The 72,089-nt window shown below is 41.4% G+C and overlaps 1 protein-coding gene and 1 long non-coding RNA gene across 3 annotated transcripts in view; one reads left to right on the forward strand and one right to left on the reverse strand.

Moving 5' to 3' along the window:
* Positions 1-30,539: 30,539 nt before the first annotated feature.
* On the reverse strand, positions 30,540-59,058 carry LOC136177231 (uncharacterized). The gene is made up of 2 exons (XR_010664873.1): positions 57,877-59,058; positions 30,540-33,312 (listed from the first exon to the last, which is right to left on the reverse strand). It is a non-coding gene; the product is annotated as an uncharacterized lncRNA (long non-coding RNA).
* Positions 59,059-63,108: 4,050 nt separating this feature from the next.
* zfhx4 (zinc finger homeobox 4) overlaps positions 63,109-72,089 on the forward strand; it is an 80,927-nt gene continuing 71,946 nt past the window's right edge. For both annotated transcript variants that reach the window (XM_065949128.1, XM_065949129.1), the window contains exon 1: positions 63,109-68,091. The gene's annotated coding sequence lies outside the window, so the exon portion shown is untranslated. The remainder of the gene's footprint in view (positions 68,092-72,089) is intronic.

The following is a 72,089-nucleotide window of genomic DNA, read 5'->3' on the forward strand; positions in this document are numbered from 1 at the left end:
GGGGGGGGGGGGGGGGACTGCAAATCCCAAGGTAATCTGAAGCACAAAGGCAATGTCATTATAGACATGGGGGGACATTATTCTAAAATGGCAAGTGATGCAGTGCTGAGACAGTAGATAAGGTGAAGAGAAAACGTGGAGGAAAGAGGAGAGGAGAGAGTGAACGCTTGAATTTGTCATGGACTGATAAAAACAGGCTAGGGCCAGGCTTGAGGACGCCGTGATAGGACCGTTGTTGTTGTTTTTTTTCCTCCTTTCCCCGATCCTCTCTTTCCTGTCTCCCTCTCTCTCCCTATACCCTCCTCACTCCTTTTTTTAAGGTTTATCTGACATACGATGAATGCAGCAATTTTATCTGAATAGACAAAGGAGCGGTGACATGCAGCCTCACTCTGACGACTGACCTTGAAGGAGACGAAAGGAAGGAAGGAAGAAAGGGAGGAGGGAAGGAAGAAAGAGGGAAATGGCCATGGCTGTATGTAACAACTCTCTGAGCTGTCTTAATACTATCCTCCTTAGGCTACCAAAATATACAATCTGTTTTTGTAGCCATTTAATTAGTGGCTGAATAGCATTTGTACGTCAATGTCCAGCACCAAATGTACAAAAACACATTACAGTTCAATATGTCGCTCAAGATCCTGGTATATTTAAGACAAATAAAACAAAGGTCAAAATTGAATATAAAAATGCACCTCATCAGAAACTTAATTCAGAGGTAATCCTGTACATGCCTTTGTTCTTTTTGCACATTTATTACACAACAAATTACCGTATTTTCCGCACTATAAGGCGCACCGGATTATAAGGCGCACCTTCAATGAATGGCCTATTTTAGAACTGTTTTCATATATAGGGCGCACCGGATTATAAGGCGCATAGAATAGAACGTGTTTACAACTGAACAAGGCTGGGAGATATTGTGAATATATAAATATAAATACGTATAAAACATAGTTTTATACGTAGTGCATTCACAATAACTCAACGTTGTTCAAACGTTAATGTGCATATTCACAATATCTCCCAGCCTTGTTCAGTTGTAAACACGTAAAAGAAACACAGTCTGATACCGCTAATTCAAACGTTAGTGCGTAACTCAACATTGTTCAGTTACGTATAACACGTAAAGCTCACTTTTTCAGTTCATTCCCCGTCCACGAATCCCTCGAATTCTTCTTCTTCAGTGTCCGAATTGAACAGCTGGGCGAGTACGGCATCCAACATGCCCGGCTCCCTCTCGTCATTATCCGAGTCAGTGTCGCTGAGCGCCGTGTACAACCAGTATGGATCAACCAATTAACCAATTGATCCATATATAAGGCGCTCCGGATTATAAGGCGCACTGTCGTTTTTTGAGAAAATTAAAGGCTTTTAAGTGCGCCTTATAGTGCGGAAAATACGGTACTAGAGCTTTCAAAAGATGTTTTTTAAGTTCAAGTTCAAGTTCAGTTCAAGTTCTTTTTATTAGTCAAATGCAATACATAACAGGCAAAGCAATCATAGCTGGCAATGACATTTTTGTGTTCCAAGCTCCCCTTAACAATGCAAAAATAAATAATAGTATGGAAGATAAGAGTAAAAAGAGTAACAACATACAGTGCAATTAAGAACCAAAACCAAAACTTTAAATAAAACTAGAATATATGTACAGTATATATATATATATATATATATATATATATATAACAATAAAGTAAAGTGAAAAGTGAAAAGTAAAGCCCTTAATTTCAGTAGTTAATCACAGTGTATTGCATTTTAATTTTAAATTGCCAGTATTTTTTATTTCCAAAGAGTTGTTCAATCCTAATTAACACAATTTAAAAAAAATTCTCACTGGTGGGAGAATCAAATGAATGCAAAGAAATATATTATCTGAACTTGACTTTTAGACTGATCATTTAAATAACTTCTACACCAGTATGGTCTGAAACTATAGACGTAGAGGTAGGAGACAGCTTCAAAGTGCTTATTCAGTGGAATACAGTGTTTATTATTTTGATTTTAACACTGTTGCACATTGGGAATATGCAGGAGTGCATGTTTGGAAAATAACATCCAATGATCCCTGGTTTATGCGACGACATTTGCACTTTTCAGGAGTTCCAGTTTAGCTGCTTTTGCTGTTTTATACTGTGAGGCATATAACTGGTCACCACATGCTGGATGTCCCTTACACCCCTGTCTTCTACCACGTTGACTGGATTGCAGTCAGCTGTCACCCATTTAACAAGCGCTGTAGTTAACCTCTTGGATTTAGTTTCATCCACAGGTCTGTGGTGATTTGCACGCTCTAAAATAGTACTCTTCCAGCTTTTGTGATCCGATTGCTCACTGACTTCAGTCTGATAAGCTGTATATACCTTCAGCTCAAACTCTTTTTTATATATTCTAATTCCTTTTAACACATGGTCATTTTACTTTTGACTTGTCAATTGAGCCATCTGGGAAGAGAAATGAGCCAATCAAACGTGCAGTGGTTTCACAGGAAGACCCTGCAGTGGATTAACTACTGTATGGTGGACCTAAACGGACAAAAAAGCACCCGATTAATGCGGTTTAAAAACCTGTTAATTATAAACCTTTATTGTTTAGCGGCTAACACGTTAAAGCTGACTGCCAAATTACAAAAAACTGTTTTTTATACTCAATATTTAACATCATACCAAAAAAAACACACCAGAGTAAATTCACCACCAACAGTGCAACATATACATGAGACAAGCTTGTGGAAAATAAAGGAGAAATTGCTCCCTTATTCCTATTATCCTTATCACTTGCATTAATGCCTTCTCCACCCACATATTCAACCAGAAAATCCATGCTACAAGTGCAGGCATATTCTCTGGGGGGCTGCTGAAAGTCAACCCACGGGATGTAGGAAGTCACTATCTGGTGTCGAGATAGGCGAGGTTATTGGATGACAGTCATCAAGAAGTCAATTATAACGTTTAATTTCAAAGTAACACCTGGGATACAGTCAAGAACACAAGCTGAGAAGTGTTGATTTTTATATGGATTTTTAACCTTTTACCTCCGTCATCAAAGTGGAATAATACTCTATCTGAATTCCAGTTTTTTTGTATTTCCACAGATCATTGTGGAGATTGAGAAAGTATATATAGTGCATAACTCTTAATGGAACAACAATGGAATGAATTGATCTTCCTGATGCTGATCATCCTTTTTGAAAGTGTGTAACTGATGATGCTTCTTTTCGTTCACATATTGTAGTTACAGGAGGATATACTGCCAACAAACATTGTCACATCAAGCACATCAAACATATTTTTCAATGTCACTGAAAATTTAAAAAAAAACATCTTTTTGTGGCCTGCTGTCTGCTTTGGAGTAAAAAAAAAGATGTAATGACGACGTCCTAAAAAAATCAATGGAACACAAAAGATTGCAGACAGATGACCATACGTTGAGAGCCAAAGACTTTGTCCATAACAGAACACATGCCGCATCAACCTTTACAACTTTTGAGGACTTTAACCCAAGGTAGCAGCTGTCTGATTTCACCTGGAGTGCCTATGTTGAGCTTAACTCACTTTGGCACACCTAAACTTTTGGAGTCTATGGCTGCACAGTGAAGTGGAACAGGGTTATATGTGGCCCCACAGCTGGCGTCTTCACTTGTGATGGGATATAACCTGCAGGACCGACCTGAGTACTGACCACAACAATTAACATATGTGTTCTGACATAAACATCAGCTTGTGTCTCAGGTACGATGTACAAGGCGTTCTGAGAACATTTACAAGGCTGAACTTTCCTGAAATGCATGTTAGTAATTTCAAATGTCAGTAATTCTCTTCGTCACTGAGCTCAATCTGAAACAGGAAGGGAGTAATTTCACTAATTTGACCAAAGATCAAATATTATTTCAATGCCAATATGGAAAATAAAGCTCGACAACCCCCAAGACTGAAGGAAATGTTCAAGATGAAACGTAATTTACAGAGGACTTCCACATGTACACTACATTCAAAGTATGTATGTATTGACTTCTTCAAGTTTAGGTAAATATAAAACTGTCAAAGTAAACCTTAAAAAGTCAAACTTAGACTTAAAAAGGCATAATGAGTAGACTCTGATGTCCGATATTGGTCATCAAGCATACCTAATGTATTTGAATTAGGTTTGTAATAGTTCTCCAGAAGATAGTTCAACAGATAGTTTAAAATGTGTCTGCTAATTTTTCATCAGTAATACAATTCAAGTAAAAATGCCACCTCAGCTTTCATGGATATAGATTTAATGGTGGCAGTGACCAACAAAACTGATGGATGATATTCCTGTTTGTCAGATTCATATCAAGGAATGTATAATCTGCATACCGACTGATACCTCTACATTTGTTATCAGTCTGATTTAGCGCCTTTTAAGGGTCCCGAGGACACTTTCTCAGATACGATACACAAACAAAAGAACACAATTAACTGAGTTTATTAAATGAGTTGAACAGGTGGGTTTTCAAAAGTTTTTTTTAATATGTCCAAGGATGTAGCATTGTGGATAACTGCCAAGACAGAGTTACAGAGGGTGGGGGATGCCACACTGAAGGCTCTGACCCTGAAAGTCCGCAGGTTGGTGTGGGGAATGAAGCGTAAACCAGTGTCCGAGTGTAGGGGTGGAGGAGGTCAGAAAGGTACTGGGGGCCAAAGGCCGTGCTGAGATTTGTTGGTGAATAAATACATCTTGGCCTAGTATTGAACCCTGGGGTGTCCCATGTTAAAGAGGCTTTAAATTAGACAAACCCACTGAAGTTTTTCTTAAAGTTTAAGCACTCATGTGAGGTAGAAATAAAACATTTACTAAATTTCTGACCTTGAAAATTGCAGTTTATTACTGTTCTTTAGGCACATGCCCGACCAAAAATATTGAATACATTCAGCCACTTAGACAAGCCGTGCAGCAACAACTTTTCAAGTATGCTGCAAGAAGGATCACTTTTTAAAAGGTTAAGAACAAGTCTTTTAAAAGAAGATTTTTTTTTATTGCTGGCACATTCAGTGCGTTAAAAAACATCCCAATGATTAATTAAGAATAAAATAAAATCAAGACAGTTGTTTCTCATTAATCAGCGGCTGGATGGATAATTTCTCTGAGAATTCTTAAGAAATAATTGAAAACCTAACAACAGTCAGCACGTGCCTGTTGCTTTATCTAATCATTGCCAAATGAGAATGAAAGGAAAAGGTCATAGGTCACAGTTTAACTGGAATGCAGGAGGTACCAGATCAACAGCTCAAAAAAAGAAGGACTTTATAAAAGTACACAGGAAATGTCCTCCTCCCCCCAAAAAAAAAAAATACTTAGGGTTGTTTGTATCTCCTTTTTGTGATAAGAATGACATTAGAGCTCTCTTTAGCTAACATGATAATAACTGTATTTGACATCTAGATACAAAACTAAATGTTTTAATCAATGGAGTTTAACCAGGGAGTTTAGAAAACCCAATTTTAAGCAGCATTGTTGACCTGAAGTTTCATCCATAACAATAATGTTTCCAAGCTCTCCAGTAGGTGACGACACAATGAAAAGAGGCCTATAATGGAGTCACGTGTGTATTTACTTTGTAAATGTCACCTTTTGGATGGTATGCACTTCAAGAGCTCTTAGTTCAGATCACTGAAAAATGTCAACTTTTTCCCCTCTCTCTCTTCTTGTAGCTTTAACTTGTGCAAAGAATGCAGAGTGGCATCTTTCTTTGTCAAAAAAAGTCAACTTGTTTCATGTAACCTTTACCAATATCTAAGGCTGGATCAAATATGCTGTGGCCTAAACATCTGAAGACTCCATTTTAAGAACCTCTTCATGCTTAAACCCCGCTGATATTCTGTGGACTTTTTCTGTGAACATTCTCAATTCACAGATTTGAGTTTTACTTTACTATGTTTTTTTCAGTTAAATGCAGATATGCTGTATTTGGCAATGCTTCTTACCATGAATTGACATACTTTTCAGTGTTGGAAATGACAAAAAATCATGTAATTTACAGAAGAATTTATCAATATATTTATTCAAAAGCACTTGAGCCAGCATACATATCTTGGCATGAATATTTTTCTTCTCATTCAGGAAGTAAAAATGGCAATTGTACCCTTGTAGATGAAGAACATCTCCTGCTAAAAGTTGACAGTTTGAATGTAATTTGAAGAATGCTACAAAGGTCGCCTTCGTAACAGGTGTGTGATCCTGTCCAGACAGTGATCTTTTAATCTGCTAACGTGAAGGGAAGAATAATCCCACATCTGGAAGTTTTACTGCTCTGTAATTGCAGAGCTGCTTGCGAGCAGCCCCCCGAGCGTCAGAGAAAAAGAATGACCCGCATTCAGCTCCCAACACAGACTGCCACGATAACATTTAGAGGGGATGAAATTTGTGTTAATTTCACATGACTTGCCTTTTCCAAACCAATTTGGTTTTCGCTCTGTTTGTTGACATTGCCTTTAATGTGACGACTGTGACATGCATTTCCACAACAGATGGATTAATGTTTTTCTTTGCTTCGTCTATTTCCACCCCCTCCCTCTTTCTCATTCCCCTTTACTCTCTCTGTCTTTCCCTCTCTTGCAGGATTTCATCTAGACAGGTGCTTCCTGTCCGGACTTTGACGTAAAATTAAACACTAGTCCAGATGTGAAGTGTGTGTGTCCTTGTGTGTGTGTGCATGTGTGTGCATGTCTAAGACGGACAGAGGGAGAAGCATGTTTCATGTGTACGGCCTTGTCATTTTAACACTGAAGACAGGAATGAAAAGAAATAAACTAAGACAGCCAGAAGAGAGAGGGTAATAAAGAGTGTGGCCATGAAGGAACATTTGTGACAAATGCAATCCCATGATTCGAACAAGTTAACTTTCCCTGAACCTATTATCCTTAAAAGCCAAGCACAGCACTGGGACATGAGCTATGTGTACTTTGTGTGTGCACCCCTTTATTATTTTCATAAATTTCAGTTCTTAAAAAAAACACTAGCCTACGCACACATCCACATGAACTAAACCCATTTCAAAGAAGCTGTGTAAACCATTTGAGCATTTGAAGGCATTTATTTTAATGTCTGTGTACATATCAGAGACACAACATGTTCATTCCTTTTATTTCATGTTGGCTTCAAGCTGATTCCGGGTTAATGGCACCACAATGCGGTTTTCAAAGAGTGATTAAATGCGGTCTTCTAAAAGGACGCTCTTTCTCCTTCCTTTGCTGTTCTCGTCCTTGTCCTGAATGGTGAGACAGGAGAAGGGAAAGAGAGAAAGAGAGGGAGAAACTGAAAGGTCAGGAGTGATGGATGCTTTGTGTGTGTCTGTCATTCCCAATTACTGAACTTTGCCTTTTAAAGCGTCGCTCAGATGCATTTCTCATTTCTGCCTTTCTGACTGATGAAGAGCAGGCTCTGACTGGGGGCACTACGTGTTTTAAACACCGCCTCACTAGTCATTCACTATTTACTTCAGATACAACACACTGCAGCAGCCGGCTCCTGCTCTGCAGCGTTCTGTCTCTGCAAATTTTGTATTCATTTGTATTCATTCTCATGTTCTCTTATCAAATGTATAGTTTCCCTGCGCTCGGCTCGGTTATGCTGTGATGCAATGGAAAAAAATGAGATTACAAATCATGTTTTTCTTTTTTTTTTTAAAAGAAGTGTTCAAAACTACAAAAACACAGGAGGAGGTTGCACTTTGATACTGAATAGTGCAGATGCATAAAATACCTCCAGTCAGTACTTCTAGTTTACACCTATACATGAATGCTTTCTCTTTTAACACTTTTCAGCATCCCAGCTTTTAATTCCAAACATTTTTAGAGGCTGTTCAGATTACACACTGCATATAAAAACAAATACACAAGGAATGTGTGTTAGTACCTGATTAAAATAACACAATTTAATAACTTTTGCAATACATGTTCAGTTAAATATAAGTAGGACGTAAAGAGATTAGATTGTATCTTTGTTGTATTATTTACAGCACATTGTAACAGTGGCAAGGAAAACTTCTTTTTAATAGGCAGAAACCTCAAGAAGAACCAGACACATTGGTGGAAAGCCATCTGCTGGGACTGGATAGGGGAGAATTTGTGATAAGCGACAGAACCAGAAGCTGAATCCATTTTAAACTTTATTATTTTTCATATTTAATCCTAGGTTTTCTGCTCTCTCCTGTTCTCCATGCATTTTCTCAAACATATCATATAATATTCCACAATATCTGTCTGACAAAACCTTTCACTGACCTATATTTAACACTTTGTGGCCTACACAGCTGCCTCATGTGGTCCTATGTGTTATTTTTACAGGGGGGGTAAAGGGGGAGAGTAGAGGGACAGGTGCTATGGCAGGCGGCTAGGTTAATCTCCTCTGTGCTCTGTCAGCCTCCTCGCAAAACTTTAAAAAGTGTCATGTTGACTCGCTGTAACACTGTGACACTCTACAGACATTGGAGGAAGAGGTGGGAGGGAAGAAGAGACAGAGGGAAGGGAGGAAGCAGAGATTGAGACAGAGCAGGAGAGATGGAGAAAGAGGGATGGAAAAAAAAACATCAAAATATGTACAGCACACACTGGAGAAAGAAAAAAAAAAACCCAGCAGAATCCTCCAAACACTGTCCTCGTTCTCGCTCGCTTCACCCACTGACTATATTAAAATCATTCCCTGTTAATACATCTATTTTCTGCTCGTGAAAACCTCCCTAAGTGTCACGATAAAGGTGGAGGTGGTTTGCGAGGTCGGCCCGAGGAGAGCTTTACGAGACAAGCCGTGCTGATATATGGCTCGCGGAGACTCCATTAAAACCCTGGACCTGCGCCATTTGGGAAAATGGAGGTCACTCATGCTAGGGTCATGTGACATCTATAAAATCAAACTTTTTCTTAATATCTGCTCGTATATCATGTGTTTTTCCCCCTTTTTTGCCCCCTTTTTTTTTTTTTACTAATGCTTGAATCTTAAACAATAGGGCCAGGGTTGAGGATGATCGTTTTTCAAGAGGAAGAGAGGCGGGGGGCTGTGTGTGTGTCTGTGTGTGTGTGTGTGTGTGTGTCTGTGTCTGTGTATGTGTGTGTGTGTGTGTGTGTGTGTGTGTGTGTGTGTGTGTGTGTGTGTGTGTGTGTGTGTGTGTGTGTGTGTGTGTGTGTGTGTGTGTGTGTGTGTGTAGTTGGGGTTGTTGAGGAGGACAGGGTGATGCTCAGTTCTTGATAAATGTACCATATCAGATCTGCAGAGGAGCACAAGGGGAACAATGTGCAGTTGCTAATCTTGAAAAAGACTAGAACAGGTGCGTTAAGGCATGGTCGGGGGGTCCTTTTTTTTCTTTATTTATCCGTCTCTCCTTTCCTCTCCTCCATCACTTTCTTTTCCTCTGTTTGTCATGCTCAGCTTCTCATTTCGCCCCTCTCTGCAGGTAACCTAATTAAAGTGACTTCACGCCTTCTCCCTCACCTTACCCACATAATTGTCTCTGCCTCTGTGTTTTTCCTCGCTCGCACTCTTTGTTAGAATCTTAAACTTCCCTTAAACTTATCCGCCGTTCTTTTTTACTCCAGCTGCTGTCTCTCCTCGTACTGTATCTCCTTAAAACTCCAAGAAACATGTCATTTCCCATCTCTCCCTGCCTCTTCCTCTCTGGTTCTTTCCCTTCCCCTTATCTTCATGTCTTTTTAAGCCAAGAGTGTGTGTCCTGTCTGTCTTACCCGTGGCTCCCGGCTCCCTAGGGCAGCATTTCCAGGCTTCATTTGTTTGAGGGCTTTCTAATCTGGGGACTGGGACAACCTCAGTCCAGCGTGCCCTCGTCAATCATCCCTGCAGAGGAGCAGAGAGGAGGTGAAGAAGGACTAGTGAGGAGGAAGAAGACTGGAGGTGATGGCGTGATTAGTTATCTGTCCTCGCTCTCGCCCACCGGCCCCATCGCCAGCGACTACCACTCCCTCCATCTTTCCCATCTCTCTCTCTCTCTCTTCCCCCTCGCTGTCTCTCCATCTATCTTACCTTCTTATCTCTCTTTTCCTCTTCTATCCTGAGCGCCAGCCTGTAGTGCCAGCCATCCCTGTGTCCGTCTGTCTATTTATCCGTCTGTCTGATTGTCTGACCTCAGCCCCGACGGTGGTCCCTTTTGTGTCTGCGGACAAATGAGGATGACCTTTTATTGTAAAACAGACACCTACAGGGAGGGATGAAACGGCCAGTGTTTAAATTAACAACAGAGAGAAGAGAGAAAGAGGGAGGCCGTTTCAAACTGAGACAGGAAGATGGAGAGAGTGTAAAGTTTTTGAAGTTCTAATAATTATAGAACAGTGTTTGCGTCAAACTAGCATGGCCACTGTTCAATAATAAAGTCCCCTACCTGGCCGGCGGCTATTGATGAACAGTGGTGGAACAGTGAGGAGCGGACCTCTTGAACGCACCCTGGACCCATCAGTATGGGTGCATGAATTATAAATGGCATTGACTGTGGAGGCCGTAAGAGTAGACAGAGTATTATTGCACATGAAGGTCCATTCTGATTTTGATTATTTTTATTCCAGGGGGCTCACAAAAGGCCGTTGGTGAATATTCTAAAAGGGCACAGGGCTGAGATGGGCTTGATGGCAGGCTTTGATTTCGAGCTAATAGCCACTTCAAACAGGCTCGGACGGCCTGGAGACAGGGGAGGAAGGTGACACCGGGGCGAAAGGACAGAGGGACACAGGACACACACAAAGCACTGTCACACAAACACACTAAAAACATGTTTTATTTTACAGTTTAATCAATTGGCTGGCACTCAAAACTCAAAGAGCTGCAGAGACTCAAAGTGCAACTGGACCATTCAATAACTACTCATATGACCCATGCATATGTAAATGTCAAAGAGTCAGACAAAATATTAACACACTCTTGTTCCCGACAGATTTTATTTGACATGGAACAGTTCCTAGTCACTTAGTGTGTCAAAGCACAGCAGTTCATGGCACTGCGAGGATAGCAGAAAGAACTACACATTTAAGAGGGTGATTGTCAAACACCAATCAACAAAGCAGAACACAATGTACAGCAAGATGGTCATTTTTCTGATTGGTTAAAGACCAAAGTACTTACATGAGGCCAATCAAAGAACTGGATAAACAACAGTTGAGATATATCAGACAATATTCAGTCCTAGAAGAGGGATTGAAGTATTACTCTCAGATGTATATGTAAAGAATGCCTGTTTAAAAAAAAATAACCCAGATTTATTCAACAAGGACTCACTAAGAATATCATTTATAGATATGATCCAACCATTTAAATATGTTACCACACTGTGTTTAGGAAAGTCAGGGAAGATTACCCTTTGATTGTCATCGCTTTGACACATGACCTCCCTTCAAGACTTCAAGACTAATGTCACTAATCGGGGCAATAAATCCCACAATACAGTTTCAATTTCATCACTTATAACACAAAACATCATCTACATAATCAAAAGTCTTTGGCTTTCATTGGAGAAAACATGCTTTCTTACCCATATATCAAGAGCAGAAGAAGAAAAGTAGCTACACACTAATGACCAAAAGAACCCCATGGCTTTACATTTTAATTAATTCAAACACAATCCATCCTCACTGAAATACTTGTGAAACCCCCCAGAAGGGGATTAACAGATCCTACTTCTCTTTGAGAGATTTTAATGAGAACATGTTAGTTTCTTTCAGGAGTAACTATCCATCGAGGTATTCCTTTTTTTTTCTTCATGTTATTTTTAATTTTTTGCTTGTGAGTGTGATTCTTAAACTGTAGATGTTATTCATTAATTTTGGGCCTATGACACTTACTGTCTCCTCTCATTTCTTCTACGTCCATTCATTTGTTCAATCAGTGACTTTTGGGCTTGTAAATAAGGAAATGACTTTATAGATTCTCAAACATGAGTCTCTCTTTGTGTAGATAGCTTATAAATATCTCTCTGACTCAAATCCACCACTCCAAATCTTTGTCTGGAAGGTAAACATGTAGAGGTTCAGTAGATTGTCTTTTGTGATTGGTTAGCTTGCTTGTGCAATAGAGTCATGATGTACCTATTTGTTTGTAGTTTTTCTTAACTTTGCTTTTTTATCTCTCATGCTGTGGTTTTACAGATCGTGTGTAATACATGTTGTGTTGTTTTGCATTGGTTTGTGCCTTTCCGTTTTCATGTGGATGTGTTTTTCTCTAGTTTTATAAAGCTCATTTATTGATTCTAGTGGAAGCAGCTGAATGTTTGGCAGCCCTTTGAGTCCAAGGCAAATTTCCAGAAGGGGACAATAAAGTGTATGGTGTGGTATGGCATCATATGGCATCATATTGTATCCTATAACATTTTTTAAAACCTATGTTGGCAACCTCTAGTCACATGCACCCAGGGAAACAAGCAGTATACAAAAAGTTTAGGCCAATAGTTGATGAATACCAGAGAAAAATTTGCTTCGGGATCTTGTAAACATGTATATGTGTTCCTGCTTTTGAATGCAAACATAAGCATATCTTTTTGGATTAGGATGCTAAGATTATACATTTGATCTGATTTTTCTTTCCACTCACTCACACTCATAAACGTCAAACCATGCAGACTGTCCTGTTGCCTCCTTTGTCTGCTTTGGTCTGTGTGATATAAAAGCTTCTAGGTATAGGGAGACCAAGTCTGGTATATTGACTGAATTTAATATAGCAAAATTAATCTAACCCCCTACAACACACTCTCACTTACACACACACACACACACACACACACACACACACACACACACACACACACACCCAACACAGTATAAATCTTCCTTAAGGTCTGGCTCCACCCCCTCTTCATCATAACTGCCTCTCATTTATTAGCCCCAAAAGAAACACACCAATATACACACTTGCAGACACAAAATGTGTCCACACACACGTATACACCAGTTGGGATTGCCACACGACTGAGATAGCCCTCACGCCACAGTCCCACTCTCTCTCTTTTAATTACAAAGAATGGGCCCGGGTAGGTCACACTAAACAAATCAATACCTCTAAAAGAAATATTCAAATGTGACCTAGAAAACAGAGCATGCGCCCCCATTTTATCATTGATTTTTGACGCAAGGCGATTTAGTGTTTTTTTTTTTTGTTTTGCTGCGCGCCAAACATCACATAAATATTAGCTCCGAAGATAAAGCGCAAGTGCAAGGGAGAATGAATATTGAATTTGGAGGTAAGCATGTGTGTATGATCCAATATCCATCCAAAGAGAGGCTGCACATTGTCTCAGTCAGAAAGGCAATATGAATATAAGCATATTTGTTAAAGGCAGGGTCAATATCATAAGGTGGATATGCTCTGCGCCTCTGAGGCTGCTTAGAGAGATAGTTTGAAATCAATGGCGTGTCTGGCACCCAGCTCATTGTCTGATTACTGTTTTGTTTCTTACAGCTAGCAGATTATTTTTTCAGATTCAATCAGGGTCGAACACTTTGCCTCTCTTTTTCTTGCACTGTTTCATTTAGAACACTCACAAACAGTAGATGAAATATTTGTATTAACGGGTTCATCCTCCTTAAAACAGCAAAACGTCTGTTAAAGGAAGGACTGCCGAGCCTGTGTGCCTTTTTCATCCCGAAAGCATGCTGGTGCTTTCTCATTCCGGCTCTTCAAACACTGATGGCATATCGCAGGTCTTTGGCAGATCATTCAGACAGCATGGTGGCTGATGTTTCTGGATGTTCATTTTACATAATAAACATCAAGGGGTCAGCGTACCAAGGTTTAAGCAACAACAAAGAAAACCTACAAGATTAAAGTAAGGAGACACGTCCATGCTGTGGATGTATGAAAAGGAAAAATCTACTTTTGGCTTCACACAGTCTCAAAACTTTCATTTTCATTCAGTCCATCTACTTCATCCCTTAGAGTAATTTATAATACTTTGTAATATTTTGATTGCATTGTAGTTAGTTGAATACCAGTTAAAAAAAACAGCCTGGACGATTGTTCCTCAGAAGTAGGGTCGGTCGTCTCTCAACAAGAAGGTCAGGGGTTCGATCTCCACCTCCTGAATTTCACATTTTTGATCTTTGAAGTGTCTTTTGTAGACACTGACTGAACCACAAATTGCTCCCCAAATTGGTGTGTGAATATGTATGAATGGGTGAACGTGACATGTGGTGTAAGAAGCGCTTTGAGAAGTCAGAAGACTTATAAACAAACCCGCTCAAGTCCTTTTACCATTTAACCATTTACCCTGGGAGCTGCCCAAAGCAGCATTCTAGTGACTGAGCAGTTTCATCAGGGCAGTTGAAAGTTCATCTGTGGATTGAAAGCGTGCAAATCAATTTGTTCAGTACCCTCAACATAAACCTATCAACAAAATATGCCGTGTGGTCATTTCTATCTTGGACCAGGAATAACCACAACTCTGAAATAAGCTTTCCCCTACTAATCTCCAGCTACTGCTTCTTCAATCTCATGTCTGCAGGTGTGTCACAGAGAGTCTTATGCTCCCTGATGGTCAGCGTCGGTGGAGTATTAGAATAGATCTTTGTTGTCGTTGCTATAAAAACGATAAAAAAACACATATATACAGTATTCAAAATATCCTCCACCCATTTCTCCATAACAGCTTTTTCAGGTAAACCAAGTATACACGTATCTTTTTTAGCTGCCTTCTAATGCTTTCAATACAAATGCATATTCTTGTTGAAATGTTTGTACAGCCTATATACCTTATTATGTCCATGTTGGATGTGTATTCCGTGTATTAGGCCTTATCAGTGTTATCTGTTTCTTCTTGGCCTGACTAACCTCAGTGTGATCTTCTTTAATGAGTTCTTCAGTTATATCAGGTTTGTCTTTGACTTTGACTTGGACTTTTGACTTTGCTTTCCTTGGCCTTCAAGTTGTGACACTTCTTGCGTTGTATGGGATAGTTTGAGTTGCATTCATTTTAGGATTAGCCACAGCGCAGAGCCATGACCAGAAGTCTGTTTTTGAAAGAAAGAAAAATACAAGTCATAATAAACACTTTTAGGTTTAATCATGATCCACCATAAGCTCCGCTTTGGGAATAGCTGCAACATTTGTTAACCGGAAACCAACCTCTTTCCACCAAACCAGCCAATTATGAATGTTCCTGTGATAAAGTTGTACACTCACAGTGCTGAAGGTTTATATCACTGTTTTAGGGTGAGAACACACGGATTACTTTCTATATATGTTTCAAGCTGCAAGCTCAGCTGTTTTTGATGGTTTTACTCTTAACTGGTTTCTGTTGGTCCCTCTGCTCAGGTGTCCTGGGCTTATTTGTGTGTGTGTGCGGGTGTGTGTGTGTGTGTGTGTGTGTGGTTTGTGAGTTAGAAGGAAGAAGAGGATATAAGCCTGGATTAAGTTCAGAGGATGATTTTTATCCTTGTAGGGGGTCTCTAAACGCTAAGAGATGGATGCAAGGTGACCCTATCTTGACACACACACATGCACACACACTCACACACATGCACACACATACACACTCACATGCACCCGTATGGACTCAAGCAATCATCATGAACTCACAATGAAAACACTATTCCATAAACACAGACCCACAAGTACAATGACACACTGGGAGAAAGACCTGCAATCATCACACACACACACTTTCAGGTGTGTGGTGATCCACAAACGGGGATTATATAGTGCTGATGTTAGAAGTAAAAGAAAGAAACGACTGCTCTGCCAATGCTCTTCATTGTCACGGCGATAACACTAACAGTATTGACAGTTTATAGAATCACACCTTCAACAGCTTCTCTTTCTCTTTTATACTTTTTTTTTTTCTATTTCTACTTCTGACTCATATGTCTTTGTGTAGTTGTACTTCATGTACGTCAATGTTGTTGTGCTGTGAATGTGTATGTGAAAAACTGACCATATACTGATAACAAAAACATGGAAGCTCAATTAATTGACAGGTTTCTTCTCGGCTTCTTCCCTCTCATGTACAGAAAAAGAGTGCAATCAAATAGTTCCTGATCGAACATCAGGGCGGCATCATGACATTAAAGAGCAAAAGGCGCAGGTGAGCAACAGAAACGGAAAGAATAAAAGAGAAACAAAGTGTGTGGGGGGGGTGCTCTCAGTCATTTCATGTTTTCATTTTCCACACAAGTGACAGCAGCGTTTGATGGAGAAACCGATTATTGTTGGGTTCCTCTTTGTTCTCAGCCATTAGAGCTGGAGATAAGCGGCGAACAAGCATATGGAGTTCTCTCATTTGAATTCCTCTCCTACACCTTCTCCTTCAGTGCCACTTTCTTCTCCTCTTCCTTTTTCCTTTATTGTCGTCATCCTCTTTTCTTATGGTGGCCAGCAAGGGCAAACACACTGTTACAAGCAAACTTATTTTCATGAGGAAGACACAGGCTGCGATTCCAGAAACATTGAAAATCAGATCAATCAAAAACAAATGCAACAACAGAAAGCAGGGGGGTTAACTACAAAGCAGGAGTTGAAGGGTTAACTCTGGATTATCAGTACTACAAAAGTGGTTCACCTACTATCAGGAAAGATCACCATGGTAACTCATGCTTTTGAGTAAGTAATGTTGGGGATAAGAGATCATCCTGTGAAGATTTTGGCCCAGTGACCAATCAGATCTCTTGACTGTTGGAGGGGAGGAGAGAGAGAGAGAGAGACAAACACTTTGTCTTTCCAGTTTCATATTACGTATGAAATATATTCAAGAAAGTTATGAATTGTTCTTTCCTGACATCATCCTCCAACAGAGACTGAAGAAGCACCGGAGTCGTGTATTTGTGATTATAAAATTTTGAACTTTCTCTTTGAATTGTATTTTTGTATTACTCCATACACACCCATAGAAAACTCGGAGTGCATTCAAAGGAAGAAGCAGGAGTTATAGTCGGATCTTAGGTACGCTAACGATGGGAAAGAAAAAGTTTTAATCTGTGCTGTCAAATTTAGGGATTTTTCTTTTTCAGGCCAGTTCTTCCTGTATTTTGCACTTTACGTATTTTTTTAATATAGTTTGCAAACAGTTTGTTAAATAGGACAGTCAGTTGAACCCACACTTGTTCATTATCATGAAAGACTTATTTAAGTATAACCCCACCCCCTTTATGTTAACTTGCTCATAGAAACTCTGGGTAGATTTCTGAAGTTGCTAATCAGCTTCGTCTGATCGTTTGGTGCGATCTCTTATGTCAAGGTTACTGAAGCCAGGTAACGGAAAAGTATGTTGAACTCCCTTCATGGTAAAGGCCACAGCTGCTGCACAAAGTGTGCTGCTGAAGGCCAAAACAAATAAATAAATGGCCATCAATTACATACCGTCAAAATACATAAACCAAGATGAAAACCACACAAAACATCAGGAAAACCAGTCACACAGCATTCCCATGGTTATGTTTATGTTGATTCTTTATTTGTTTTGAAATCTGCATCACTTCTTAATTTGCAGCCATTTTCTCCTAATGTTGCAGCACGTTTACCCTTGTAGGCCACCGTAGTTTTCCATCTCTGTGACCAAGTCTAATGCACTGATCAGATTTAGCCCTTAGAAATGAGGGCTAAATCAGTTCAACTCAGTTCATCACACAATGCTGAGCATGACCTTTGCTTTTCCTCTGTCTCTCTTCTGTCTCCTCTGTCTGTCTTGCAACTTTTTTACAGGTGGAAATTGCACACACACACACTCACACACGTGCACATGCACAGATTACTTCCCATTGAAGTGCATTTGACACTACCTCTCTGCACACGTTATTAAAAGTAGAAAGAATGTGGGAACAGAACAATAAAAGAAACACAGATGACAGGATGTGGATAAAACAGGCAGCAGAGTGTAAACTGGGTGTTTGCTCTTGCAAGGCTGGGGCCTTTGGGTCTTGACTGGGTCTTTGAGGTGGAAGTGTGGGTGTTAGGTCTGATCTAAAGAGCAGGTAGAGTCTCTGATTCCCTAACATGCTTACACTTATTGTTAAATCAAGTGCTCTAAGGGAAGAACTTTTGAAATGATAAACTCAGCTCGGTCTAGGGCAGCAGGAGGGGAGAGTTGCTAATAATTTCACTCGTTACCCACCTTCTTGCCTACATTTCAAAAAGTCTTTAACTTTCTCTCTTCCTTTTGATTCCCTTCCCTTTCTGTCTATTTCCCTCTTCAGCTCTTCTAACAAAATAAAAAAGACTCCTGTTTCCTACCTCATCTCTGCAGCTTCACCTTGAAGAACTCCCCCTCCCCCCTCCATGGGATCATTCCAAACAACTATTTCATTCAGGGGTAGTAATCAGACAGGCAGTCACACACACACACACTGACACACACACACACACACACACACACACACATATGGGAAATGGCAGTAAGTGATTAGGTGCACAGATGAGAGATCATTTTTGTCCATTTTCTGGGAAACAGTGATTGCTCACAGCGTTCATTAGCAAATCGCAGAGGTCAAATGATTCACAGGCAGCACTCGCTCTTTTAAAACCACCTTGCACAGTCCGAGAGGAATAAAACGAGACCGCAAATTAAAAGACATTCTACTAAACTAGCTCTGCAGATGAAAAAACATGGTGTTATTATGTCCTTGAAGTCTCTGGAGAAGTTTTGGTAGCATCAAAAAAAAAAAAAAGATTTCAGGAGAATTTGTGTTAATTTTCACAAAAACAGCAGCGTTTTTGAAAGAATCACAGCTTTTCTTTATTTTTTTTTTGGGTGCAATTGTGGCAGGAAATATATAGCACAAGAGTCTATTTGAATGGCCCTGTGTGCGAATGTATCATTGAAATGTGTAATCCCCGAGCAGCCGGGGAGCTGTGTGTGATGGAGAGAGCCGGGCTTCATCATAGCCTCCACGGGAGACTATATGAGTCCAGAGCAGGAGAGACAGACAGAGACGTAGAGACTAAGAGGGAGAGAGAAGGAGGAGGGAGGAGGAGGAGAGACACCATACTGACAGTATGAATGATACATCATATGATTGTCTTGGACAGAGCTGTTCTCTCTGACTGCATATACTACACTCTCCAACTGTCCTCCATTTCACAAGCCCTGGTAGACTGATTTATTACACTCAACAAAACTGCCAGAGACTACATTCGGCATTGTTGCCAGTAAGTTTTGGAACTTTTTCCCAGGAGAATCTGGCTATTTTTGTGGTATTTTTTTTATTTGTTATTGTCTGTTTCCCTGATATATTTCAACGATACCGGCTAGAAAAGCAAATAAGGAAGTAAAGTTTAATTTTATGAAAGCAAAATTTAGTTACATCAATTCAAACCTTTTGTTTCTCACAAATATCCGCCATGTTCATCAATAGAAATAGTCCACCGAGGTTATTCAATTGCTTTTGAGGTTAAAACAGAAGGTTTGTTGATTTTTAAATAGTAGAGTTTAGGCTAACAGAAGATACATCATAAGAAATCAGGCCACATTTGGGGGTTTCACAAATGTTCAACATTTTGTCCGTGTCTGAGGCTGTGTAAAAAAGTTCATCACTTTTTTCTAAGTGCTTTGGAGGCTGAGATATAATATAATTTAAGTAAATTAATATAGACTTTAATTCAGATTTTTATAATAAGGAACTAAGGCTAGCAGCAGAGACGTAATCAGAAATCAGTTCAATGTTTTTTGGCTGTTAAAAGAAACTATTTCAATGATTGTAAGAAATTCACATCATATTTATTTGCTCTTGTGTTTAAGATGGAATATTAGTAAATGAGTAAATAATGACACTTTGAATCTAAGGTTGAACAAGCTAATATGATTGTATTGAAGATGTCATTCATCAGTTTTATATTTTGGGTCCTGACACATTTCAGTGTGAAAAGTTCACAGCTGTTCTTCAAGATAAAGATATAATAATAAGTATGTTGCTGAAAATCTTCAGAACCAAGGTGGCTCATCGAGACATGTTTAAGTGGATATATTGGTTATGCTCTTTGGTTTTTATCTCCTATCAACTTGTCAATAACGATCAATGATCTTTGAAGTGTGGAGCCTTTCCTTTTCCTTTTTCCTCCATTGCTCAACAAGCAAAGGGCTGGAATAAACACATGTCATCAGTGGGATAACAAGAATGGTGTGTTTGTGGGATGTAGGTTACATTTCAAAGGTTTGAAAGGCCAGAGAAAGCTGCTGTGTGTGAATTATTGAAGAGGTAAGGGATAGGATGGAGAAATATGAGTGAGTAGCATTTAGAGTTCATAAGAGTGAGAGACAGTGCTGGTCTGTGTGCGTGACTGCGATGGGAAATCTATATACGCTAACCTTTCTTTGTCTGAGGTTTTATTGAAATTGACTGGTCAGGGGGACGGTATTTCACCAGGAAAGTATGGAGTTGATTCAGTCCCGACTGGTTCCAGACCTCCTTCACTCCCCGACTCACAAACTGTGTTTGCACTCTATGCGGATGATGCAATCTTGTACTACGTGAGATTCTACTTCCCTATTCTGTCTGGAACTATGCAGCTCTCTTTTTCCCCTTCTGATGACACATGTGAATGTGTGCAAGTATTCTACTCACTGGCCAGCACTGTTATTCAGTCTTGAGATAATAAAGCACTTTTCTGATGATATATGTAAACCCCCACCATCAACTGATTCAAATATCACTCGGTTTAGCCATATTCTGTCTCAACACTTATGGGATTACATTTGTTTAGGACGTAAAAAGATATCACTTTCTCTCTGGCGTTTTGCACCTATTTTCTAAATTTGCCAATTTACAGACAATCATCAGAAATGACAACATATAGAATTGCAAAGAGGATTAGGCGTAAACATCTCCCGTATCTCCACCAGCCACCCCGTTGAGGGAGGGCAGGTCGGCAAATAGGCTTTTCACATTTTAGACGCCACAATGTCACTCCATCTCATTGCGGCATCCATTACGCGCTACCTTGGGAATGAGGAGAGGTCCATGCTGAGAATCAGGGCAGAAAATGGCCGCTCGCTAGGAGGAGTAAAATGGCCAGCGTTATTATTCTGGCTCCCCCCAAGGGGAATTGGCCTGAATATAGATATGCAACATTATAAAACCAGGTTATTATCTGGGTGCAGGGTAACGGCCTCTTGGCTCACCCTCCCATATGACACACACACACACACACACATATACACACTGATAAACACAAATACATGTGCATGTGCAGCCTGCACACATTATAAAATCTCTGTGCAGGATCTGGCCAGTGTAGCATACTGTGATGATTGTAGCCTTCCGTTGATTGAGAGATGTTTACCGTATCTTTTTGTTGCTGTTTTTCATCATTTGTCATTATTTCTCTTGTTTCTTTTATTTAAAGACATTTAACATCCAGCTTCCTTCAGTTCTTGTCTCTGCCTCTGCTCTCCCAGCACACATAATGTCATTTTATGGTGCAATGATATTTCCGACTTCAGTAATGCAGACTGCAGCTTCATATCAGGGGCTATTATTCACTTATGGGCTGCTTGCTTTAAAACATATTATTACTTTGGTTATAAATTTGTTATTTGATTCGATAACTCTCTGTCTGTGTGTGTGTGTGTGTGTGTGTGTGTGTGTGTGTGTGTGTGTGTGTGTGTGTGTGTGTGTGTATCTGTGTGTATGTGTAGCTGTGTGTATAGAGGGATTATATGGAGGTTTTATAGATTATTCCTGCTATGTTGTGTAGATATCCACTTCCTCTTTAAAAAAAATGCACAAATGGGTATTTTGTGCTATCTCTTTATGCAATATAGCATTAACACAAGCAATTTAAATCAAGAGTAAAGCCACTGCGAACCTTTCCTCATGTCTTTTTTTATTTTTTATTTATGTTCTTATCTTCCTCTTCTTCATCATATATTCCCCTCTTAGTTCTAGCTCCCTCTCCCCCTCCTTGTCTTAAATTTCCCTTTTGTCTTTTGATCTCCAGTGATTCCTCCTCAAGATTTTCTCATCCCTTCCTTCCTTCCTTCCTTCTTTCCTTCCTTCCTTCCCTCCTTCCTTCAGATGCTTTTCATACAATTTAATAGCTCCCTCTCTTCTCTTACGCCACCTTTCTCTATCTGTCTATCTGACTTCTCCAGGTCTGCACTAATTCCCTCCCTTATTCATGAACCTAACCCTGCTGGGCTGGTTGGTTTGGTGTGTGTGTGTGTTTGTGTGTGTGTGTGCATGTGTTTGCAGCTTTGTGCATGTATTTGTGTGTGCGTGAGAGGAGAGGCAGACAGTAAATAGGAATATGAATCTTTAAGGGCCTGCTGCTACTGTGGCTGAAATGACTTTTCAGAGCCGCAGTGATTTTCCAAGAAGGATGTTGATGAGGGCTGGATTGCAGGAGATGTGTGTGTATATTTGTGTGTATGTGTGCTTGGGTTACTGTGTGTCTGGTTTATTTCCCTTTGATTACATATATAGAGAAAAAAAGGATTGTCTCCAAATACATTTTATAAATCCACAATCCTTTTTAACTGTATCATATCTTTATTTGTTTTAAAAACATGACTTAACTGTACAATTTCTGGAACAAAAAGGCTGCTATTTCCACATGTTCACACAGATTAACTGATATTTTCATCCTAAAATGTCCTTTTCCACTTAGAGAATATAGATTAACATCTATACTTCTAAACTGGTCTTTTTTTTCCCTCTCCAAGTCTGAGCCGGCCAGCACTTAAATCCTTGTGGGTGTAGTGGACAGCGCGGGACCCTAAATGAGTATTTGAGCACCGCGGCCATGTGTCTCCAGCCCCAAAGTGTCAGGTTGATTACTCACCGCTGACCATGATGAGTCAGCAATAATTCATTAGTGAACCCGAGAGCATGGCCGGGATAGCAGCTGGTTGGGGGTCAGGGTTGAGGTTAGAGGTCATGTGGGAGGTGCTGCACACTGAATTAAAATAAGTGGCTGTAGCCTTGGAACGTGTGCAATCAAAACATTTGACATTTGGTGGAATTCAGTAGGGATGTGAAATGGCAAATGTCAAAGAAAAGGAAAATATCTATTCAAAAGAGGAAGATAAGAAGTAAGCTATAAAACGGTTCATCTTGATATTGTTGCTGGTGTTAGAATCATCAGAGAGAAGTTTACATTGTGTATGAGTTGTGGCTCCATACATCTAAAGGTTACGTGATAATGTTTTCTCTTTTTAAACCTGATACTCTCATTTGACTAATTTGGCTTAATTTATTGTACTTGATATCCTTAAAATGTGTCTACAATTTCTGGCGCCTCTGGCTGAGTGGATATGGCATGCGGCCCATGTACAGAGGCCGTATAGTCCTTGAGATGGGCGGCCTTGGTTCGAGTCCAACCTGTGGCTCATTTCCCGCATGTCATTCCTCATTCACTCTCTCTGTCCCTGATTTCAAACTCTATCTGCTGTCCTATCTCTCCAATGAAGGCACAAAAAGCCCCCAAATTAAATTAAGAAAAACAACAAGTCTACAATTTGTTTAATTCTTACAAGTAAATTGTCTTTGTGATTTTTGCATACCTAATTCTTAAAATCAATAACAGAAGAGTACTTTAACCTGAGTTTATCACTTCAGATGATGCCATGAGATTTGTATTCATGAATAAGTTTCTCTCTCCACAAACTAGCATTCATTTGATCAACATTCATTTTTTTGCCTGAAATTCTTTTACATTTTAGCCCCAAAAGCTCATCATGCCTCAAAAAGTTGGCTCATAGACTACAACTGTTTTTTACATTTGATTAGATTTAGCTTGTGATGGAAAGCATAGGAAGGTCAGCGGGTGAGATACTCCTGTTTCATAAACTAATCAAACCTGACAACCCCATCAAAAAGGTCCAAGCTACTGCTGACAGATTCTTTAAAAATAAAAAAATTGACTGTGTTTGTGTGTGTGTGTGTGTGTGTGTGTGTGTGTGTGTGTGTGTGTGTGTGTGTGTGTGTGTGTGTGTGTGTGTGTGTGTGTGTGTGCGTGTGTGTGTGTGTGTGTTTGTGTGTGTGTGTTTGTGTGCCCATGTGTAGAGCTGTAGTTGCTATAGAGTCTTGCCTGCCACTCTGGGGCGCCTCCATCACATTACCATACAGCCATGACATCTCTGGCAGCCCTTCTGAAGCCTCAAATCTGATAAAAACAGAGATAAATCTGATCTCTGATCTTCCTGATGAATATGATAAGACCTGCTCCAGGTTAATGGACCTTGACACCTATCAGGGCCCAGGGTAGCGCTGATCCTGGATCAGAGGTGGAAGAGACTGAGGAGGTGGAGTAAGAGGGAGTAAGACCCAGAGGGGGTTAGCAGAAGCTGCCCTAGAGAGGTTTGCTTGCAGTCTGGGCTTGGATGACAGCCATCGCAGGGTGACGGTCCAAAGCTGCATGTAAAGCCCCCCGTCTGTTGTCTGTGGGAGAGACTCACACACACACACACACACACACACACACACACACACACACACACACACACACACACACACACACACACACACACACACACACACACACACACACACAGTTTCTGTTTCTCCTTTCCTGTTTTTAATTCTCCCATCCTATCTTCTTTCTCTTCCCAGTCTCTCAAGTATTCCTGTAGTCTTGCACTCCTTTCTATTTCTGTTTTCCCCCTCACACACACACACACTCTCAGGGATCTGGGGGATATATAGGGGTGTGGTAGAGCTCGTGATGGGGCTCTGCTTTGATGCCCGGTGGGAGATTACAGGGCCAAGATGCAGAGATAAAAGTACAACCAAAAACACAGGTATCTGCTCTTGCTTATGCCTTACAAACACATTCACACATACGCTCTCGCACATCCATAACACATGTTCCGAGTCGGCCTGGGATGCACACACTCAGACACTCACCTACATACACACTAACATGTAATGGCTAGTCAGTGACACTGAGGTCTTAGCCCCTGTCTGCCAGTCCTCATTTGTTTCCCAGCCCCTCCTATGTGTGTGTAGCAGTAGCACTTGCTACCGGGTGTCTTGTTACTCCTCAGAAGGTCTATTGATTTAACTCTTGCCACAATCTATAACACTATTGTCTTGCCTTAAGTGTCTCATCTGTACAATTCACTGGCAGGAGTCTATACATCAAAAACCCCGCCTGCTTAAGGATATTGGTATTCTGCAACATGCTGGGAATTCTTTTTTTATTTTTTTGCTCTGTGAATTTCACATTTCTTGCACACTCAACCTTACTTTTTTAAGGCACAGATGCTCGCAGCGAGGAATAACACAGGCTGGTTTATTTTTATTGCTGTTGTGTTTATGAAGTCAATATTTTATTTCACAGTATCATATAGCAGAGGTGTGTAGAGCGAGAGGTATATTTTAGGTTTTCAAGGGTGGGATATAGATAAGATAGTCAGCCTTGTTGTGGGATTTTGACATATTGCAGGAAAAAAAAAAGACAAATATTGAATATACACATAGACCTCACGTTGTTGAGGAAATAAAAAAAACAACAAACCTTTTGGGCCGTTGTTGCCAGGGCTGATTTCTTTTGATTCTTAAATATACCCTATATATATATATATATATATATATAATACCCTATTTTCACTGGCATTCTGAGAAAGCAGATCCTCCATTTGTCGAATTCTATTTGTACAAAAATAGATCCTTTTTGTCCAGCTAATAAAGTCTACCTGATTGCAACAAATCCCTGCACGTATTCTGATGGGGGAAAAAAAATAGCAATCATCCTTTCAGGACTGTGAGAAATGTTTTCCTGCAAACAGCCAACGCACTTAGTTTTATGGCCTGCGCTGAAAAACATTACAGTCCAATATTCTTCACAATAATTGTATGCCCTCTATTGATGTTGCCTCTATACCTTTCTGAAGCAATAGCAATGTAAACCATAAAGAATATAAGTACTTACATAGTTATTCCGTTCATCAACTAGGGCAATGTTTTTATGAGTTCTGGCCTGCGGTGCATCAATTTCAAGGTTACCTTTCAGAACCTGGCAAGATCTGAACATTGATTGCCTTCAAGTGGCACCTCAATACAAATCAGTAACAAGGGACTTTGGCCCTCCGTGAGCACTTTTAATTGATCAGCAAAGATCGTATAGGAAAGACTAGGATGGGTTGTTGGAGCTGGTGAATAGCGTGGAAGCTGAACACCAACAATCCAAAACGATGCAGTTTCTTTACCTTTAAAAGATGCAAGCGTGTTTGGAGCTCTATACTTCTGTGACAAGTGTTACCGTTTAAAAATGTGTGCTTCATTGTGAGAGCCCATTATGTTTCTGCTACATGCTGTAAGGCGTGCAGAACTGTAAGCATTTAAACACAAACGTGTTCTCAGTGGTAGTTACTTGGCCTTGTGTGGACAAAAAAAAAAAACGACGCCTGAAAAAGGGAAACAAATGCCTCTTTGATGCACTACGCTGCACCTTTGTGTTTCATCGGATTGATATTGGAGCATCGCGCCTTTGACTAGAATAGGAACGATAATAACTGTATAGAGGTGTTGGAACACTGTAACTGTACATGTTTGTGTCTTAATAGGCAGATAGTAACAGCTATTTTCTGTGAATGGCGCACAATCCTGGAACTCACCTGATCACTTGAAGCTCACTGGGAACTTCACCACTAAATCCTGGATAGTCCAGCTACAGACTCGTACTCATATTTAGTTGTTTGCAGCTATATCAATGCTAAATGTGTCTTAGTGTAATCTTGCTGTTCCCAGTTTACTTTCTTTTTCCTTTTTTTAACTGTTTTAATCTTTTATTTACACAAAAGCCCTTCGAGGGTAGAGTGTTGCAAATGAGCATCCGTTATAGTCAAGTCAAGTCCAGTCACATTTATTTATAAAGCACATTTAAAAACAGCAGCAGCTGACCAAAGTGCTGAACAATGCATTAAAAAAAACAATATACAGGAGTTCACCACATCCACAGGAACAAAGACACGACACTAAAGAAAGCAACAAAGGAAACCTGAGAGAAACAAAATGTTCAGGACCAGAGGACTCAAACGCTAACATATAAAAATACGTTTTTGAGACGGGACTTAAAAGAGTCAACAGAGGGGGGCAGACCTGATAGGAGGGGGGCGGCTGTTCCACAGTTTAGGGGCTTTGACTGCAAAAGCACTTTGAGCCTGAGCCTGAGCCGTGATCGTTATAAACACTATGATACTTTGCATTGGATTGCTGTTTTCAGCTTGTGTATGTATATTGTACCTGTCCCTGTAAAACAAAACATTAAAAAAATAACATATTAAGAGGAAATAGTAAGAAAAGACAAACGCATCGGCCACAGAACATTTACTCATATAATTAAACAAAAATAATAATTCGATATTTCGAAGCACATTGTTTTCTTTGAAGGAGTTCCAGGTTGTGAATCCTTAAAACACTGCATGCTAGTTGTTCTATATCTCAGATTTTTTTCTGTCTAAGTCGTTGTACAGATGTTTTTTCCTTCCGTCCACACAGAATAACCCTTGTCGTTATTTTTCCTTTCTCTCCATGTGGGTCCACTCTGCCGCTGATCTCCACCCGCCACTCCATCTACCTCACCATCATGTTCGTAACCTAACCTCACCTAGGATCTGGTTGTCACGGCGAGGGTCTCTGTCACCGTGGAGACATCAGCAGTTGTAATCTGTGGGAGGTACATGTGTTGCATCCTAGTTACCGTCGTCGTGCTCAGCAGGAAATGACACGGGCCCAGCAGGAACAGGTAGTGATTAGAGCAGGAAGAGGAAGATGCCATTACAGTGTGTCATGGGGAGCTACATCCATCCATCCATCCATCCATCCATCCATCCATCCATCCATCCATCCATCTATCTATCTATCTATCTATCTATCTATCTATCACATTTTCACAAATAATTCATTCCATCTCTGTATTGCTGCAGAATATTTACACTGGAAATCAAATTCTGTTGTTGTTTGTGGTGCAGGCATGAATAAAAACATGAGGGTGATTTTCCAAGGCAGAATAATGTGCCATTGGCGCCTTTTCCTCTGGAGTTCCATTGCCCTAAAATGAGGCCGGTCAGACAGGGAGTGATGGTGTTCCATGATGGTATTATACAACCGCTACCTACCCGCACGCTTCCTTCAACCCCTCTCTGGCGCTCCCCCTCGCTCATTTCGCCGTGTCCCTCCTGCCTCATTTTCACCTCACCCCAGTGTCCAAATACTAAAAACCAGCCATTTTGGATCCGCATCACCATCATTTCATTATGATGGGAGCATGCAGGCGTGCAAGCACATGTGCAAAGATCACAAATATGTATGGAGTAATGCACACATGGTCACATGCTGACATTGTTCCACTATAATAAAATCCCCTGCAAAATATCTACCATTGTTGTATGAGTTTGAGAAGGAAATCTACTTCTCTGTGTTGAAATGCATTCAGGGTTATAGACATTTAAAGCCTCACCCTCAAATGTGGCCACACATAGTAAAATGATTTATCAAAGTTGAGTCTCATATAGCAACAAAATGAGAAAAATTTGGATAAAAAAAAAAAGTGTTCAATTTAGAAGATCTCAGAAGCATCATATGGGGTATGATCACGCTCACTGAGAATTCGGACACCACTACATACTGTAATGGCATATTCACTATATAGTGCACCATGCAGGTGTAGTGAGTAGTGTGTGACTTGAATCACAATATTTTACTTTTTGGAGATTTTCTTTAAAGATTTATTTTCAGGCTTTTATTCCTTTGTTGTAGAGATAGGACAGTTGATAGAGTCTACACTACGTGAATTTGTGTTTGTTTAAAATGTCAGTATACAGCACAACACAACAGATAATGTTCAAGTGTGACTCCACGGGTCTTTTTCTGGACTTGTCTAACTGCTGCTCTTCCACATTAAGGAGCTCCATATGGTGTCAGTATAAATATACCCCAGACTACTGGCGCTATAGCCGCGATAAATACATAATTTAAGTTGTCCTCACCATCCAAATTACGCTCCCTCTGCATGCTGTATCATTGCTCCTGCTGTCCTTCAAACGTGTCAGAATGTCTTTTTATTAGTGTGTAAGTCATCAATACGTCTCACTGAACATTCAACATTCCTGCTCTCCGGCCATTATAGTGCTTCTAATTCTTATTCTGTCTTTGAATAGGCAGTACATCTGAGGCAGACTGTTCACTTATCCTGGCTGAAGGCTGCTATTGAATGTAACAACGGGCCCACGCAAAGTAATGTTCAACGCAGGAACTTGATCCTTGGATGATGGCTGTGTTAAGATGGCAGATAGGAAGAAAGAAAAAGAAAATCCTCCCCAGCGGTGTCTTCGGCTTTGATATGCGGGCCTTCCTCACATATGGCTCCCTCTATGAATATTTCACACGTTTGTTTATATATATATATATATATATATATATATACACACATTTTTATTACAGGGAATTATGTCGTGGAAATGTCAAGGTTAATTTCCTGGTGAGAAGAGTGAGTGAGACACGGGGGCAAGGCCTACAACGAGGAGAGGAATGTGGAGGATTTGAACGTGTGTGTGTGTGTGTGTGTGTGTGTGTGTGTGTGTGTGTGTGTGTGTGTGTGTGTGTGTGTGTGTGTGTGTGTGTGTGTGTGTGTGAGTCACTTTGTGGGTGCATGTCTGAGTTAAACAACCACACAGAGGAAAAGGACTGTAGCCAAAGTAGGGAGGATAGAAATACTTTTATTTTTTTTCCACATACTTGTGCCATAGCATGCACTTTTTCTGATGGAAGAGAAAAATATAGAGGGAGAAAAAAGGATCTGTGACAGGAGAGAACACAGTAAATATTTTCACCCATTTCAGCAGAGGCTACTAGAACAAGAGGAGAGGGCGAAATGAGAGGGCAAAAACAGGAACAAAGTCTAATATACCTTGGTTGTTAAGACAATGTGATATTCTGTAGGTATATTTTGTGCAAGAAAATTACAATCAAATGAAAAAATGTATGGTAAAAATGCATTTCCCACTTACAATAATGAGATCATGAATTGTGACCTCACAACAGTGAAAGTTTAGCAAATGAGCAAAAGATGAGTGGAAGAAAAGAGTTCCTCTTCAGTCAAAAGCTCCAATATGACTGTACCATTACATGCACAAACAAACATTAAAGTACAAGTTGCTGTTTCATTCTGTGCCACTGCCTCCTCTCTTCCCTTCCATCCAATTTGCCCTCTTTCTTCCTGTTTGCCGAGACAGTTTCCCTCTCCGCTACAAAGCCAACTTCATGTTCAGAGCTTTTCTACACAAGTGTTTCATGTCACTCCTTTCCCCCCCTAAAACACACTCCTCTATTCCGTGTGTTCCTGCTCTTATATTTGGGTTTGAGAGTGGATAGGTAACATTAAAGACCTATCACTTTCTCTCCCTGTCATTCCCCTCCTTCATACACCATTTGATCTGAAGCAGGATATGACTTTTAGATGTGGATGCGGACACACAAACACACACACACACACACACACACACACACACACACACACACAGACACAGGCAATACCTGCATGCAAACACATGCACAACAGCAAACATTTTGCACACACTCTGTGAGTGACACTCTAACAGTTTGAGAGAATACATGCACGCTCAAACATGTGCAAAAAAACACAGCTTTATCTAGCAGAGCTTCTTTTTTTTTTTTTTTTTTTTAAAGATATTTCCTCCTAGCCAAACATCAAAAGACGAATAGCATCTCACATCTCACAGACAAACAACAATATTACAAACCTCAGTGCTTGACGATGCCATTTCCAAATGCCCCACCCCGTAACAACTTGAGGAATGGATTCAAACAAACAAGACATGAAAACACAACAAATACCACCTACAGCTGTTAAAATATGCATGGCAGAGGATGAGTACCTTTAAACTGACTACTGTCAGAGTTAATAATATGCACACAAAAAGGAACACAACAACAGTGACTGTCTTCCACAGGTGTTTGTCTGCTTCTTAATCTTTTATTCTACCCATGTTCTATTTTTATACTTACCTGTTGTACACATGTTCCTGCTCTCCAGTTAGTGTAACACAGCTCAATAATGGGATTTGAAGCATAGCTTCTTTTTTTTTTAATGACACCGATACTTTATGTCTTTAAGTACAATAATTTGAAGCATTACATGAATTATTTGAACTACTGGAAAGGATTATGGGACTCAGCTGAGTTCTCCGAATGTTCAAGTACAAAATGTCCCAAAAGTCCAAGATTTGAGCCGTGCACCCGCCAGAGAAACCTTGATAAGTTAGGTCCCAATATCATCTTTTCTTTTACTCCTGCCTTTGTTCACTCGCCTTCTGATCTGTAATTGAAAAAGCATTCCATTTTTATTTTTCATCGCTATCCAAAGGCTAAATCCAAAAAAACCAGCCAAGAGGTTAGCCTGGTCACCTGGCACCCACAGGCACTCTCTCTCTATTTCGCACGCACGCACGCGCACGCGCGCACGCGCACACGCGCACACGCGCACACACACACACACACACACACGTACATGCACACATATGCACAAACATACACACCTGGCTTCTGTGCTTCAATAAACTGTAAATTCCTCCTCTGCGCCCACCGTACCCAAGCTAACCCTTTAAAAGTCACCCGCCTCCACCTTGTAATGCATGAACACACACACACACACACCCACACACACACCCACACACACACACACACACACACACACACACACAACAGACAAGCCCAAACACACACACACACACAACAGACAAGCCCAAACACACAAAAAACAATGTGGCTTAGTGGATGGTATCAAATTTAGTGGCCATGGGGATCTGGCTGGGGTCGTAAATCTATATCTAACATGTGAGAAAATCTCTACATGAATATCTGCAGATACACAGGGAGAGAGGGAGACAGCACATTGAGAGGGAGAGAGAGAGGGAGGGAGAGAGAGAGAGAGTCTTATAGAGAGTAGGAAAGCCACGGAAAAAAATGCATCTGTAGGAGACAGGAGGTTGAGCGAGGTATAGAAAACAAACAAATGCAAGACTGAAAAAAAAGAAGAAGTGAGTGGGAGAGTGGGCGACAAAGCGCGTCGGAGGAGAGGAGGAATAAGTAAGAGAGATAAAGATAAACCGGCAGAGGGAGAAAGAGAAAGATAGACGGAGCAAGAGAGCCACAAACAGAGGGAATATGACAGTGAGAGATATTTGGGCGGGGAGAAGGAGGGCTGAGAGACAGACGGACAGACAGACAGACAGACGGAGCGAGAGAGATACATGACCCCTCTCTCTCTAACAATGGCTCTTCATGTGGTGCCCAGCTTAGCAGGCGAGCCGCTGGAATCAGGAATGTGGAATGTGGGATTTCAGGCTTGGAAGTGATAGCTACTGTCTGTGTGTAATATTTAGGGCCGACACAGGGAGCCTCTGGCACGCCATGAAACACATGGACGCCACTGCTTCCTCCGCCGCAAGTCTGTTTGTGTCTCTTGTATAAATGTATGTGTGCATTCTCATACACCCAAGCTTGCAAACATTTGTTAACAGAGGTATATATATGTAATTGTATTTAGGTAATCTGAAACACACGATACCTCTTAAACAAACACGGCATGTCTCTTCAATTGTCCTGTGAGTGTGTGTGTCGTTTTGTTTTGTGAATTTAATGACAGTATGTTTAAAATATGGTGAAGAATCGGGAACAGTGACAACACAATGGGAAAATAGTCCCCAAGTACAAGAAACAAAGACATTCATAATTGATTTTAAATCAAAACTCACATGAACATTAAAGCACACAATCTGCAGGATTTGAAATTAAATTTATTTATGAATCCAAAATATGCTTTTTATTCATTTTTTCTAAGTCGTTCACAAACATTAGCAGGCTTTGTTGTATGCAGTTTGAAAAATATATATATATTTCGATTTTAAAAATTCCAAAATAAAATTTAAAATTTACTTTAACTATGAAATATACTGTATGTTTTAGAGTGTGAAGCCTAATATTTGCCTCCTGAATGTAGTGGTAAGAGGTATGCTAATAAGTAGCATTAATATAGCAGGCCTTCTTAAGTACATGAACTCAGATTGAATGTTTAATAAGGAAGTGTTTAAAGTCTGGTGAACGTCAAAAACTCCATAAAATAAAAAGTTAAGCAAACTTTGTTCAGGTGAGCCTGATCTTCACAAGCTCTGCATAGATAAAAAGTTACAAGCATACACACACACACTTACAGACACACACTGTCTAACTTTGTGTCTCACTCTTTGTCTTTCTCGCTCACACACAGCTAACACACACACATACAGTGTTGCTAACACAGGAGACAGTTGTTGCTGGCCGCCCCAATGCCTGTCATGGCTGTTAGGCCAAATCCCATGAATTATGGCTCTTCCAGATGTAAGAGATTTCTAAGCTGCCTCCAACGGCCTGCGGTCTGTGGTGAGAGAGAGAGAGAGAGAGAGAGAGAGAGAGAGAGAGAGAGAGAGAGGAGAAAACAAATGGAGAGAAAGATTTGGGTTTATACAGTGTCATCCAAAAATCAATTTTCCTTTTCTCAATCTCTCATCTTTATTATCTTTCCCTATTCTACCAGTCTTTACTTTCAGTTACCTTCAGCTAAATTTATTTTACTTATCACACATTCAAAATTTTTTCAGTCTGCGGGTATGAGTGAGTACCTAGCACTCTCGTAGTTAGAGAAGAAAAAAAGAGGCTGGAAAGGAATATATCTTTCTGGCTGAATGACAGTGTTTGTGCAAAATAAGATGACCAATTCTACATTTTCTATTTATATTTATAACCTGTTGTTGATTTTGAAAAGTTTGAAATGACACACAGGATACTATTTAATGTAGGAGTGCAACAAAAGCACTCATAGATGCGTTTGATCGTTTAATATCAGAAAGAATTTCACTTCAAACAGTTCTTCAAAACTAGCCGTTTCTGCATGGTTATCGACAAATTGATCATTTTGTCTGGCCAGTGCATTAGCTTAATTTTCCTGTACGCACGTCAACACTTAAAATTCAACCCCCATACTTCTCGTACTTCGTTTGGGCCTGCTCTCACTCCTTCTCTCATTAGTACTTCGTAACCAGACAGTTTATTTGAAATTATGAAAGCATTACACTCTCTGATGTAGCAGTTTAAAAATCAATAGCTGAAACCCTACCCGCCTCACTTAAGCCCTCTCCTATGGCAAAGGGGATGTCTCTTTCTCCCTCTCTCTTAAATGGTAATTTCATTTGCAGTCACTAAGACCTCGCCGATAATTACCAATGCCCTGAGAGAGAAAGGCGAGTGAAAAGGGAGAGGGGAGAGATGGGTAAGAGGAGAGATGGATTAAGAAAGGAGAGTGAATGCCAGTCATTAGAAAAGCTTTCCTCTCTCCCTCCTTTGATCAGAGTTAAGAACACATTGCCTTCGCTCCCTGACACCAACCTCTGAAAGGAAAAGATGGAGCGGGGAAGGGGGGGGGTAAAAAAGGTGAGTGAGGAATAGGCCGACAAAAAAAAAAAAAAAAAAAAAAGATCCCTGAAGTCTTAAATAGCAGGCCTTAATTTTGACATTGAACCCTCTCTGTTCTTGGGTTACACCGGGGCCGTCCATTTTCAGAGGGCTCCGCCATCCATTTTCCCCTTCTTCATCTCTCAAATGAACTAATCAGAAAGAGGAATATGAAGTGTCCTGCAGGATCCATTTCTCTGGAAGCATATGGAAGTGATTGATGGGGGACAACTCTGACTTTCCCAGGTCATCCTCCTTGCTCACATCTGGGAGCACGCAATAATTCTCTTAATTTTAGACCCCGGCTCTTCCTTCTGCTCTTTCTTCCTTTTTTTTTTGTTTTTGTATCCCTTTTCTTCAATTTCACTTTGTTAGAAAAAAAAATCCTTCTCTGTCTTTTGCTCTCTCAAGGCTAACACAACTAGTCATTTTGGCTGAATTTAAGGTACTGTAGTGGATGCCAGATGTTTATAAGGACTGTTGGGGCAATCCCCTCGTTTTTTATGGCTCCCATGATTTTTCTTTCTTGCTCTGAAAAAAAAAGCGGTCTTAAGAACCACTTATGTCATAGAGCTGGGGTAACTGGATTTACCATATGTGTAATGTTAGTTTATATTTCATCATGACAAATACTGTAAAAGAGCCACAAGGAATATGAGTTACCTGTGTTTATTGCTTTTGGACGACTTTCAAGCTTTGAAAGCTTCTTTTTACGAAAAAGCTGCACATCCTGAAATTTATGCACATCCACATGAAACCAGGGAGAGACGGGGAAAATCATGTTTTGTTTCAGTTTTGTTTGCTTGCACCATCACTTTAAATCGGAATGAATTAAAGTGAAACCAAAAAGTTGCACAGAAAATTATCTGACATATCAGTCAAAGCCGTTTTGGATTGCAATGAGCTTTAACTCCTCCGTGTATTAGAGGAGAGAGAGCGAGAGAGAGAAGTAGAGAGACAACCGTCTTAAACCTCCCCGACAGCAACTGGGCCTTGTTAGCTGTGCATTGAAATCATCTTTGACTCCGGGTTTACAATAACAGAGAGGAACTTCGACCGCTAAATGCTTTCGGGAAACCCACCCGTCCTCCTTCTGCCATGTGATGATCCCACCTCTGAAATATTCAGCACCATTAACATTCCGATGGGTATCATCTCCTTTCAGACACAATTCGCTCTGCTCTTCAGACCTGTGTGCCGAGGCAGGGAGAGGCCCGAAGCAGATGCTATCTCGTCTCATTCCTCATGATATCTCTGCTCTTCAAAAAAACACACACTTATATGTGTTTTATTTGCTGCAGAGGAAACAATACACTAACCGGATCTTTAACAAATAAGCAGAAGAAGCTTTAATATGAAAACATATGCTGAAAATTGTGATTATATTAAATGTCGGTGCAGGGTTACAACCCCTATGTAGGTGATTAACATTTAATTCCATTGCATGTAGCTTTAATTGGGCTTTCATTTATTCTTTTTTGGACTTACTTTAATCCAGCTGTTCAGATAGTGTTCTGTTATCTTTAAATACTCCAGCATTAAAAACTTCCATCAGTGTTATTGGCCAATAAAGCTTGAAATGTGTTTGATCTTAATTACTAACGATGTGCCTGTGCCGCTAAATTGTTTTGCCAATCAAATCTTATGTTTCTCCTCTACTCACAGCTGCTTTCATCTCGTGTCTGTGTGTGGGAGCGTGTGCAGTCTCTAATCATGTGTGATCATGGGAGAGACGGAGCACTACACTTTGAGCACAATTAGCCCGGCATTTAGGCATCTTAATTGGTGACATTCGATCTCCGGCACTTGCTGATGAACCACTTAGCAGCAGACGTATGGATTAGCTCCCCGGCACGGCTTGCTCTTCTCACATGTAACCAACAGGTCAGGAATTAGTGCTCTTAACACATGCCTTACAAATGAAGACAGCTGTATTGACTAGCATGGAAAGGTACTTTCTCTTCCTGTTTGCTGCAGTCTTCTACTCCGGTCGTACTTCTGTCCTCTCTTCTTATCATCTCCTGTCATGTGTTTTCTCCTCTTATCAAGTGAACCGAGCTTTTGTTTCAATTTTTCTGAATTATTCCCAATTTTCCCTCCTGAATTATTTTAACCGCCGTTGTTGGCAGCAGGCCATTCAGATTTGGGCGGTGACAGTATTTGGCGTTTTGTTGTCATGGTGTTGAAGCTGTCTCAGTTGTCCGGGCAACATGTGCCGCTGCTCATGGGAGCCTCATAAATGTCATGTATCGATGGAACCGCTCGGGAGAGCAGGAAGTCCTTGCCAAAAAGAAGATAGATAGAGCGCCACTGGTGTTGGGGATGCCATGTTGCATTAAATCATGTTTGCGCACGCTAATGCAGACATGCACGTGCACAATTGTACAGATGTGCATGCAACCATGCATACAAGTATACAACACTCGCCAACATTTGTGCTTGTAAACAGGCAGTGATCACCAACAAAAAAATGAATATTTCAGCCTCCATCTTTTCTTCCTCCCTTTCTAAAATAACTATTCAGCGGTCCCCACCCCAGCCTCTGTAGGTGTGTCACACTTTACCACACTTTGGCTTCCTCGGGTCACTGTCATGTGCCTGGACCGACTGAGCACAAAGGCTTTAAAGAGTAGAGACAGCACATGTCCGTTAGATTAGCGTGTCCCTGACGTCCCGGGCCTTCGCCTGCTCACGTCACCACTTGTCTGGAGGTGCCTGTCGAGGTTCATTAGAAAACGTCATGATTCACAGAACAGAGGAATTTTGTCAAAAGGTAGACAAAAAATCTCCAGGATGCATGAAGTGTATGTTCACCTGGGACATTTCATTTCTTACAGTACTGGTGTACTGGTATGAAAAAGGTGATTTTTCTTTCCTTTTTTTTTTTTTTCAATAAAAATGCTTTTTGAATTTTCTCCTCAGATCAAAAATAAATACATCTGACCCCACGTCATTATTATTCAACACAAAACACATATTCTAACCAACAAAGCAACTCCAGGCCGAGGCAAGGGCCAGTCGGCATTTCAAACACCCCTGAGATTCCAGATATTCTAATACCGTGGGACCTCCTCTCATATTTATTGTGGGAATCAGAATTTATGATGAGTAAATTGGGCTTCTTCATCTGTGTGCCGGGGGGGTTGCAACATGCGGCCGAGATGGCTTGACTTATTGATTACAGGGAGCAGTATGCCCCATTTCAAAGGGAAGGAGAGCCCCCGCCACGCAACTTCTGAGAATTAATTTGCCCGGCATGGGCCTTCATGAGAAACACATGTCCACACACACACACACACACACACACAAAAACCAAAGCCTGCAGGTAAAAGAATCACACTCCAAAAAAGAAAAAGAAAATGATACACATGCACACGGCCCCCCTTCTGTCCCCCTCCCCAAAAAACACACGTACACACATACACGAGAGCAATGTTTGTGGTGCTTCAGGTGACAAGACAAGGCCATTCTGTTACAACCAAAGACTGTTCAAAGATTGGTAAGAGCAAAACATGAAGAAGTAATCCCTAAGTGTTAAAAATTATACATGTAAGTTTCACATTTTTCCACACAAAAAAATAATCCTTCCTTCACCTTAAAAGTTACTGCAAAGACTTCTTATATATCTTAGATATCAATTGTTTATTTTTAATTCCTTATTAAAAATGTTGGCTGTTATTTAAGGTAGATAGATTCAAAAGGGGAACTAAGCCTGTGATTAAAACTACATTTTCAAAACTTTTTTGAGCCCCTTCAACGTAAAGTGACATCCGGCGACACTGTTACTGTACTGGTAGCAAATACGTCTCCGACACGGTTCCATCCAAAGCGCTTTTCCAGATCGAGCCACAGCTGAACTATCAGTGGTTCATCCCTGGCATTGTCCACTGGATCACCCTCTGCACTCAGACACCGGCTCCTATTTCACCAGCAGCACCCGTGCTAATTTATCATCATGCTCATGACAGACAACGCATCTGTGTGTGTGAACGGATTGAGTGAGGAAAGAAGGGAAGGAAGTGAAGGAGGGGACAGCAGTGGGGAGCGGGGTTGGAGGGGAGCGGGAGGAAATATGGTAGCGAGGAGGATTCGGGAATCGCACAATCGGCGAGGGCTTTTAAAGGGTCATATTTTGTTTGAAGGGCCCCATCCTACCCTTCGCTCGACCTCTCTCACTATCCCTGCTGCCTGCTCCCTCGTAACACGCTGTCAGCTAACATCCCCCTGGCAACTGGACAGCTCATTGTCTTGAGCTATCTTATATTACAGCCCATATACTGCAGGTGTGATATGAAAAAGCATTAAAGAGCTTAAGGAGTGAATCGAGAATGTAGACCTGCACAGGTTTATATTGTCTTATAAAACTGTAGCTTCACACCTAGGGAAAGGGCAAGTCAGTGAGGCACCAGCGTCATTTAAAACATTCTTTTTGAAATGATTTGGTGACGATATCAGTTTTCAGTGTGTCTGAGGCTCTCCTGATGAGCTCGATGGACGGATAGGTGAAAATACGGATGGACAACAGATGGGGTGATACGCTTTAACCCGTGTGTCTCGTGTTCACGTGCATGCACATATTCATGCAGTATTTGTGGACGTTTGTGCGTACATGCGTGCACACATGTAGAGACAGGAGGTGCGCGCACACACGCCTCCTCATGTGTGTGTTCAAGCAAGCATATCTGTTTACTTTTGCTTCCTCCAAAACCCACTCACATTTGAATGCAGGAGACAGGACACATCTCTCCGCTCTGTGAGCCGCTAGACAGCTCAGTCGGAATATTTTAGTACACGCACACACTCACTCACACACACACACACACACACACACACAAATACACGCCTCCCTGGGGTACCCCATATGCAGCGCCTGGGGAGTGCAAAATGGAACTTTTTAAAAGCCAAAAAACACTTCTGCCGAACAAACTAGTCTGCTTAATAATACCACACCCGTGTTTTCTCTCTCCTCTTTGGCGACAGGCCGTCATTATCTACAAGGGGGTGGTGGGTGTTTTGGCTGCTTTTTAGGGAAAGGTCGTGGTTGTTGTTTCGGTGTCTGAAAGCCTTGCAACATGACAGATGGCAAATAGACTATAAACTATTTGGAATCTATGCATCAACAAATACATGTTGGTATGGAAATGGAAAAAAAAAGGGGGGTTAGGGATTTGTGGATTTAGCGTAAAGATACTTGCAAACTCCTGAGACTTTGGATTGATTGTATGTCTGATTTTGGTGCTACATTCCTGTGTTATAACGAAGACACAAGACGATCCATGTTGTTAACTTTGTTTTTTGTTTTTTTGGGTTTTTTTTTTCATATATTTGAGACGAGAGCTTCTCGGGTCTTTTTTTCTTCAGTTTGGATAAATGAACTTGTGTACACACAGACACACAGAAACAAACACTCCAGGCACACAGCCAGTATGTATACAGACAAACACACATGCACCTTCTGCTCTTATGAAGATAAATATGGCAAGGGGTAGATTTTCACCGGCACCCACTGATCAGGACACACACATTCATCTTTCCTGTATTTGGTGTTTTGGGGTGTGTGTGTGTGTGTGTTTGTGTGTGTGCGTGTTTGCATGAATGTGTGGGTCTGTGACAGGGTAGGGGTGGGGGGACATATTGGGGATACAGCAGCAAGGGTGTGTGCACCTCACTGCCTTCTCAATGTATGGAAATGTATGTGCATTTTTAAAGTAGGGGGGCTAAATTTATTTCTCTTCCCCTCCCGTTATACCCTTCGCCCCTTCCTCTCTCTCTCTCTCTCCACACCTCATTCCCGGAGCTGATAGACCTATGGATGCATGATGGATGGAAAGAGATGGGGAAGAGAGAGAGAGAGAGAGAGAGAGAGAGATTGAGGGGGTCTCTGCATGGATGCATACATGCATGCACGGATGTATATACCCCCCCCTTGTCCTCCCAAACACACGCTATAAAGTCCCTAACACACACACACATATATTACAAACACACACCTCTGAATGTAGGATTCATGCGCATACCAAGCGTAATCCATAGTTTTACATAATGGGGAAGAGGAAAAGAGGGGAGGCGAGCCGGCTCCTGTAGCCGGGTGATAAAGATAATATGAATCATCTGACTCTTTCTCTTTCTCTGTGTATGTATACACATTCACCTAAGGGAGATGCTGATATGCTATAGGGGAATATAATGAGATATGGAGAAGGTCCCCACTGATCGTCAAGAACACATGTGGGTCATATGTGTGCTTTGTGCAATTTTCACTACGTAGAAGGATTATGGTTCACGGTATGCAGAGATTTAAGGAAATTGCTCCAAGTGCAACTGGCAAAGCTATTGCACTCTTTGCACGTATCGCATAAAAGCAATTGCATTGGGACGGCACAATTGAGTGCACTGTTTTGATATGCAATTGATGGATTTTTCTTTCTGCACGTTTGTGTAATAGTATGTATATACTGGGAGATAGGAGTTTGTTTGTCACTGGAATTAATTAAGCAAAAGAAACGACACACTCTTCATACAAACAAAAAGAAGAGTCACTGTTAATTATTCAGAGAAAGTTAATTTTTCTGAATATAATTAAAGGCATTTAACCATCAGGGACAGAGCGAGATCAAAGATGTATATTTGATGTCATGCAGATAGCATTTTTAAATTAGCAAACCCTGTTAACTTTATAATTATCTTTGGTGTGAGAACTGAGGCAGGAAGTTCTTTTGTGTTAATTCTGGGACTGAAATAGTCTCTGAAGAATTAGATGGAAATTAATTAGAAATAATTGCAGATAGACATGCAGATTGCATTAACAATGCAAATAAATCTTAGCAGAGCGGGACTCAAGTTTCTTTTTGCAAGTATTATTCTGTAAAATCTGCAAAAAAAAATATGGGAAGACTTTTGATTCAATTACATCAAACTTTTCATGTCATTTGAAACATTTTACCAATCTAAAACATGTAGTCTGAGAGAGAACTATCAAATTAATCAATTTACTCTTTCATTTTGTTGTCATTGATTCGACATGACAATATTTCTCTTTCTTTTTTTCTGGAGAAGGAGTCAGGTTTTTTTCGGATGTACATGTCACAGCGGCTCTCTTCCCCTCTCTCTCTCCCCACGTTTCTGCAGAAGCTGACACACTCAGTAATGTCCAGATACATCAAGAAAGAGAAATAGAAAGAGGGAGTGGTGTGTGTGTGTGTGTGTGTGTGTGTGTGTGTGTGTGTGTGTGTGTGTGTGTGTGTGTGTGTGTGTGTTTGTGTGTTTGTGTGTGGTTGTATGAGGGAGAGAGTGGGGGGGGGTTGAAGGGTTGAATTCTATTTCCAAGTATCAGTGGCCCCACGGAAAAATAGAATTGTTTCCTCCATATTAGGAATCAAAGCTAAGCCTGGTGTTATTGTGTCCACCATTTTGACTGCAGCCGACAGACCTTGAGGAAGCAGGTGCACCGGGATGAGTGTGTAGGTGTCACTACATTTTCTTTATTCATGTACCTTCTTTTGATTTTTGCAGATTAAAGCGCATGCATACATTTTCTTTTTCTGCTCTTGAATTGTTTGTGTATGTTTCGTCTTACATTCATTTATACATACATGTGTTGACTATGGGTGGAGTGTTTCCTTGTGTGCGGCTTGTGCACAAGCATGTGCACCTGCAGGTGTCCGTGCTGTGTGCATTTATAGACCCAGAGAACTGTTGACCTCACACACTGCCCCCCGCAACCACCACACTGTGTGTATCTAGCGGACCCTTGAACTTGACCATGCAGGGGGAGAGGTGACGGGAGCCGAGGCTTAAAACAAACCACTCTGATGGACAACAAAGACAAGGAGAGAAGGGGGGGGGGGGGGGCGGCTTGGGTTGGGGGGGATGCATAAAGGTTGGGATTCAAGGGGGGAGGTCCCCAGGGTGCATGTGTGTTTGTATTGCTGTGTCCATACTCCATATGTGGTTTATCAGGTTTTTTTGGAAAGCCTTCATTTTATTTAGTCATTTTTTTTAAAAAAAATTTAGGATTTTTTTAAATATCCACCTTCACTAGAGAGGACTAAAAAAATCCCATATAACATAAAGATAATACTTCTAAGCAACGGCTGCCTCTTTTTAAAGTTTTTTTTTTTTATAGGGGGCTAAATGCTACCACAATAAAACAGCATGTGTGGTTATAAAGCTAGTCCATATCAGCAACATGTGTGTGCTAATATATGCATATGTGCTGTGTGTCCATGCATATAGTATACATTTAAAAGCATTGTGCTTTTATGCCCATGCTTATTTTATTTTACCATGCATCCCTGCACTGTCATTGTATGTGGACGGCAGTTTTGGGCACAGATCAAATTAATGAGACATTGATTTGATAAACAAAATAAAGCAAAAAGAACCCCCCACTCCAAAAAAAAAAATTGATAATTAGAAAATGTATCTTTTCTAACATCAGTAACTGTTAAAGTATTTGTTTAAAGTGACAAAATCAAAGACCCAACACACCTACAATTGTGTGAACCGGATTTCAAAAGAAAGTTAATTATAGCCAAAGTGTTTTGTTATCTAAATAAGTCTGGTAAAAAAAAAGAGTTTGAAGAAGAAGGAGAGGAGACGAACAAAAGAGATGGAGTCAGATGGAGAGGAGGACGAGAGCAGATAGTTTGAAAAGAGGAAGAGGTTGTAAAGAAAGAAGAGAAAAGAGGAGTGCAGATTGAAGAAGAGGAGGTTTAACATGGAGAGGAAGACGAGGGGAGGGAGGGAAGGAGAACAGGTGGGGGTGGGAGGGGTTTGAAAGAGGTCAGGGAGCACAGCGTCTTTCAGTGAGGAAAATGAAGGTGCGTGTGTGCGCAAGTGTGTGTGTCTTCCTAATTGTGAGGAGAAGGTGAGGGGTGAGGTCCAGGCACGCTTCTTGTGAAAACAGCAGATAGAGATGGACAGTCGGAGGCAGCACTGCAGTGTGTGTACGCGTGCACGTGTGTGTGCATGCGTGTATGCATGTGTGCCTGCGTACTTGCGATGCACATGCGTGTGTGCGTGCTTGTGTGCGCCTAAGAGTGTGTGTTTTAATAGCCACAGTCAGAGAGCCTCTGTCAGACAGTCAGCTAATTGGCCATCTTACAAGTACAGAGGAGGCTGCTCGCAAATTGGCAAAAAGGGCAACCGGCTTCAATCTGATACCAAACTCCTTTCTGTCACGATGCTGTCCATTAGACAACAGCTTAAGTCAGGGAAATGGAACAAAAATAAAGAAAAACAGAATACAAAACAGGGAGAAAGTAGCGGCGTAATTGTGCTTTGGAGACTTGTGTTGTTGCGCTTGACCCGTGTGTAGCGAGACAACGGGGATCATGCCAGATTTAACGTAAATAAAACAATTGTGGGGGGGAAGCTCATTGGGTGGGTGTGTTTTTCTGTTTGTTTTAGCAGAAGCCTTGTGTATTTTAATCCATGTAAAGTCCCAACTGGCTTCCAATTAGGAACAGGTTTCAACACACCCTGAGGGGAAACTGATAATTATGCTGTTGACTGTGGATGTGACTTAGATTGTTTGTGTATTTCTGTGTGTGTGTGTGTGTGTGTGTGTGTGTGTGTGTGTGTGTGTGTGTGTGTGTGTGTGTGTGTGTGTGTGTGTGTGTGTGTGTGTGTGTGTGCTAGTGTGTGTGTGTGACTAACACAGTGTATGATAGTCTTTTTTATCTCTCTGTAATGTTTACAATGCTGACGTTGTTAGCTGTATCAAATGATTCTTCATAATTAGACACAATACACAGATTCAAATCCTCTTATCTCAGCTGTTTATCATGAGCGCTGGACTAACACACGCTTGTGTCTCATGTTTGCTGAATCTTAGCTTGAAGGCACAACGATATAGTTGACTGGAGTTGTTTCTGAACATTTTTTTGGGGCCTTGTCTACTGACCATCTCATTCAGTGTGTGTGTGTGTGTGTGTGTGTGTGTGTGTGTGTGTGTGTGTGTGTGTGTGTGTGTGTGTGTGTGTGTGTGTGTGTGTGTGTGTGTGTGTGTGTGTGTGTGTGTGTGTGTGTGTGTGTGTGTGTGCGTGTGTGCGTGTGTGGTTAAGAGGGACTGTGCAGTGGTTAGTAGTCTTCTTATATCTCTCCTAATGTTTACACTGCTGACGGTGTGAGCTGTAGCAAATTATTCTTCATAATTAGGCAAGATGCAGAGATTCAAATCCTCTTATCTTAGTTTGTTTACACAAAAAAAAATCAAGCCATATTCGTTTAGTATATACATATGTGCATGATGAGCCTTGTGTGTTTAGGTGTGTTTTTGAGTGTGTCAGGTAGCTGCCCCCTAATGCTCTTAGACTCCCCACCCGACCATCTAACCTTGAAAAAGAGAGAGTGACGCTGATGTAGTGGACAGCGCGCCTCTCACATCTACACCTAAATGTTGAAAAATGTCCCCTCAGATAAAATGGATGACCCGAGTGCACGAGCCATCGGTATAAATACACTGTTTTGCAACGCTGAGCTGACAAGAAAGAAAATGTTGAATTTTTCTCTGCATGGTTTTCTTGCAATTTGAAAAGCTCACCATAGCGGTAAAAGAGCAGCCCTGTGTTTATTTTCAGCGCTACAGTGTTTTGTTGGGGGTTTTTTTGGGGGGGGGGGGTGCTCAGGCCCTCCTCCCTGTGTATTCATGAACTCTGATTGTGGTTGCCACTATTTCCATATCATGTCAAAAAAACGCCTCACAGAGGGGAATAGAATATGAGATATTTACAGCTTTTTTCTTAATCCGTACAGATGGACATGCTAGGGTTTGAACATATCCCTGTAAAGTGTTGTAGACTTATTCATATCAGGGCAGATTCTGGGAGGAGGTTGAAATCCATCTCCAATTTACAAATCTGAGATAATTTTCACACTCCCCTCTGAAGATTTTTTTCACATAAAACGAAGCAAGCAGAGGGTTTCGGGGGGCAAAAAAAAAAAGAATCTTTTGAAACTGCAAAACAGCATAATTGTTTTGCTATCCAATCGGGTGTTATACTACACATAATATATGGTTATTTCATACAGCCTCCAGACTGCCAAGATGTTTTCAATTTGGCACAGGCCTGCGATCATGATATCACAGAGAAAAGAGAGAGAGACAGAGCTTCCAGTCTGGGATGGCCAGAGCAGCAAAAGGGCGATCATTTTGCCAAACTCAAAGCCCCCCCCCCCCCCCCTTCTCTCTCTCTCTCTCTCTCTCTCTCTCTCTGGGACGAATAATTCCACAGTTGCTGAGGCACTGAAAAAGCAATCTGCGGAATACCCCAGGGTCATGTCTGTGGCCGGATGATTTGTGTGAAATGTCATACATTAAATATAAGTTTAACATTCAGCCCGGTGCACTGTAAAACTGCCCTGTCGTTGCCACAGTCCGCCATTTCCCTCCGTGCAAGGGGAGGGTTCGGGTTCAGGAAAGCGGTCACAAAGGAGTTGGACACACAAATAGACACACAGCCAGACAGACACACACACATATGCACACCAAACCCCCTGTGTCTGCCCAATCTTGGGAGGGGAGCAGGAGGGTGGGAGCGGACGACGGGGGAGTTGTGAGGCCATTCGATCCACAGCTGCATTTCATTTACGAATGCGAGAGCCCAAACTTTTCTTCGTGAAAAATATATCTATATAATTTTTTTTTTCAATTTCATCTTGTATTTTTTTCCAGGGAGCCTTTGGGCCAGACAAGGGAAAAAAAAGAAAAAAGAAAGAGGGGGGGGGGGGGGGGGTTGGTTAGTAGACAGACAGATGGACAGAGAGACGGACAGTTTGTCTAGAGGCAGGTGTTGAATTCGCGTCCAGCCCGAGATGAGAGAGTAAGAGAGAAGGTGAGGAAGGAAGAAAGGGTTGTAACTAATTCATAAAGTTTCAAGAAAATAGCAGCCACTGAGAGGAAGAGAGAAAGAGAGGAGACAGAGGGAAAAAGGTGTCTCCAGGGACTTCTGTGAAGCAGCCATCCCAGAGAAAGAGAGGGGAGATTCTGTCCATTCTAGCAGATGAGAAAGAAATGACAGGGAGGGTACAAAGGATGTCATCCGCCAGATGGACAACTGATGAGTTTTCTCCCTTTTCTCTTTGTCTTTCTTTTTTTTCCATCATCATGCCTTGTTTGTTTGTGCTCAGTCTCTGCCTCTGGAAAGTTCCTGTCTGAATGACTACAATAAGAGCATGCGTTTGATATGCAGAGGGGGGAAACATCGTGGATACTTCAGAAAAGTGAAATTCATTGAGGATGGTCAACTTAGGTGCTGATCAAAGGGCAAACAGTGGGTGTTTTGAGCACACAAAAAAACACTATATCAGCCCTGATTAAGTTGTGCCAGACCCTCTTGATATTGTTCATGAATGTAATTATATACCTCTGTGCCTTTTTCAAAAATATTCTTATCTACTTGGCACAGTTCAATTTAGCTTTCGCCTGGTGGTGTTTGACAACATTTGCATCTAAGAAAAAAATCTGTGCACCCTTTCTTCAAATTCTGCTTATTATTGCCATGAAAGAGCTCACCACCAGATTTATCAATTTCACCTTGAAGGTGTTGTACTCGCCGGTGCATTTGTAAGCAAGTCGGAACTCTTTGAAGACAAACACAGTATCGTACAATCTGTAGCCCCCCCTCCCTTTCCCAGCCCTCTGTCCTACCCTTCTCCTCCCTTTCCTCTCCCCACTTCAAAGCAGAAGGGCTTAGATGAAGGTTTGGAAAGAAATGGAAAACAAATTGTTCATTTGTATCTGGGAGGAGACCAGACACTGGAGTAAATTCTCTCTGCGCTCTGTCTTTACACGCGGCGCGGCAGAGTTATCTTAAGGTGGGATGCCAGAGAATCAGAGAGAGGCAAGGCCTCATCAATCGCTGTTTTTAAAGTCTCAGACAGGCAATCAAATGTGTAAATGAGAGCCAGGCTGGTCAATTATAAGCTCCAGGATAAATGCACGGAGATATTACCTGCGTACAAATGAAATAGATTTCTCTGTGGAAGGGATGCTGAATTTATTATTCAGTTATCTGCACTACAGGAGATAAGAACTTTTTGTACAGCTGTTTTTTTTTTCTTTAAACAAATGAGAGTGAGTTTATTTAACAGACTATATTAACACTATATAGAAAAACTTTCAGTCATGGGGATGATTGATCTTTTTACCCTGTATGTATGGGTGTATTAAAATTAATAAAAAACAGAACTGTACCCAAGTGTATACGACCTAAATATTCTGAATCAATACCAAAAGAGATTATAGCATCGATTGACAAGGTTTGGCTTGTTAGACTTGTCTATAAATGAACTAACAAAGTGTACGCTCTTTATTAAACACCTGTGAGAAGTGTCCTCCAAATCTCCAAATAGTATTTTATATTTGAAGGTCTTGTAGCTGTGGTCATAAGCACAAGTTTTGCTTTGTAATTATCTTTAAAATTAGGACTTCTGGAGTTTAAAAAAAAAAAAAGGCCTTTTATGAAAGAACGGGAAAATCATTTGGATAACGTCTTACTCAGCTTTACTCTTTAAAGGTGATGTGAAAAGCAAACTGAACACATTTTAAAGATAAAGAAGAACCTGCTGCGCACTTAAAGTCACCTCTTCACCAATTTGCGGTGTCGGTGTTTGATTGATGAGGAGAAAGGACTCTTTGGCCCAACAAAATTGTAACTGCCACTTCTTAGTATTACCAGCACCAGTGCAGGGCATCTTGGGAATTTACACCCATATGTTTTGTGTAGGTTCAAACTAGGATTGAATGCCTGAGTCAGTACTGCAGGCTGTAGTTTAAAAGGTAGTATCTCTACATACAGCGCATCCCAGACGGCTTTGTATAAGGGCTGAAGATGAGGTACTCCATACAATAAGAGTATATAACAGTAATTCATATATGTTTGGAGCTTCAGAGGCATGATAAGGAGAAATAGGTTGATGGGAGAAGGCCAGACTGCGGCTCCTCGGCCATTATCCACAGGCAGGCAAATCAAGCCAGCAAATCAGGAACAATGGAGCCCTCAAAGAGCAGAGTGGGGATCAAAGCAGCGCTAACTGGCCATTGCAATCCAATTGAAATGTTCACTTTGCATCTCTCCAAAGGTAATGGATGTGGAGAGTGGGAGGTGAAAAGAAAGGAGCTGCCCGCTCGCATTTGACGTAAAATTATGGAAGGTAAGAAGAAGAAAAAAGGAGAAAAAAATGCTCGTGACAGGCCTGGCCTTCTCAAGTCATCTACTGTAGAAGCTTCATAATGTCCCTTGGTTATTTTGACTTTGAATTTGCGAAGACCAATTTTTTTCACTACCCTTTTTTTTTTTTCTTCCTTTGAACCTTCCAATGGTAACATTATGATGATATATGAGACGCTATGTTATGGCCCTTGTGCATGTGGAGTAGTATCGAGGCAGGCTATTTCTTAAAGTGTCCGCTCTCTCTCTCTCTCTCTCTTATCTCTCTGTGTCAATCTGTTTCTCCCTCTCTTCCCCTCTTTGTCTGCTCCATCACTCTCTCCCTCCATCTTTTCCCATCTCTCCATTTGAATGTGTTGATCACCTGGGGAGATGCTGCATTAACGCTGACTCCCAGTAAAAAGCAGAATCTCCTCTTTATTTATCTGCACTAAAATTCCTTCCAATCTTTCCAGCACATTTCACTCAATCACGCAACTCAGGCCATTCCATTAGCCACACAGGGGCGTTTTACCTCATTGAGCACAACACGCCCCGCACTTCTATGAATATAGATTCCCCTAAATTATGTATAATGGGAGTGCTCAGATTTTTAGCATTTTTACTAAGAGGGTTTTGAGGGTGTATGAGTTGTTTCTGCTGCTTTTTGAGTGCTTCTTGAAATCCATGGCGTGTGCGAGAGATTGCTGCTGGTGTATTTGCTTCTTTTGAGTTTGTAGACAGTAAATGGACTTATGTGCATGTGTATGATCCTCTAAAGTTGCTATAAGGTCACAGCAGAGTCCACTAAGGGTATGTTTGGGTATGGAGAATGAAAGGTTAAATTTACTTTTTTCACCCCCAGCTTATTCCTTGCACCTTCTGTAAAAGATTGTAACTATTGATGGCGGTACGACTGCATCTTTCACTGTTCCTTTATTAAATCTGTATCTCACAAGCAGCTGCAAGGTCTTCGCCTAGGAAGTCCGAATTTGATATGTTATTGTGCTGAACATTTTCTGTTCTGAACACGAGCTGTGTGACTAATTGGATGGTACGTAATTTTAATTCACAAGTTGGCAGTTGGTGTCCATGTTGCTCAGCGGGAGGGAAGGCCACAGCTGAGAAATATCAACAAACAGACCAGCAATTCTATAATCACAACAAAATCAGTATCCTCATTACTGACTCCAAGCTGCAGCCTACATCAAAAAGGGTTTCAACACTCTTTCGCCCCTTGTTTTCAGGCAGTGATTATGTTTAGTGTCAGGCCAGACATATCAACCAGAATACTAACAACCTAACATGGGGGAGAAAGTTAGAGATGTTTTAATCTCTTTCTCTTTTTTTTGGGGCAGTTTATGTTATGTAGCTGTAATAATGTGGCAACATCTTGCTGAAGTTAAAATGTTGGGTTCTTTTTCTTTGAATAAATAATACATACCAGTGGAATTATGTTGTGAATGTTTTGTGGAATGGGATGTGAAATTGTAAACACACAACACACTGTATGTCTGCCCAACTTTAAAGTATGCATGTTTTCATTCCCTGCACGTTACTACACGCTTCATCACTTTATGCTAAATGTTTTTTTTCCAAACATGCAGACTCCTTTTTTTTTGGGTTTCAGTTGTTCTGTGGCAGAATGTGTACATTTCCTCCAAATATAGTGATGGATGGTTTAGGCATCATTAAAAATTGTATCCTGTCGTAATTTACTTTTTTCCACAAGGTAGTTAGTGACAGAAGTTTGAAAGAGAAAACCAACACAGAGTCTCACTTGGATAACAGAAACTTACAGTTTCAAACTGATCCTTTCAAAACATCCCCAAGGTGACAATATAGTGTATCGTGCGGTATCATACTCTTATTAGAAAACTCCCCAAATCTGTTTCTGTTCATTTCTATTATTCACAACTTTTTTCTTTTACTTATTTTTTGCAGACTGTGATTATGGTATGGAGTGTGGTGTTCTCTATGATGAGTGGTGTAGGTGTGCCTGAAGAAGTCGGTATAATCTTAATTTTCCCCCCTAATGTTTTTTGTTTGTTTGTTTTAAGTGCCCCGTCCAGCAGAGTAGAACCAGCCTCTGTTATAAACGGTTACATGTAAGACTACTCTTGGGTATTTAGTTAGTGTGTATTAGAGACAGAGTAGTGAGGGTCATCCCATCCTAGGAAAGAAATTGCAGCATAGGACTGACTATTGTCAATCAATCATTGGTGTGAATCAGAGGAGCTTTAGAAGTAAGTATACCCTGTGGAGACTGAAAAATAAGTGGGTACATACCTGCGTATACCCTGCACTACACCACTGGCTATGACCTTGGAAATCTGACTGACTGTCTTACAGTGTGATGGGACCCTTTAGCTATCTCTACCTGTGGTCTGTTCTGCAGCGTGTCTTTATGCCACAGCAGCATTTTTCAATCCTACTTTGTGAGTTCTTTAAATTTAAACATTGGAGTTGTGTGTTAATGTATAATTTACTGAATCAAGAATGCATATAAGAACTACATCTTTGCAATGATGAACATTACTTATTTGAAAAATGTGAAAATTATTTGGTGATCCGAAAGCAACTCAAACCATTTATACACAAGCTGTTTTAGTCCAAGTCTTTCTCAATTGCTGCAAATGTAACCTCGCCGCCAGATGCATTGATTAGGCTGAGCACCAATCGGATCAGACCAGCCAACAGACATGGATAGAGCTGGATGTCAAGCTGCTTGGCTGCACTTGCAGCATTCACTCAGCTGTCCTATCTGATCACAGCCTAATATCCTATAATTTATACTATAATATCATATGGCTGTGCATTTAATTTGCCTGCGGCTAATCTTGGCAGCTACCAGCCAAAAGAAAAGGCCAATAGTTTGAAGGTTTCCGAGGCCTTCTGCATGTTTCATGAAAGTAGCACCCATCAAACCTATTGAAATCCTGTGTTGGAACATATGCTGAAGTCTTTTTTAGTTGCACTAGATTTGCAACATTTTGCAGACTAGCGCCAGGGAGGCTGTCAGAGGCTGTTGTAGGTTGAACCGGGGCCTCTGACGCCGCCTGTCCCCTGATGCTGGAGCGTAATGGACGTGTCACCCCAGAGGAAAGGCTGCCGGCTGCCTGGGTCACCATGCCCTTCCGCATATGACACGCACGTCACCGATGTGACAGCAACATGCAAAAAGCATAGACACCATGGCAACTGAATCAGCGTGTGTGCGCGCCTGTGCGTGTATTGATCCAATGTGTTTTCCAAAATGTATTATTGACCTAAATGTTCTTTCTAACGTCTAATCTGTTCGAGCTGAGATGTAATTTTATAAAGAATTTCGAAACACTTGTTAGTCTCACTTAAGAAATTGTCAGCTGACGGAAATTTATTGCCGCGATTCAGATGGATTGCTTTCATAAAAACCTGATGTTGCATTGAAGGGAGCCAAATATAGTAAGTGTTCCAGTAACTGTATGATGCCTCAGCACACACATATGCACACCCACGCCCACCCACAACACACACACACACACACACACATAGACACACATACACGACAAACACTTTCACATATACAGACGCACACGTACTAACACTTGTTATCGATCTACAGCTTAGCTCATGCCAGCAGGTAGTCCAACTCACCGGTTATTCTGAGGAATTGCTTTCAGTAGCTCTATCTGCACACACACAGACACACACACACACACACACACACACGCACACACACACACACACACACACACAAACTCTCACACACATACAAACACTACATGATTGTTTCCAGTGGTTAAATCTACACAATTTGTGCACAAGCAACTCTTAAGACAACCATCACCTCCTCTTCACAGATCAAGGGCTGAGGTAGTCAATACCACACACACACACACACACACACACACACACACACACACACACACACACACACACACACACTTGTGGCCTTATAACTGAACCATGTTTAATGCTGTGAGAAGTTGAATACTGTTGCATAGTTAGAACAAAACCCTGTATCATGTCCTCTCAACCCTCCCTTTTCTTCTCTAAATATTTCTGTTCCTCCTTTTTTCTGTCATAGTCACGCTTTCTGAATTCTCTTTACAGCCGATAACACCGTTTGGAGTGCGCAGGATAAGGGATTAATGCATTATGGTGTGTGTTTGGATGAATGTCTTGGGTATGCTTGTGTGCATGTGCATGTCATGTTTGCTGTGATCCAAAACAGCCTCTGCCGCCGTGTCCCCTTTATTTTGAATCTAATTTGAAAACAAGTCAGAGGAACACAAAGTTCAGTTCGTAAAAACCAGCGTTTGGTACAATGGAATGTTTCTCATTAAAGTCAATCAGCCAGTAGACAACAAAAGAACCTTTCATTGAAGAATATGAAGTGAAAATAAAAAACAGGGCCGAGCTTTAGCTGGCACCACTTCTCCTTGTAATACATTATGTGTGCAGCCTCCTCCTCCTCCTCTCCCAAAATCGGCCTCTCTTGTTTGAAACGGATTGAATTAAGAAGTTCAAGGAATTTTCTCTTTTTTTTTTTTGCCCCGTCCCGCTCCTCTGAAAGGTCATAAGTCTAATGTAATTATGGCACATAACTGTGGTAAGGGAAACACATGCCAGGAGATGATATGAACATACAAGCTGTAAACTGTAACTTTCTCTTCGCTAAGCAGAATGTTGCTTTTTTTTTTTACGACTGAATCAATATCTTTAACTATAAGGCTTGTAAAGCGGCCCAGTTAGAGACTTTATTTAGGCTTACCTCTGCCTGACCTCCCTGCACTCCGCCTTGACTTTCAAAGCATGAGAACAGCAGGAAGCCTTGCATAAGAACCAGCAGGCATTACATACTGCATAATATGAAAATGCCTCGGGTGTGGTGGACTTTCAAAAAGGCTTTTATTGAATGATCATGATGCATACACTGTTATGAGTGTTCTTCAAACTAAATTAAATGGATGCTTTTTTTCACTCTCACATTTTAAAACTAACCAAACTGTACTGTGTGTGTCATTTATATAAATTAACCAAGTCAGGTATTTGAAAATGACTCATTATTGACATTTAAACACAAAATATTCTAAAATTCTGTCAAATTACTTGAATAAAAATGTCAATTTGGTTTTTTGTAAGACCGTTTTCTTGCTTTCTTTCTATGCTTTTGAGATATCTACGGTGAACATGATGCAAAAAAAGTTATTTAAAGCTAAAAATACAGAAAAAAACAAAACAAATGCCTATATGTTCTTATCTGTGAACTGTTGCAACACGACAGGTGAGACACACTTGATTAATGGGATGGCTGAGCTAGCATGAATGCAACCTAGCTTATCTGCTAGCATGTTTACCATCAGGTGGTGTGAGACATTGTTGGAAATACCATTACCTTAGTGTTTAGTTCGCACAAGTTAAGTGCAAGAACAAGTTGAAACATTTCTGTCTTTTTTTTCACTCTCTCTTCTACAGTACAATTAGACGAGCTAGCAAGGCTTCCAAAAACTAGCCTGCAAATATTTTAAGCTAGTTCTACCGTTCCATGTCCCCATTCACAAAAGTCTTTAGGTCTTATCGGGTCTCGCATGCAGAAGAGCTTGACAGTGTGAAAGAAATATATAGGTGCAGCTCATTTCTCTTCTTTCTCTCTGCCTCATCTTACCCCTCGCTCGGTCACAGCTTTCTTTCTGCACTTCAATTTTTACCTGTCACCCACGGCTCAGCGGCAGAGACAGAGGGGGTGGGGTAGTATTAGCTTCAAAAATCTGCGTTACATAGGCTACAATCAGATTCAAATGCAGATTTCTATCTCATTTCAATCATTAGCCTACATATTAACACCCCTTTATCCCCCCCCCCCCCACACACACACACACACACACACACACTTGCTTTCCTGTTACCTGTCCGACTGTAATTTTGCACCTTTGAATCCCAATCTGATTATTGTGCTCTGTCCTACACTTCTTGTCTTCAGTCCAAGACAGAAAATAGTCCTCGAAAACATTTAAAAAAAATTATTATTATAATAATAATAATAATTGGAATAATCAGCTCATTGACTAACCAACAAAGATACAGGTGTGTGTTTGAGTGTGTAGGAGGATGGAGGTGGCAGTTTGAGCATGCTCTCTCTGCTATTTGCTCGACTGGTAATCAGCCAAACACGCTACAAGTCTCCTGCTATGATTTGCCCCCCGGTGTGTCTCCGGTCTAAGCGCCTGTGAGTAAGTTTCTTTATGTTGACTTGTGCATGTATTTATATAGCTGTATATGTGTCTACTCTTGTCAGTGTGTGTGCATGGGATTATGTATGTGCAATAGTGTTCTCTATGTCCATGTGTGTGTGTGCGTCCCAGGATTTATATCTGTTTCCTGTTCCTTTCCCCTGCTGAGGGGTATACCCCAACTGAGGTTTACAGCTTGTGTGTGTGTGCGCACATGCACATGCAAGGGTGTGTGTATTTTTGCCGGATGGGAATACAGCTCCTTGGACATTTAATCTAGTGAGAATTTCACGCTAGTTACTGCTTGTCATCAAATGTTTCTAGCGTATAATACTGCAGCGATCTTTTTTTGGTGGACGTTTGGGACGAATACGCTGTCAGAGCCCTGAGTGCCCCGCTGCCCTCTAGATAGACTGAAAGTGTGTGTTGAGGAAGATTGAGGAAGACGCTAATCATTGACTTAGTTTGGTTGCCAACATTTTTCTTTTCTCTGGGGAGAAGTGAATCTGAATTCTGAGTGTTGTAGTGCGTATATACTATTTTTGTTTTCACTTTGAAAGTTTATAATGTAGATAAATTTAAGCCTTTTTTCTTTTAAACGCACACACACACACACACACACACACACACACGGGATCTCAAGCTGAGAGGATGACGGATCCAGTATATCTACAGTCGTATGTGTTCACTTAGCAAGCCACAGCTGCTAGCATCATTACTATGATTTCCTGCGTGTATGTATCTGTCTTTCTGCCCCCTCAACACACACACACACACACACAGATCTAACGGCCCTATCCAAATGGGTTTTTTTGCAGGACACATATTTTACACCCGCCTGAGTCTCTCTGATGTTCAGGTGCTTCACTGTAAAATGTGACCCAGGTTGTCTTCTAATGTATATCACAGCCTAGAAAAAAAAAGGACATTTTCCTTCCAACTCTTCTTTAAAAAAAAAAAGAAAGGAACCCATAACCTTAACTTTAAACGTCTAAGTAATTGCTTTTTTGTGTCTACGTATTAAAAAGCTTTCAGTATTTAAGCGGGCAGTAAAAAAACAAAGGACACATTTGTTTAATAGAATAATCCTTCCTGTGTTTAAGACGACTCCAAAGCTTTCAAATTTGAGCCTTAATGTTTCGACAAGCTGTTCAATCAGTTGCTTTTTGAGGACATCGCAAATGGCAGGCTGTCTCTGAAATACGTTTGCTTGTTTTACCTGACCCACTTTTCCTTTGCTGTGTGTGTGTGTTTATGTGTGTGTGTTTGTGCACGCTGTCCCTCTTTGCTCAGAAGGTTGTAAATGTAATCTTAGACACATGTTACTCCGGCTGATGTTTTTCAGATTGATGTCAGTTGCGATTAGCATATCTCCTGCCAAGACACAGGAGTGCTCTTTAGAGCCTGGCCTCACTCACTCACTCACTCACTCACACACACACATACACACACAAACACACTCACAAACACACATGTATGCAAACCATTGGGTAAACACAACTCAGCTGCCATTTTGAATGATTGCACGATGATTATTTGATGCAGTGATTTATTTTGAACGCAGCCTGTAAGTAAACTGAGGCAGGAAAGGGATGAGAAATGTGACTGACAAGCTCCTAAACAAAATTTCTACCCCAAAGACACCCCTTTTCCCCAGAAATGTATTATTACATCCTGGCCCCAAAAATGCATTTTAACACTCCCCGGCTTCCAACTTTAATGTCACCCTGTCTGTTTCTCAAAATGCCGCCATGTAAATGCAGCTGTGACCAACACACTCCAAGACGAAACTGTTTCATTTACATTCCTCTTGTGCCCGGGAATGGAGAATTCCTCCTCCAATGTAAGACAGCGGGGGGAACTGTGCGAAACGAATCTCTCACCATTTCTGGAGAGTGAACGATATAGGGATTCAGAACCCACCCTTCAGACAATGGAAGAGGAGGGGGTCTTATTTTCTTCTCTCTCTCTCTCTCCCCCCTGTCTTTCTCCACACCTCCCTGACCCTGCTTCCCCTCAACCTGCCCGGCAGAGTGAGAGACTGCGTGGAGCGCCAACAGCGGGGTGGAGAGAGAGAGAGAGAGAGAGAGAGAGAGAGACAGAAAGAAAGTCAGATAAAAGTAGTTAAAAGAAGAAGCAGAAATCTGGAAGGGGTGGGGGGGGGGTGAGGAAATAACAGAAGAGTGACCGACCAAATACCCAGCGACAGAACGAGAGAGGAAGACGGATGCAGAGAGAGAAGATGAGAATATATATGCGGTGGCCAGTGTTGTGAGACAAGGCAGGTTGCTGTCACTTTAAAAATGACTGTAATAAAAGTGACCGCCGGAAGATGGATCTGGTGATTTTGGCTTGCTAATCAGTCATCTGTGAAGAGGACCACAGCCTAGATTCAGCGGCCGCCTGACACCTCTTGATTGATGCCTGCGCCCGATAAAAAAGGCCCATTAACTGTCCCTCCTATTAAACTGGGTGAAATGGCGAAAAAATGCTCCTCTCTCCTACTCTTCTTTTCTAATCTGGCTTTCATTTAAACCCTATATCCTTTTATGTTCTCTGCCTTTTTTTCTCTCTCTCCATATCACCTGTCTCTTAGTCTAGCCTATAACTCTTGGCATTATTATTGAGATATTGGGAGATATGTTAATGCACAAGGCCTGCCTGTGTTCGCGTGTGTTTATGTGTGCGTCGGATGTCACATATTGTTTTTGAGTACAACCCTAACACTCAAATCAATACATCAATAGGTGGCAAAAAAATAAACCAAGTCACTGCTTCAGCTGGTACCTGCTGCACAAATTCTAGTTAGGCATGTAAATGGGCCTGCATCATTAGTGATGTCACACGTCATGTGACTCCGGGCCTTCTCTTAGCCCCATGACATGCGTCAGAAAAAAATAATGACCCCGCAGCTGAATCTCATATCTCCCCATCTCTGCTTCTCCTTCTTAGGCACACACACACACACACACACACACACACACACACACACACAAACACACACGTACACACAAAGATTGCCTGCAATAATAATAACCCCACAGACGACAGCTTCAGCCCCCTCCCTCCCATCCCCACCTCTACCCCCCTCCCACATACAATCAAACAAAGCCTCTCTCTTACCTTGCGCATGACCAATCCTTCCATCTCTCCCTCCTTTTTTTTCTCCTCCTCCTTCTCCACCATCCTATCTATGCATGCTCTTCCTTTCTGTAAAACCTCAACCACACCTAACAGCAACACCTTGCACTCTCCCCGACCATCCCACAGCCTACAGCGCGGCACTCACACCCCCAATAAATACAGCCCTGGTCTGCCGTTTTCCCATCTATCCCTTTTTCTCTAGCCCCAGTCTCACTCTCTCTCTCTCTCTCTCCCCCCTTTCTCTCTCTCTCACTCTCTCTCTCTCTCTCTCCCTCTGTCTTTCCCCTCTCTACTCGCTCCTGGCTGGTGCTGGTGAAATATCAGGGCAAACGGATTCCAGCTTTTTTCTCTGGCTCAGAGGGGTTGTTCTGTGCGATTTGGCCCTGGGGTGCATTTCAGCGCCTCTGATGTGAGAGAGGGGGCGAGAGAGAGTGAGACAGAGAGAGAGGGCAATGGAGAGAAAGAGAAAGGAAGCGAGAGAGAGAGAGAGAATGGAGACACTGCTAAGGTTTACCCTTTCTTTTCGGAGGGGGCAGTCAGTGGTTTTAAAACGACAGGCTTTTGACCGGCATTGAACTCACAACTGGAGGTGTGCATGCTCTCTGTGGCTCACAGAGGCCTTGAGGTGATCTCCATACATAATCACGACAATCCACCTCCATGACAGGTGTGCCGCCATCTTGGAATCTCTCAGCCAGTGGACTTGAGCAGAGAGAGCCTGAGCGATATGGAAAAGATGAACGCCTCGTCGCTGCAGTTTTATTGCTTTAAATAAACTGGCAAATGGTCAACAAGAAGGATCAAATCAATCCTTTTTGCACTGTATGTTTTAGTCATTATCACATAATAATCTTTGTTATTTTGATTTATTAGAGTTTGTCAGTGAAACTTCTAAGATAAAAACAGTACAAAAAATGTACCTGCAATATTTAGTTAAATCCTAGAAATTAAAGGAATACCTTTGGAAGAGAACTAAAACTAAATATTCATCAGAAAAGAACTCGTGAGAATTTTTAAGTTTCATTTCAATTAGTCATTCAAATGTTAAACTTCAACATGAAAATGTTTCGAGTGTTTTCAGGCCTTTAAATACATTTTCCTCAGATCACATCATTTTGCCATTGAATCCATTTTTGAATATCCACAGACGATTATGTTTTACCTCTTCCATTGTGTGTCCATGCAGGTGTGTAGTCTACACTTCATGCATGCATGTATGAATGTGTTTCTGTGTGTGTGTGTGTGTGTGTGTGTGTGTGTGTGTGTGTGTGTGTGTGTGTGTGTGTGTGTGTGTGTGCTTGTGTGTTTGTTTCCTAATCTCACATCTCACTGTGGGGCGTTCTAAAAGGATTTGTCATTCTCAGCTCAGTTGGGCTGATTGTGAATTAAATGTATTTTTAGGCACCTTTTTTTTTTCTCCGTCCCTTTGTGAACTCAGTTAGAATTGAGGTCAGGACACACAAACAGACAGACAGACGCACATATATATACACACACACACTCACACACACACATAAATGCACACACCATCTCAGGGAAAGACACATAGCTTTCAGAACAAATCACTGTTGAACTAGCCTGTGTGGAATGATTCTGACATTTTGTTTGGGAGAAATAGCATTTAATTGAAGGGAGGGGCGATACGGATGGCAGTTATGCAACCAAGGGAAAATGTCTACATTTCAACCCAAATTGAAAACATAACAGAGTTTGTGTTTGTGTGTGTCTTTGTGTGTATATGTGTGTGTCTTTGTGTGTATATGTGTGTGTGTGTGTGTGTGTGTGTGTGTGTGTCTGTGTACTAAGGGGTTGCTTGCACCATTTCATTGTTGTCCTCTGTTTGCCTTCATGTTTAGTTGTGAATTAGTTCAAGTTCTGGAGTTTATTCTACAATAACAATATTGACTTAGCATTCAAGTACAATGTTATTTATCTATCTATCTATCTATCTATTTATCTATCTATCTAGAGTTAAGTTTACATGTATAATGAGGAAGTGCAAAGCTCTAAAATTTACCTTTGCCATTTAATTTGTATTTTATTTTAATGTGAATAATTAAAAAAAATTAACGAGCTTGTAACAATTACATTTATTGATTAATCAATTACTTTTTTAGTATGCAAGAACAGAAAATAAAACCGTCTTTTACACATTAACAAAAGGTTTGAAATACATTTTTGGCCTCTGCTGATTTCTCTTTAAAAAATGTATTTCATTTTTAACCCATGTTGATTTCCTTGGGGTAAATCATCTGTCTTTTGCCCCCCAAACACAGAAAGGTCAGAGGTCAGACTCAGCCGTAAAAACATTCGTCTGGAGCAGACAGGGACTTGGTGTTTTGCTCAATGACACTTCGGCGCAGTGGATGCTTGCAGAAACGGCTGCTTGAACTCAGGTCATCCGGTCTAATGATGGTCACTAGGAAAGGAGGCTGAAGAGCCCTCATAAGGACTCTTCTAACGCTGCGAGGGAGCCAACAAGCATCTTTCAGGGTCACTGCACACCTCAGAAAATGACGCCTCTCTCTCTCTCCCTCTCCCTCTCTTTCTCTTCCTTTCTTTATACTCTCTTTCGCTTCAAGCGTTGCCAATTTGTCTGAGCCGCATCCGCTAATCCGTGCGCATTTACGCATTGGTCATTGCCCCTCCGGTTGACTTGGTTGGCTTGATGGATGATGGCGTCCAGGCAGGAGACTGACTGTACACGCTCACAGCTGACAACAGTGTTGGCTGGTAAATCTGGGCTTTGTGGGGGCTATTATACAAAAAAAGAGTTGAGACAAGAATACCCACTTATCCATGATTTTCATGTAAACTAATCAAAACGAATAATTACAACAATTGTTACTCATTTACTTTAAATTATGTTGTTGTAATTAAAGGACTTAGGGAGGTGATGTCATAGCCTGGCATTAGGGGGACCCTCTTTAGAAATATGGATACAAATTAGCTGACAGGTTAAAAGTTTTATCAGGAAAAATGTTGACCTGTGAGAAAATAATTATTCAACAGCATGGCCACTAATCTAGGCCTGTTGTTAGTAGAGATCTGCAGACGTATAATCGTAAAGTCATATGTAAAATGACTTTTTGACCAGTACAGGCTATAAAACCCTCCTGACATTTTTCCCCTTGATGTCAAGATGTCAATCTGTTGCCATTGAAGCGACTTCTCGGTACTCACTGGGTTATTTGCCGTGTTGGGATGGCCCACTGAGTGTCAGAGAAAAGGAGGGTGTATATGTAGTGGGGGGTATGGATGGATGGATGATGGGCTGGAAAGGTGGAGGGCTGACCGTCCCCTAGAGAGAGGAGGAGTGGGGGGGTCGGGGGGACTGGAGAGGACCTCTCAGACCACTAAATTGACATGTTCAAGCTCCTGGGTTGTCATGAAGAAAGCACTTTAATAAGCCGTGTGACAACACGCAATACAGCAGTCTTACTTTCATGAGGCCATTAAAAAGCAGGCCTTCTGTTTGACTCATATCACATTTTTATTGCATTCATTTTGACTTGAAAATATGATATTCCTTTAATGTGATATTATATATCACATTAAAGGAATATATTGTTATTATTATAATTATTATTATAATTATTATTATTGTTATTATTAATTTGTTTCCCACTTCTTCACATTTTTAACAACAATGGGAAAGTGAATTTAAATATTACATTTGATTTATTTTTTTCCTGTTGTTTTAGAAATTAAATATGCAATTTAACAGTAACACTTTAAATCAAGGGTCCATTGGATTATTTTAATGAGCCTTTTATAAATGAATAACGGATAACATGGAGCACACAGGTGCCTCTGTTCCCATGCACGACACATTTACTGATCTATAAGTGTATGTGGACCTGAGTGAGAATCAATAGAATTCGGAATAGAAACGGGGCTGGAGGCGGATGTGTGTGTTGTGTGTTGGGGGCATCAAGCGGAGACCGTGTTAAAGGGTGGTGGTGTGTGTGTGTGTGTGTGTGTGTGTGTGTGTGTGTGTGTGTGTGTGTGTGTGTGTGGGGGGGGGGGGTTTCTTTTTATTCTTCTGTCCATATATGGAGGACACTCACTGGACGCGTGTCTATTAAAGAGGGATCAACAATGAAAAAGATCGGAGGAGCAAAGGGCCAAGTGGGAGGAGGGCAGCAGGGCGAGGTGGAGTGAATGGAAACAGCAGTGGTGGTGTTGGTGCTGGTGTGTGAGAGAGAGATGCACATGTGGAGCGTGTGCGTGTGTGTTTTTAGTGCGTGTGTGTGTGTTGATTTCCTCCAAAATGCGGGCGACGACGCCTGCCAAGTCACCCTTCTCCTCCTCCTCCTCTCTTGTGTTCTCCTCTTCTCCTCCTCTTCCTCCTCCTCCTCTTCCTCCTTCCTGCTCGCCACAACACTTGTTCTTCCTCGGGAGCAATATCCCGGCAGCCCCTCTGCTCTGCCCCGCCTGCATCGTGGGTAAAGACTTTACAGTCAGGGGCCATCGATTGCTCTTATCAAATAAACAGAGTGGCACCAGCGGCTGCACAGACCCCACCACCACCACCACCCCTACACCTCCACCCCTGTCTCCTAATCCCCCCCCCCCTCTCTCCTATCCCCTAATTCCACCCCACCTCTTCTCTTGCTCGAGAGCCCTAGCAGCTGTGGTCCCATGTAAATTTTACATGATTGGCACCTCCTTATTTTACAGACCCCCCCCAGCAGCCCTCCTCCTCCTTCATATCATATTGCATATTAATGCAGAGTTTATGCAATAGCTATCATGTCCAGGCCTTTCCCTGGGAATTTGCATAGTTGATTATATTGCCTGAAGTGCTTGATTGTTGCATGGGTACGTTTATTTGATGCTGAAATGTGATATTTGTAGTTGAGACAAGGAGGGGGGGGGGGGGGGTGCTTGTGTAGGGCTGGGGGTGCTGAAATGGTTCCCCTTGACCCTTGAAATGCAACGTAATCCCGCGTGGCCCTGTTTGATTAGGGGGCATTTTTCTGTCTAATTGTTGTCATCAGGACTTGCACTATCATTGTGCATCTGGAAGCACTTTGACATCTAAGTCTGTGGTTCTCCAGAAGTCGGCTTCAAGGAACCTCAAAGGTCCGCAAGGCCGTTGCCCCCCCACCCTCATCTCACCCCCATCCTCGGGCAAAATGTAGATTTTTTAAAATATATTTCAGTTATTTTATTCATGCAAAATTATTCAGATTAGAGAACAAATGTAAGAGCAGAAGTTTTATTTTGTATCATCATTACTACACACCTAAATCAATCAGGTCCACGATGCAACTCTTAATCAATAACAACAACAACAACAACAACAGAAAACACGCACATTTGGAGTCTCAGGGACCACATCCAATTAAATGGGGACCCTTGGCTTAAGGTGTGTCCATTTGGGGGTCCTTGACATGAAAATGTTGGAGAAGCCCCTGATCTAAGTGACTGAGGCAAAGGGCTGCATTGACAGTCTTTGTCTCCCCCCCTCTCTCTCTCTCTCTCTCGCTGTCTGTCTCTCTTTCTCTCTCTTTAAAAGGGAGCGGAAGAGTGGGCTGATACCGGTCTCATGTTGCGTATGGATTTTCGTTTATATAATCGATTGAAATGTCCCAATACATTGATTTTGGGTTCAGTGTTTTACAAACAAGCGTTTATGGGTCTCGATTTTATGTTAGGGATGATTCCAGTGTGACACTGGCGCGCAAAGAAGTCGGAGTTGTTGATTTTTAAATAAATGATGTAAATAAAACAAATCACCATCTATTGTTTCATATAATAACAAAAAAAACATGTCAAACTAATTCTGATTGGAGCGAGGCAAAGAAGAAAAGAAAAAGGGTGAAAAAGACATAATATTGGGCTGCATCTCTCCTTAATCAAATAAAGTGGTGTAAAAAAAAAAAACACACGCACACACACACAAAAGCATTTCCTTCCCTCTGAATTTCTCCTTGAATTATATGCCATCACTAGTGTGTGTGATTGCGGAATATTAAATTAAAGTGGGATAAGTCCGCACCGAGGCGGGCTGCGTCCAATCCGCAACTCATTTCCCCTGTTGTAGCACCGCATCACTGCGCTCCTCTCTTTTCAATGACAATGTGCCAAATCTGGGCATTTTGAAAACACTTTCCATATGCTATTATCGGATCGCTACTGAGCAAGAGAAAGACAGAAACGAAGAAAATCGGAATGTTTTATACCAAAGGTACCGAGATTCTACATTTTTATTTCTTTTCTCCTTCAATGGCTTATTGTACTTTATGCTTTTTGTGGGATTTAAAGGAGGTAAGAGGAGGTAAATTTGAAGTTTTTTTTATAACGATTGCATATTTATGGATCAGTGTTGGATGGCTTTAGACTTAAGTATGAAAACGTCGAGAGAGTTTATGTTGAGCATTTATGGGCAAAAACTTTCATCTGCTTGTCTGTTTTCACTCGTTTTTCCTTGTTTATTTGTCTTTAGAGGACATTGTTTTAACCACTTCTCTGGAATATTTTCTCTTCAAACAAGCTGAAGAAACATAGAAGTTGACGGATTTATTTAGCTGGAATCACAGAAATAATTCTACCTTTTTGATGTATTTGCAATTAGTTGTTTTTGCAGCTCGGCACCTTTATTCAATACAAGTGACTTTAAATTGTGAGGATTTCTGTGAGTCACCTTTTTGATTTCGCAACGGTCACAGTACAGTTAATTATTGTACACATTATGAGGAAAAGGTTTTTCAGATTTTGTATTGAATCTTAATTATTCTGGATTGTTTGGCTAATTGTTTGACTGTTGTCATGCGTTGGAACAGTTACACATGTCTTGTTATTGTGTGTTTTATGGGCCTTTGTGCAGCTTGTTTGTGCGCGTGTTTGCTGGACGAGACTTGGCCAGTGGGTCACTGTGGCAGGTTGCGGGTCAGAGCTGTGGGCTTTTTTTTTTTTTTGCGTCTTTTATGTGTGTTTGTGTGTGTGCCTGTGTGTGCGTTTGTCCTGCGGAGGCAAAGGGGTCAGCCATGCAACCCCACGAGGGCGCCGACGCATAGGACAAACAAGGTGGAAGTGTGCCTGCACATCCACAAAAAACTGACCAGGTGTCTGTTGAAAGCAGACGTCAGGACGGAGAGCAAAAAAAAAAAAAGGTTTTTAAATATTGGAACAAATTACATCAATCCTGTGGTTTTTTTTTTACCTCAGAGAATGTATTGATTAACCAACAATGTGACTTCTTACTGCGTGTCAAGCCTTTATGGATATATCCGCACGATTCAAAGTTATTGATCTCCTGAAGTGGCACAAGATCACTATGAGCTCTCAAAGCTTTCTTTCACGTCAGATGCATTTCTAAATACAACAAATACTCCACCTTTAGCATTTAATAATTACACCAGAATTTAAAGAGTTTAATTTCGGACCCTCTGGATAATGTTTCCGCTGATGTCACAAATACATTTATTGTGAATTTATTTCCTTTTGAGCGCAAAAATACTGGCACTCTCGCACGCACACAGACCAACACAAGCAGGCACACACACAAACACACGCACACACACACACACACACACACACACACACACACACACACACACACACACAAACACACACACACACACACACACATAGAAACATTACCAGAGCGGAGTTTGCAGATAAAAATCTATAATTAATCGAGGATGCTGCTGATATGGAAATGGGGCGAAATATTAGTGAACGCGATCTATTGTGGAGCGGTCCTCCGGAGAAAGAGCATCGTCTGCAGGGAGAGAGGGAGGGTGGAGACCGGGGGGATTTACAAAACGCAGGAGGTTAAGATAAGCGGTAGTCTGTATCAGCTCTTTGAATCCGCTTTGTACTTTCTTTCTTTTTTCCTTTAAAACAAATAAAAATGTAAAGCGAAACCAGGCTAAAAATGACATATGCGCGCGGAAGAAGTGGACAAAGTAGATCCTTTCACAGAAATTGAGATGCTTGAATTAAAAAAAAAAAAAAGAGACAAACATGGTGGTTTACGTCTATATAAGTCCTCCGTTTAGGTGTACAAAGTCGCAAAATGAAAAATAGGTCCACTCTATACATCTTTGTATACCTCGACCCACGGCCCCTGAGTCGTGGACTTTTTTTTTGCGCGTCCGCTGCAGCAGCGGGTAGACTCGATTCCCCAAGCCGTCTGTGAGCGACGCCTCCAAAGGCTTGACAGGCTAGAAAGCCCCCCTGGAGGACAGGCAGGCAGCTGCAGCAGCAGTAGCGGCAGCAGCAGCAGCAGCAGGAGCCTTGGATCCGGGTGAAAAGTGACGCCTCTGTTCCTCACCTCGACCCACCCACCCCCCCTCTTTTGTCGGAGACCTCTCTAAACCCAGAATAAACAGCCTCGGGTCGGGTCGGGCTCGGATCTCTTGGCTTCTTAAGGATCCAGTTGGTACGGGGTGCAGTCCAGTCAATGTGGCTGCAAAGTAGACCTAGTAGTTCACTTGCCAGCAGCAGCCTTATCATCACATCCCAAGCCCCGGCTCATGCAGTTCAATTCACCCCCAGCTTCGATTTTTTTCCATGAAGGCGAACAAGATCTCTTGATTTTCTCCCCGATTGAGACTGTGTAAAGTCTTCCTCTTGCCCAAAAGCCACTATTAAAGCAACCGGGGGGGAAACACACAGTAAACGGTTTGCATTGAAAGGCTATAGGGGCCAACAGAGCGATGCACTTTGTAAGGACACTAAATGTAAACGCAAGTGAATAGAGCTTTGAATAGAGAGGGGGATTTTTAGTCTGACCCTGTATTGGATTTTGCAGTTTGGCTCTATTGAACCCACGCGGGGCCTCAGCAGTCCCGAAAGGGCAGTGATGACTTTCCAACATGTGCTGGATTAGTGGGATGCATCATGGCTTTGACTTTTAAGCTTGAGTGTTTATATGTTTCATATTTGCAAGAGATCACAAACAGGCTTCACTCTGACGACGACGTTATTAGAAAATACGATAAAAAGACAAAACTGTGCATCCACGAGTGGCGTAAACAACCAACATGTGTATGAATGGCTTTTCTCTTTTTATTTTAACTTAAAAGATGTTACCTATAAAATGTTCTCTACAGTGTGTGCAGGCCTGTTTTCATGCACGACACCAGACTACTTTGTGGTTTGATTCTCGCCCTCAGGTGGTTTTTTTTCTTTTTGTTTTTGTGCACATTAGTGATCAAATATGTTACTCATCAAGTTGTACTCCTTAACTTCTTTTTTCAAATTGTTCCCTATATTAAAAGAAACTCACACACGTATTTCTACATCCCAACAGTTCTCTGAATACGCAGACTTTGTCTCTGTGCGAATCGTCACCTGAAGATTAATTATCAACCAAATCAAGATGGTATAAAATGCAAATGAGCATCATGTCCAGGACAAAATAAACACTTTCGTTTACTGACAAATAAAGAAACGTGTGTTGGAGAATCCTGTGACTCAGAACAGAAAAGACAATCTACAAAGATGATTCTTTCATGGAAAAGGATCATTTAGTATTAATTTTTCCAAGTACTTCGAAGTGAGTGTAGCCTGTTTGCTGTGCAGGAAGCGCTTGTCCATTGTTCTACATGTGATTTGGCCCTTAGAGAGAAACCGTACAAAAGGATTTTTCTGCGCGCATAGACCTCTGTGGCCGCCAGGGCTCCGTGTGCGCGTCATTTGCAATGTGGAGACTGTTGATCAACTCACTAATTACACTTCTCTCCTCTCTCTCCCTCCCTCTCCGTCTCTCTTTTGCTCCCTCCCTCCCTCTCTCTCTCATTCGCCCTCTCTCTCTCTCTGTCTCTCTACCCATTCCCAGAGTGCATATCGGGAAATAGACACACAAAGACATGCGCACTCAACTTAATCAGCCATTTTTTTAAACAGGGCTAAAACGATAATAATTAGCAGAATAAAGACATATCGGATTTTCATTTCCTTTCCTCCGTTTCCCGACCCCGTCCACAAGAGAAACTGCGAGGCAGCCCGTCGACACGTCGTTTCACCGCCACCGGAACCAAAATAAGGGATAGCTCTCAAAGCGCTTGACATTTGTGGTTTTACCCCCTTTTCCCAATATAAAGTTGGAGGATTATTGTAATTTTCCCTGTTTTTCCACGTTTTGAGTGTCCACTAACGCAAGCCGCTGGATGTGACTGTTTTAAAAGCCAAGAGCAAAGAGAGAAGCGGAGGTGACGGCTTTGGAGGGGGAAGAAAGTAAGTTTTTTTTTTCCTTTCCACCTCTCCCTTTAACTTTTATTGAGTAGTTTGGGGTGTGTGTTAAATTTAGGGGTCGGATATCGATTATCTATCTCGCTGGTGGATCTTTGACATCGGGGCTGTTTGGATAACAGGTGCTGGGTTGTTTTAAGTCCAGAATAAAGGCGGATATCGGGATGTTAGTGCAACTCCGGCGCTTTGGCTCCGATGAACTGAGCGGCTGACAGGGTCGGAGGCGTTCTTACGCATGTGTCCGTGCTATTACAGAGGGATATCACGTCCAGACCTGCCGTTTGCAAAGTTATGCGTCTGTTCCCAAGAAAATGTGGTGGACACATAGCAGAGTAGTACTCTACGGTAGATATTACGAGAGGAGCGTTTCGCTCCTTTTGTGGCTTTGCGGATATGGTGTTGCCTTTCTAGGAGTCCGATCCCTCGGACATGTCCGCTCTGAGCATGTTTCCAGTCGAGGGGTCCGACTCGGTGTTTTCAACCACTTCCTCACTCGTTATTACAGTCCCCAAACGTCACATATTTCATTTAGTGATATATTTTGGATGCACCGCTGCGCTTCAAACCAGTTTGTACTCCGGGTTTCCTGCACCTTTCACGGCCGAAGTGACACGATCAGATTCCTGGCACGATCCCCTCTTTCCTGTTCATAAGTGAAAATCTGGCAAATAGTCCTAGTTATCACCTTTATTCAACTATCATTACAAAAGCAAAGTGCATTTCCCCCGTCGTGGTCCACGGGTCTTTACCTGCTGCGTTTAAAAAAGTAGTCCCACTTTACCGAGGCGTGGGTGGCTGCGTCGCCCAGGAGGGAGAGCGATCGCTGGGCTACTGATAGCACGGCGAGTCCCTCTAGAGCCAGCAAACTCCTGGGTCTCCTGTTTGTCTATAGCACTGGTATTTCAAAGATCAAAGATGTAACCTATCCACAAGTCATACTTTCTTGTTTGGTAACACATTTTAAATCCCATCTTTAAATTCCATTTATCGGTCCCAAATCTGCGTCCGTGGGTTTATCATTTCTTGTAAAAAATTGTCCCTCTTTATTTCCACCAATTCGGTTTATAACATCCTCTTTAAGTTGTCGATAAAAGATGTTGTGAATTAATTTGGAGCAGACAGAACGTAGGAGCAGGGGTTCTCAGGTATTTTGCGCCCTCATGGCAGTTTTTTTTTTTCAGCTAGGTAGATAGACTTGGCTCGGATTGGGACGCGACAGTGACAGGGGGGACATCGATCGCACGGGAGGAAAAAAAAACAAAACATCAGGGCCAAGGGGCCAGTCAGTCTCCAACCCGGGTATGTAGCAGTCAGTGTGTGTGTTTGTAGAGACACGGTGTATAGGGTAGGCGACCTTGTTTTTTTACTGTCTCTATTTATACTCGGATTTAAGCCTTTTCTTTTGCGTATGGATTTTGAGAGTGTATTTACGCCAGTAAATACAGGCTTCTACAGCGGTGTTTCCAAATACACTACACTTTAGAATTAGTCCGGATTATTGAACGTGAAATGGTTTTTAGACACAGATTGTAAACCTTTTTTGAAACAAAATTATGGATTTTCTGTCGAACCTGAAAGACGCGTTTTCACGTCTTTCACAATCTATTTTACGATTATCATAATTTTATTTTAATTTTATTATTGTTTTTGAATATGCTTACCATTATTTGAATTTAAAAACTAAATCCAATAAATACATTTCTTTTTTTTAACTATCAGTTAAATGTTCAATCAATTTTATAGATTCATAAATGATGAATACTGAATTAGGTTTTTCCTCCAATCACACAATTTAATTGCATCTGCATAAAATCATACGTTTCATTACACAAATAGGCCTTGATACTAAAAATCCAAAAAGTGAAATTATGAGAGGAGATGATCCTGTCTAATTGCAGTGAATTTCATCAGTTAATGATGCTATTGTCTCACTCCATAATAACACAATCTCTGTTTTTATTTTTCTCGTCTGAATGAGAGATTTTTTTCTCGAGGTTGATGTTTGCAGAAACCCAGGCCCTCGTGTTTTTTTTTTTGTTTTTCTGTGCGGGCTTGTCTTAGCACTATCAAAGGTTGTGTGTGTGTGAGTGTGTGTATCTGCATGTTAGTTAAGCAGCTTGTAACGTTCATTTCAGCCGCAGCAGTCAGGGAGGGATAAAAAAAAAAACATATAGTGTGAGAGATGGGCAGACAGCCCTGAGAGGACAATAGCTGTTGGCTTGAAAATGCTTCTTGATTATTAAAAGCTAATGCATTTTCAGCATTGCAGCCTTCATTAAGGTTGCGGATGGAGGGGGGGGCGAGAGGGATGAGAGGGTGCTGGGAGGAGGAGAGGATGGGAGAGAAGGAGACAGGGGGCTGAGCCTGTCCTATAACTCCTAGGCCCAAGACACATGCAGCTAGAAGATTGGCTCGGGCCTCTCCTAGGGGTCGACAATGTGTCATTTCCACCCGGCTAGATTGCCCTCTGCCTATCTGATATTAATGTGCAAATCAATATTTCAGGGATTAAATTTCCCTTCTTCATTTTTTATGGTTTCTACCTCAATAAGTCTCCCGTCTAATAGAGGAGGCTGGATGATTTAGAAGCCTTTGCTGCAGAAAGAGAGAGAGAGAAATAGAGAGGAGCTTTGCAACAAGGCTATCGCTGCATTTTAATGTTCTTCTTCTGCGTGGAGCCCCCATAGGCCTTCAGTAAGGAGGGCTATATCGCTGCTTTACACTGTAAAGACAGCCAATTTGGCTAAAAAAGGCTGAAAGAGAAAATATGAGTCCGGTTGAATACTTAAGACGCTGTGGTAATCCGAGTAGCAGGTATTAGCGAAAGGGGAGCTCCCCCCCTTTTTTTTTCAAAGACACACACACACAAGCACATACACACACACACACACACACACTCAGCTACATTCAAACCTGCATTACTTGCCGTCATGCTTTGGGTGAACAGTGTAGCTTACTACACGCCACACTGCTATAACAATATATTTTTTTCTTCCTCTCTTTCTCCTTTTTTTTTTTTTTGCATGGAAGCCCATCGACATGCATTGTGGAGATTTACTCTCCTGCGTAATAACATCTGGCGTACGTGTGTGATAGAAATGAATCACTCTGACACAATGACCTGTGTATGATTATTGGTGAAGGGAGGAGCGTATTACCATAGTCATAATGCTGCATCTCATTGAGAGTCGGCTAAATGAGCTTGGACCCTCTGACTCCCCATAGACATTCATTAGGGGACACCGCGCAACACAGCAGCGGCGTCTGTCTGCCAATAGGTGTGTGTCTGCATGTGTGTTTATTTAATCCTCCTTCCTGTACCATCTGGTGCGTGTGTACGTGCATGTCCAGCAGCAGCAGCACAGTGTGACCCCCCCCCCACCCCACCTCCGCCCCCCCATTCAGCTTTAGCAGCAGAGCAGAGGAGACTGTTTTAACATCCCCTCGATAGGGAGAGTGTCAGCGAGTGAAAACACGGGAAAAAGAAGAGGGGAGAAAGAGACAGAGGAAGAGGCACAAAAGAGCTCTAATTGTAGCACGACCGCTTGGCTTCCTCCCTGATTCACGGCCATTACCAAGTGAAAAGCACAACCGCCTGTCCTCCATTATCAAAACGGCAGGCCTACACACACTCTCACGTCCATACACACATACTCACTGGGGGGAATCATGTAGATTTTTTTTGTCTCTTATCTATGGCTCAAATAGCTACTCTCACTCTGGTCACCCGCTCTGAGGAGATTGAATGTATCCCAACTCTCCCACAGAGCATGAGCGGTTGGATGTTCAAAAGTACAATTTCATTTCTCCCTTTTTTTTCAGGTTTCCAAGCAGCGAGAAACAAACAAACACAACTTGTCGAATTACGCTTAGAAAGGCCAAGTTGTCGTTTTCAGATTCTTCTTTTTTTTCACACTTTCTCGTCGGGTTTTATGCAACATGTATTATGCAACTGTTCGAATGATGTAGCTTTTGATGCAAAG

The sequence above is a fragment of the Labrus bergylta genome, chromosome 20, assembly GCF_963930695.1.
Source record: "Labrus bergylta chromosome 20, fLabBer1.1, whole genome shotgun sequence".
Classification (NCBI taxonomy): domain Eukaryota; kingdom Metazoa; phylum Chordata; class Actinopteri; order Labriformes; family Labridae; genus Labrus; species Labrus bergylta.